The sequence below is a fragment of the Pongo abelii genome, chromosome 11 (assembly GCF_028885655.2).
Source record: "Pongo abelii isolate AG06213 chromosome 11, NHGRI_mPonAbe1-v2.0_pri, whole genome shotgun sequence".
Lineage (NCBI taxonomy): Eukaryota > Metazoa > Chordata > Mammalia > Primates > Hominidae > Pongo > Pongo abelii.
In genome coordinates, this window is record NC_071996.2 from 68,275,780 (window position 1) to 68,347,868 (window position 72,089).

The window sequence follows — 72,089 nt, forward strand, 5'->3', positions numbered from 1 at the left end:
GGAGTTACCTGCACGAATAATGAAGTCACCCATAGGGTGACACAAGTAGAGGTATAAAGAAAGAAACGCCAAAAGGAACTAAAGTATTCAATTAATGCGGGGAATGAATTAAGACAAATGACCTATAAATTCATGGTTGACAGCAGCACGAAGGGGTAGAGCGTAATATATCTACATGACATGGCTTCAAATAAGCTGGGGCATTTTTGAAGAAGGACACATCTATCCCAAATCCTAGCCTTGAAGTACAAGAGGAATGATAGAAAACAAAAACAAAAAACAATAACCCTCACTAGAATTGGAAGATTTATCAATGTCCAGTTCAGTTAAGGCAAGACAATATGTAGAATTTTCAGAGACAAAATTATTGATATAATAGAGTTTTCTAATCAAAGAAGTTTGCAGAGGAGAAGGTAATCAGAAGGTGGGGGATTTATCAACTTAGAGATATACAAAGGATGTAGGAGCTGCCAGGGAAGAATAATGATAATGGCTGATAGAGAGGCATTGACTTCTGGTCGTACTAGAAGTAATTATGGATGTCAAGCATGGTCAAAGGCATCATGGTAGTCTCAAAGAACCCTGGGCATTGGTTCACCGGGTAGCCTTTCTATTCAAAGTGCGGTACCAGGGCCAGCCGCTTTGGTATCACCTGAAAGTTTGTCAGAAATACAAAATTACAAGCTCTACCCCAGGCTTAATCAATCAGAATCTTATTCAATCTGATTGATTCTTAATCAATCAGAATCTTATTCAATCTGATTGATTCTTAATCAATCAGAATCTTATTATTGTGTGTACATTAAGGTTTAAGAAGCATTACTTTAATTATTTACCTCTAAAATATGGGGTGCCTGTTTTCTCCTCTAGCTCCTGTCAGTGGACTCACCAGAAGTTGAGTATGTTGACTTCATCATGGGACTATTTCTCTTTAAAACATCATTATGAGACCACATTGATGACCACATTACTAAACTATAACTTTCTCCACCTTCAGATAGGGACTATTTTGTATATTATTAGGGCCTGGTGCCTAATAAAATCCCTAAAACAGACACAAAAAATTTCCTAGGTGTTGTGGAAGCCTAGAGAGCAAGAGAGACTAGGCGTGCAGGAGGAATCTCTTTTGCAGTTGGGCTGGTGATGTGGCAAAGGTAGGACTGTAAGATTGGAAAAGGGAAGATTGGGTAGGTTGATAATTTGGAAAAGGTAATTAAAATATAAATTCATAAAAAGATGTCAAATATTTTAATTTAAAATATACACACTACACACACACACACAATGCTACATTTTTATGTGTATTAATTCCTTCACAGATATTCTATTGCAGGGCCAAGGCCTTTTATCTGAGTATGAACTGGTTTCTGAGAGTTCTGCAAACATCTTCCTTGCACAAAGCATACTAAAAATGCATTGTCTAAAGATATTTATTTCTGCTGTCTTTAAAGTGAATTGTGAAGGAATCTGAGTACAGAATCTTCCTAGATTTTTGTTTTCCCTATCCTTTACAATTCTCATCTACACATAACAGCATTTTAAAAATGATTTTTTTCTAGTCTTTCCAATAAAGTCAACCTTGTCCTTTTTGCACTTACATTTTGATGGTATATAAAGTACTTAACTAAATTGTCCAATACTAGTCTCTGGTAATATAGGGGCTTAAAAAATCCATCATCATTGGTTATAGTAATGGGCAATTTTAGTGTGTTGCTTGTTTTCTCCTATAGTTAACTGTGTGAGATCCCCTCTCAGATTTCAGTGAACTTGCCCATCAGGTTAACCCTAGTGGATTTGGCAGTGCAGCTTACCAACCTAGAGTTCTTAGGACTTGGTCCTCTGGAATGAAGGCAGCATGCCAGGTCTTCTGTAGCAACCAGACCATTTGCCATGGCAGCTTCAAATTGAGCAAGAATTCCACAATTTCACACTTGAGTGCAGTTAAGTCTCAGGTGGATGGCAGCCAGGCTCCATAAATAACTCCCTGTTATCATTGTTCCAAAACTCAAGACTTTTAAAAGGCACTACCTACCCTAAAGGTCCAGTCCTTAATGACATGATTTGTATGACACTTGAGCAATAGCCTGAGGCTGCCAAATCAGGTAAGAAGGACTTTCCCATAATAATATCAACCTACTCTAAGTAGATTTCAGTTGGATCATGATATGTCAACATATGAGTGATACATGCAGGGCACTCACTTTGGTTTTTTTGAAAACATGCTTAAGTTCATTTATAAAATATTTTTGAGAAATAATTTTGTATTTAGAGACATAATAAGCTCTAAGAGAAATATATGCTCATGGATATTCGTGCCTACTGGTACTTACTATCTACTTCAAAATTATTTGCCTTTCTTTCTGACCCATGAGACATAGCTCAAAAGTAATAACAAGTCGTACTCTGCCTACCATCACTTCTGATATGGTTTGGCTGTGTTCCCACCCAAATGTCATCTTGAATTGTAGCTCCCATAAATCTCACGTGTTGTGAGAGGGGCCCAGTAGTAGATAATTGAATAATGGGGGTGGTTTCCCCCACACCGTTCTTGTAGTAGTGAATAAGTCTCACGAGACCTAACGGTTTTATAAGGGGAAACCACTTTGACTTGGTTCTCATTCTGTCTTGTCTCCCTTCACGTAAGACAGGCCTTTCACCTTCCGCCATGATTGTGAAGCCTCCCCAGCCACGCGGACCTGTGAGTCCATCGAACCTATTTTTCTTTATAAATTACCCAGTCTCAGTCTCAGGTATGTCTTTAACAGCAGTGTGAAAACGGGCTAATACAACTTCTGATAGAAAATTAGGCACATAATACACATTAGGTGAAATAATCAACTGGAGAATGTAGGCTTTTTTTTTTTTTTAAGAGTCTTGCTCAGTCACACAAACTGAAGTGCAGTGGTGTAATCATAGCTCACTGTAGCCTCGATCTCCCAAGCTCAAGCAATGCTTCTGCCTCACCTTCCTGTATAGCTGGAACTACACAGATGGGTGCCACCACACCTAGGTAATTTAATTTTAATTTCATTTTTTTATTTTTATTTTTTGTAGAGATGAGATTTTGCTATGTTGCCCAGGCTGGTCTGGAACTCCTGAGCTCAAATGATCCTCCCACCTTTGCCTACCAAAGTGCTGGGATTAGAGGCTGAGCCACCATGTCCAGTTCAGAATGCAGGCTTTTTAATACAAATTTAAACTTACAAACAAACAATGAGAAGATGGGGTCAATAACCAACATATGCTCTTTTTTGTATAGCTGAGGCTCTGCCAGATTTAAAATATGAAACCAATTATATTTTACTTCTGGAACAAGAATACAGGAGATCTAAATATAAAATGATGAAAAACAAAAAAATAAGTGTTAAATCTCCTAAGCAAGCATCAAATTTTTTGAAAACATCATTCTATCAGATGCTTAAGGAACGTTATCAGAAATTAATACAAAATTTTCTAAATATTGAACACAGAAATTTTGCTATTCCTCATTTTTTGTGCCATAAGAAATATCTGATGGCTTTACAAACAATAAGCGCTTAGAAATTCAGCATACAAAATTCATTTTCTCCCACCTATTATCAATTACAGATTTCATCCAAAAGAGGAAAAAAACTTAACCAAATGATTACAATAGTGTTGAGGATGTTTTATTGTGTTTTCCACATAGATAAAAAAATAAGGCTTTTTGATGAAAAGAATCCATTACAAAGTCAACAATCCATTACAATTATAATTGAATCAGTAACAAAATTTAGCTTTAAATGAGTCAAGTATTCTGCATTTGAAATTTAATATCACAAACATTCAAGATTAGTGAATTTTGGTAAGAAAAAAAATACTAGCAGAAAGGAAAAGGACACCTTTTCAACAGATAGTAATTTATAAAAATTTTTTTAAAAGTGCTTTGGGAAAACACACAGTATCATTACTTAAGAAAAGTCATTTAAGGAAGACTTAAGTGCTTCAAGTGGAGTGCGTTACAGACTAAAAAATGTTTCAAAATTTGCCAAGAAATTTAAGTGTTAAAAATACTCCTCTCCTTATTCAGTTTCATGTTTAAGGAAACATTTGACAGACAAGTAAACCAAAGGCAAAAAAAAGTTCACCTGCATTTTAAAATAATAAATTCTGGATCTGTAAAAGCTCTTGGTTTGTACACAGAGGCCAATGCTGACCTTTATTGATCTATTTCTATGTAGTTAAAAAAATACAGTAACAAATCTTTCTTCCTATCCCCCCAAAAAACTAGGGGAAATATTTTAAATTGTGAGTGTGCGAATGTAGCTATATATATCCCTAAGTGTACAAAACACACAAACATCACTTTACTTGGAAAATTATTTTCATCATACTGTAAACATCTCTTCCCCTACATCTGGACATTTTGAAATAGTCTTTGGTATTACTAGTTATTGTGCTTTGAAACAGAAACTTGCAGAATTTCTGTAGTAGTGCTACATAGATAGTTCAAGATATAAATAAGAAAAATGCACTTGGAATAAGTTACATTTAGCTGCTTTTGCATAATTTTCAAAAACTACAGTGTATGCCTAGTCACAGTTTTATGAGAAAGAATATTTCCTTTTTCAACTTAATTTTAAGGAACACTTAATCATTTTGGCTAAATATCCATTTTTGGAGTGGATCTGATGGGTCGCATGACACTAAACTTGGATGCTCTCCATTTGCTGAAAGGCACATTTTTAAGAATGGATTGTATAGAAGTTGATCCTAGAATAAAAGGAAACAACAGACATTAAATTTCAAGACTCATAGTTAAGTGATAAACATGAAAAAGATTTTATGGTTTCATTGAAGCAAACCTAATAGTAAATCTTTCTAAGGTGAGCCATGTCTGATAAACTCTTTTTGGCTTCTAGTGTAAATGCCACCTTTTAAGCTACTACTGTTCAATTAGTAAGGTATTACACAATGAAGAGAGGCAGACAGAACAAGGTTTGAATCACATTTTCAAACAAGAAGTATTCCCTTGATATATCCATAAGTGACAAACTCTTAAAAACATCATAAATTATAAAAGCCAGTGTTAAGGTTTTCCAGTACTGCACAAAACAATGTTCAGGTAAGAATTGCTATGATACAGCTAAGCCTTAAACATGTTTAAAAACAGAAGAGACCTGTTATGTATTCTCTCAATTCTAGGTTTGTGAAAAAGTGCTAAAACAGAGTAGAAAAAAATTAATCACTTCAAGCGAGAAGATAAAATAATTTTTCTTCTCTCTGCCAGAAAAAAAAATGACTGTTGCAAAAAGCATTATAAGAAACCCTAAATAGTAAAAAACAAGCAACTAATATTAATAATTCACAGAAGTGCTCATCTGCATATATCATGGTTCCACTGAGCAACTTAATTTTTTGTTACTAAGAAAAAGTACTTAATTCATAGATACATTCTCTTATCACATGTGTAGACACACATAATAACAAAGTTAATAAAGGGAGAGAAATTCTGATAGATAATGTACCATGTTCCACTCATTTTCCCAGATAAGCAAGTAGAACTAAGAAAAATAGTGAAATAGTTGAATTAATTGCACTGAGGTACCTTCTGGATCTCCCACATCTGCTCTCCAGTGACAACTGTCTTGTGACCTTTGTAGGTACATGCCTTCAGCTGAACAAGACCTTGAGCAGCATGAAGACATAATTCCTTCTGGATGTTGTGCCGAATTTCATGTTGAGCAGAGTATTCGAAGTACTGTGGAAGGAACAGCACTGTTACTGACAAATGCAACCCATGTGCTCAGTTGCAAAATAAATAAATAAATAAGCAACTGGTTAAATAATGAAGTCATTTCTATTTCAACAAAATAATACAATAAAAATAGTTATTAGAAACACAAGCTGAGTTTTTGTGATAGACGATACAATAGCCTTCCTTCATCAACAGGTGGTTACTTCATTAACAAGGTACTGTCTTCCTCCCCATACCAGAAGTTGGAAGTTATCAAGGAGAATGGAGGCTATCCCAGGCATTCCTCAGAAAAGGGAATGAAGAGTTATAACAAGAACATTAATTGCCTCTCTCCCACAAGTGTTCCATCTCTCTTCTTCATCTCAATCAAAGGTGTTTTCACTAAACTAGGGACTTCACGGTGTTCACCATGCCTCAGTTTTCTCACTAGAAAATGGGTAATTTAATAGTTCCTACCCCACAGGGTTATGAAGATATGTGGGTTAATATGTAGAATACATTTAGAACAATGACTGGCCCATGGTGAGTTTTCATACATTTTAGCTATTGTTACTACTGATGCTTCTCTTTCTCCACATATCCAAGTAATTTGTCCCTTAGCTGCACTATTCCTCTCAGATGTTAACATCCCATCCATTCTCACTTCCGTGTACTCACTTCTGTTACTCAGACTCTCAGAATGTTTACTGAAACACCTACAGCTACCTCCAATTTCTGTTCCTATCATCCAGCAATCCAATCTGCTGCCAGATAGTCTTTTATAGCATTGGTTTGATCCCTGACTGCCCTTGCTTAAGTGAGTCACTATTGTTGCTAAGATAAAGTCCACACTCCTTAATTGGTACATGAAATCTTTCTTTTGGATCTTGCATCAACCATTGCCCCAGTTATATATTATGCTTCTTTCACACAATTCTACCAATCAGAACATGTGTATCTATAACTCTAAGACTTTGCTTTACAGTCTGTCCTCTGCCTGGAATATACTTTTGACGCTTTTCTGCCTGGCTAACTCCTTTTTAATCCTTCCAGAGCCAACTCAAATATTACCTTCCTTCTTTGGCTTTGCCTGAATTTGCCCTGCTGCACAAAATTACAATCTTTTCAAGGTTGCCATAGTACATCAGAGATAACTTTTCTAGCACTCTATTAGAATTGTGTGTGGTGTGTAGACCTGGCTTCCCTATAGACTGAAGTCAGGCAATTTATCGAGTTATAATACCCATTACAAATCCAATATTTCATAATATTGACATTATAAAGATAAAATAAGTTAACATAATTGATTTTCAATAATGAAATAATTAGTAGGAGCACTAATATGTGTTAAGTCCTTATTACATGCTAGGCAGGCACTGTGTTAAACTCTTTATGTCTATTAGAGTAGGCACTCTACAAACATTCACTGAATTCACAGAGCCACATATCTTGAGTTTCCCTACTCTTAGTCTCATGCTTAATTTATCTCCGCCCACAAGCAAAACATCAGTCATTTTTATAACTAGTAGTTCTTCAGAGAGACACTGGAAGAAAATGGGTTTAGATGATGAAAATAGCATTCTAGCTATACTTGCCTAAGAAAGATAAGCCTTAAGACCTCAAAGATGGTAACAAAGGCTGTTGAGTATTTTACCCGTTATTAAAAAGTTATTAAAATAAAAATTATAAAAAATGGAAAATATTGAAAGTACTTTGGTAACAAAAGAGAGCACACAATTGGATAGCTGTGAATGTTGGAGAGACCCATTACTTAGAACGAGTAGAGAAGAGGCAAAGCAGTAAATATAATCAAGTTATAATGACTCAAACTGCATTACACTAGTAATATTGGCCAGCTTAGTCACATAACCAAAATATTTATTTTTACTTGGTATACATGAAGTTTTATGCTATAAAAACATTATCTGATCAAAAGTAGAAGGAAACATGAAAAAATGATCAAGTTATATAATATCTAAAAATTTTAGCACTCAGGGAACTAAAATTTGCAAAACGGTTTAAGTGCGATGCTTGATTAAAAATAAAATGTCAAGTAAATAAACCAAAATAAAATCAATAGCTGCGTTAGGGTAACAAAAGCCGAAGTTTCTATTTAGTATATACACCAGATAATATTTATTCTCCTGCTCAAAACTCTTCAGTCATTTCTGTCAAACTTAGAATTAAGTCCAAGTTTCTTAATGTGGCCTGTTAAGCCCTACATGATCAGGTCCCTATCAATGCCCCTGACCTCATTTCCTAGTCCTCTTTGCTAGACCACTCTGCCTAGAGCAGAGTGGCTATCTGCTTTCTCCATGTATCTGCCTCTGGGCCTCCACTCTTGGAAATCCTTCCTCCAAGATAAGCATCTTCTCCTGGAACACTCTCTCAAAGTATTCAGGCCTCCCCCTAAGGTTGCTTTTCCAAAAAGGTCTTCCCTCACCTCTTAAAATAACCACCCCACCCCGAAACACACCATTCCCTTACCTGCTATATTTTTCTTCATGCCCAAAACTACATATTTTTTTCTTTGTTCCTGTGGAACATAAGCTACACAAGATCAGGAGCTTTGTCTTTTCACTACGGTAACAGTCAGTACAAGCTACTTTATAGGTTCTAAACAAATATTTATTGAAAGAATATGTGAATGTTTTCCCATCCCCCAATTTCTAAAAGATAGCTATATTCTATTTAAAATGTAAACATATTTTTGATACAGAGCTATCATAAAGCTGTTATCTTTATGAAAATGATAACAGAAAAATGGAAAAAGCAACGTGAACAATATATCTTCAGCTTTTAAGATAAAATAAATGTAATGCTAGAAGAAGCCTAAGAGAAATTTATAGGGATTTACATTTAGTGATAAGACTTTAACAAATGCAGAAATATTTCCCTTTGCTCAAAATCTTAATTTTTACAAGCATAGATCAGTGTTATTTCCAAAGAATCCAATTATTTACATAACTATTTTTCTTCTAGTATATGGAGGGTAAGAAAATTCTTAAAAAGATGCATATAGATTTATGCACATACACATGTATGTACAGATATATATGTATATAGATATAGGTATAGATGTATGTCTGTCTATATGTGTCCATATATATCTCCATCCTATTTCAGAATTACACCTTAACCATCCAGCAATAGATCCAGTTCACCAGCTCTGGCTTCTGGGCATCTGTATCATCTGCCCTCAGTAGATTGATTGGTTTAGGTTAATAAGGATTAGAACTAGATTAAGCTGAGCCTAATGGGTAGGAAGAAATACAGAAGAGGATGGACCAGGAGATAAACTGGCTCTTTTTTCCTAAAACTGACATCTCAAAGTTTTGTCCCATTAAAATAGGACATCATGGATATTAATTATTGCAAAAATCCTCCACACACATCTTGGACTCTACACCAAAATACTTGCAATGCCCAGAAGAAATATCCAGGCTCTTCTCTTCATTTCACTTTCCTTCACACTCTTCTTATTCTGTTGCCATTCCCCACAGCCACCTCACTAGCTCCTACCTACCTTTTTTTTTTTTTAATGTTTTCAAATGTCATCTTTCTCAGGAAAATGTGTGGACACCCAGTCTCATTCAGATGCCCTTTTCTATACCCCCAGAACACTCTGAATGTTTTATCCTAAGGAACTGCTAGTTTATAGATTTCCTAAAGGAGTTAGAGTCTAAATAGCTTGAATTCATCAGAGTATCTGGCATGCAGGGCTCACTCAATGAATTTGTTGAATGAACAAATGAGAGAAATAGTCTAATCTTTCCAGGAGTTAAGTTACAAAAGGTAAGGAAAGGAAGCTTAAAAAAACAGAAACTTTGTATATAACATGTTCTCTACCCATAGGCAAGTAAATAGTAATATTTGACATTTGAATCTTAATCAGTAAAATAGTCAAAAGGTAGTAAAGCAGGTATGTCACTAATCAAGGAGAATCTTCCTCTTTTGTTGGAGAAGGAGGAACATATTGAAATAATATTGTGGCCCACAAAATTAATTTATAATGCTCTATTTTGTTATTAACACTTGATGTAATTTGTGATTCAATCCAGTTATATGTGGCCTTTATGTGTAAACTTGCAAAATCACCATGCCAATAGTCATGCAAAAGTTAAAGCATCAAAGAGCTACATAGAATTTTGTTTTTAAAAAAAATTTCAAATGGCATTATTCTATTATTTTCTCATTTTCCTTTTTTTTTTTCTTTTTTTTTTGATTTGTTTGTTTTTGAGACAGAGTCTCACTCTGTCACCCAGGCTGGACTGCAATTGTGTGATCTCGGCTCACTGCAACCTCCACCTCCGTGGTTCAAGCAATTCTCCAGCCTCAGCCTCCCGAGTAGCTGGGAACACAGGCATGCACCACCACGCTCGACTAATTTTTGTATTTTTAGTAGAGATGAGGTTTCACCATACTCGCCAGGCTGGCCTCGAACTCCTGGCCCAAGTGGTCCACCCACCTCGGCCTCCCAAAGTGCTGGGATTACAGGTGTGAGCCACTCTGCTCGGCCTCCTTTTTTTTTTTTTTTTTTTTTTTTTTTTTTTTTTTTTTAATGGTTAAGCTACTCAAATTGTTTTCAGAGCCAGAGTAAAAACCAAAAAAATACTCATCAATATCAATTGCCAAACTCAGTCCGAAAACATTTCACACACAGCTTACCCAAGTATAAAGCTGCTGTGGGACTTCTGAAAAATAGGCAACATCTCACTTGTGCTTGTAAATGCTTTACAAGTGAAGGATTTTTAATGCAGTGCTCACCTGGTTTCCCCCAAGTCCATGACATGTATACATAATTAATGGTTTGCCTCCTTGATTGTTTTCTCCAACATCCAGACATAGAGGCTGACCAACGCTTTTAATCTAAAGGAAAATTTTCAGGTTATGAAAAGTTTTTTAATCCATGTGGTTTATATATTTTTAAAATAATTTAGAAAGTAATGCTAACGATTATAATGTAAAATCTCAAAAGCAATAAAGAAAGTATTTCAGCAATTTTCTTAGAACCACACAAAGGTTGGTGGCAAGGAGTATATTAATTAAAAAAGGAACAGGAAAATACTCACATATCCAGATATAACAGGATTAAGGTCTGGCACATACACCTCTGGATAAATATTGTTCAGATACCATGTAAAATTTTTACACTGAAGGCGGTGTTTTATTTCAAATCTTTTTGAAAGATCACCAAATGCTTTCTGTAGAAACATGAGAAATGAAGGGAATGCTTAATTAAAACAACATTGTTAAAGTACTTAAAATACTGCTATTTGTATTTCTATTTAGGTATTTTTAAAAATCCATGCTAAAAATTCAAGAGGCAATTCAACAGCCTTCATCATTCATTCAAGTAGAAAGTATGCCTGCCTGTTCATTTCTGGCTTTAAAAGAGAGTCGAGACCACTTCAGTGCTGATTAAAATACTAAAATGATGCTATTTTATTCTTCATTTGTGCCACAAACATTCCCTACAAGACAAAGATTTCTAGTAAAATGCTGTGGGCAAAGGAATGGTGGTACGAGCATCCAAAATTGGTCCCAACTTTATACCTAAAAGTGACCTGCAAAGTGAGGTGTGAGAAATCAGGTATAGACAAACAGTGCCAATACACAATGCAACTTCAATCTCTTCTCCATCAAGATCACAGAAAACCATAAGCAAGAAATAACCCATTGGGAGTAATTTTTCTAGTTTCAGGATGTTGCTTGTTCTTAACAATATCCCCAACTGAACCTTTAGTATATAAAAAGGCAATTTTCAAGTTTAAATGAATTTTGTTTTCCTTTATTTTAAGGTACTAAGAAAATAACTTTTTAAAAAAACCATTATTAAACTTCAAGGTATTTGACCTACAGGCAAAATATTAGAGAAAAAGTACATGTAATATCTAAATGTATGCAAAAGTAAATACTCAATCTTATCAGTTCAACTAAAGAAATTTTCTTATGCCAACTTCGATGTCTTGAACCCAGGTGTTTTAGCAAAAAGTATGAGTCTTTAGGACTTCTGGCTAGCTTATTACATTTACCATGTAGATCTATGTGTCCTGTGGTAACAAACAGGTATTTGCTGACTCATGTGCCCCTTTGTGGGGGACAAGCAGAGCATAAGCTTCATTTAGTGCCCACTTGCCTGCCTAGCCAAGTACTATTGTGCAGTACACAATCTGCCCAATTTGTCTTCATGGCCTTGGGTAAAAAGATAGTAATCTAACTCAGTAGTGCTCTGAATTTGCATCATAACAGGGAGATACTGGGGAACAAAGAAAAGGGGAAGAGGTAACCAATTCGTTCTTTACCGCAACAGCCAAAATATTGATACCCTTGACTCCCAATAAATACTCCACCTTCCCTCACCCTGCAAATTAGCACTATTTCCTACAAAAGACGACTACTATTCACTGAAGCGTGGTCTTAAACTATCTAGTTAATTTACCTTATCTAATATTATTAAGACTATTGGAACTCACTTCTAATATATTAGGTTTCATGATTCTGCAGAGCAGAATCTATTTATGGCAGGTTAATAACAAGAGTACCATATATTTGTTAGCACTTATCACTTTCTTATTTCACAGCTACTCTGGGAGAGAGGCAACATGTGTATTTCATCTCTTAAAACAGGGAAGGAGAGAAAAGAAACATGTTAAGCATGCACTCCATGTCCAGCCACCTTGCAGCCACTCTGTGAAGTGTCTTCCCTATTTTACATTCTCAAAGGCTTTGCCAAAGTAACACCTCCAGTAAGTAGTGAAACTAGAGCTTGAAAAAAAAAGGCTTGGCACTCCTGGTTTATTCTCATGCCACATTAAGACACTGTCTCTATCTCCAGTGCAAAAAGTCATTTAGAACCTTTATTTAGGTGTTATATCTCCTAAAATCAGTAAAAACAGTTCTACTTAATTTTCTTTGAGTAAAATATTGAACCAGGGCAGCAACAAAAATGTACTATCTTTCATATTAAAAACATCAAGTAGAATTCCTGGTTTTTTAAAAAGCAGTTTACTTAGCTTTTTTCTTAAAAAAGGAAACTTGGATTCATAAGTCATGTACTTTAAGAGTTAAAATTAAAAACCTACTTTCAAATTGTTGGATGTTTTGTACTTGAGATGAATCGACGCAAAAGGACATGTGAACTTGTTATAGATTTTATTGCAATTTAACTACTTAGCTTTAACTTACTTGTTTAACAATTTTTGCTGCATCTGTATTTCTCCTATAAAATATTTCCTTGTATTCATCCATCCAGACTTCTGCAAGGCGAACTTGGTTTCTAGCAATCACCTGAGTGCCTTTTGGAAAGCTATGAGGGCTTTTGCTGCGAAAAACATGTCCAACAACAGAGCAAGGCATAATCTCCAACTGCCCACCACATTGCCATACCTGATAATTAATGATATTTGTTTAAATTTACAGTATTTTAGAAAAATCAAAGTGTTGCTTTTAAGTTCACCTTTAAGGTATTATGAAAAACAAAATTAGAGAAGAGATTACAATATTACAAATAGTCTCTGTCCCCTGCCATTTCAACTTAAGTTTTTAAATGTAAGGAATTATTTTATTAAATGGCATAGACACTAAAGACAACAGAGGTGCATTTTCAGTAAGTTAACAAAATGGCGATTTCAGATTTTTCATAAAAATGAATTCCAGGCTTTTGTTTTTGCAAATAATTATGTAAGTTCTCTAATATGCACAGAAAACTAAAGGCTCTTATGCATTTGACTTCTGTCTGAACTACTGACATAGTCACTTCACTTAAACTAGAGTTTCTCTTCTAAGGTTGGATATAAGTGGACTCAGACCCTATTTATCTCTTGTATATTCAATTTTGTAACCAGGGAAACAATTCCAGATGGCTATTATTACCAATGACCATTCTACTGAACTTGCAAAGTAGTGGATGATTATTTTAAAATTCATGCCAATTTAGAGATAAAATGTCAAAAAAAAACCCTTATTTGCATTAATGCTAAATAAAATGACAAATCATGAAATCAATGCCTTTTCACTTAAATGTCTTAATAATTGACTCTGCCATAGTTACCAAAGAATCAGAAAATAAGTCATACTTAATACTATGTGCTTGTAGTAGAGCAAGTAATTACAATCTCTTTCTCTCCTTCCTTTCTTGAACAAATGAGAAGACTCAGTGATATGTTCAATTCAACAAACTGTGCTTGTGACCCAACACGTGCTAGGGGTTGGAAATACTGAAATGAATAAACAAGACCCCGCCATAAGCAGTTCAAACTTGGCTAAGATCATCACTGCCAGTATGTGATGGAGCCATAGCCAAAACTTAAATCTTCTAACTCCTAGTTCAGTTCTTTTTCCACTACATTCCAGCCTAAGAGATGAAAAATGAATGATAAAGTTACTGCAGAAAATGAAACTCATGAAATCAAATACATAAGGTATATATGGAGTCTACCCAAAGCCTTTTTTTATATTAACTTATAATGTGTATAGAAAAAATCCAGCTCATTCAATCCAAACAGTTAAGTCCAATGTCCTTTAAAATTATTCATAAATGTTTTTCCATTCTAACTCCCTTGATGATCAACTCATTTCCTGAAGCACTAGATTTAATTATATTTATCTTGGCTGGAATTCAGTAGCTACAAGTGCATTAATTGGTGTTACTGCCTGGACACAGGAGTTTAACTGATTCCTCTTGTTACATTGGCAACAATGAATAAATATATTAAGTTACATATTAAAAGAAAATATTCTTATTCCAAAATTTCCAGCAATTAAGTTTCAGAAAGCACAAAAAGTAGAGTGCACAATCTGTAATCATATGTACCAGCCGATTAGAACACAATATATTTCATTGTTTAATATTTCTGCTATATTTAATTTCCATAAACTTACTCTGAAAGACATTTCTATATTTTCACCTCCCCAGATTTCCATTTCTTCATCGTAACTTCCAATATACTCAAAATATTCTTTTGATATGGAAAAAAGTCCTCCTGCAAAAGTGGGTGTTCTGAAAAATAATCCATTGTCAAATTTTGTTATAAAAACTAAACAAGATAAAACAGCATATTTTAAGAACTGAAATTAAAAAATTAAAGCCATATCACATTTTCTAAACTTTTATTCAGATTAATAAAAACTAGAAATGCTATCTTCAAAGTCAAGATTTTTGGGGTGGGGGGGAGTACTTCGTGTCCTCTTCCATTGGAGTAAACTTAAATGTCTTCTCCTAACCATGCTTTACGATTTTTAAGTAATGATTGATGAGGAAGACATAAGAGCTCACTCACGGCTACCTCCTACTCAGCAACATCATGTATAAGTAAGTACACAAGTTAATGACTTTTAGATTCTCTTTATACAGAATATGTGTGTTCTTTATCAATTACCTCAGAGGCAATTGCTATAAAGCAAACTGTGTACGTATTCAATGTATGGTATAGGGTGTAAATATAAGACTCTGAGAGCAATCATCTTACTTAATTGGGTAGGTTTCATCTTTCCTTCTTTGCTTCTCATGATCAGGAAGCGACTCCCAGCCAAATGAAAGACTCCAGTCAAAATTTCCACGGTTATGGTTACTTCCATAAGGAGAAGGTTTGTTGAATTCAAACGTGTTCAGATCTATGGATGCAATATCTGGACTTACGACAGCTGTGTAGTTCTCAGCTATTCTGGCCAACAGAGGTTCTAACCAACCATAGAAACACTCACCTGGAGGGAACAGAATTTTAATTTATTCAATAAAAACATTGAAGTTTTTTTCTTTAGTTATTTAGGTGAAGATTTACAGAGAAATGAGAATAACAGAGTCAATTTGTGTTTTGAACATGCATATAATGATTTCTTTCTTCCTCAGATTTATTGAGATATAACAGACAAATAAAAATTCTATATATTTACATTGTATATCAGTGTTTATATATGTATACATTGTAAAATGATTATTGCAGTCAAGCTAATTAACATATCCATCACCTTATCAGCTTATGGAGAGGGTGGTAAGAACATCTAAGATCTACTATTAGCAATTTTTGAGTAGACAATATATTATTATTAATTATAGTCACCACGTTGTACAATAGATCTCCAGAAGGGGAGACTTCTTAAAGGTTTATTGTGAGGAGATGAGGGTAGGATGAAAAAGGTGAAAAAAGATTCAGTACAGTTAGAAAAAATCCCCTACAGATGATGACCTTCTTTCTTCTACAAAAGATGCAAAATAACACTAGTGTATTTGAAGTTTAGATGATGTGTTAAAATGGCCTATGAATCAAAGGTAGCTTTTTGCTGCTCCACATTACCTGGCCCTAAATGCGTTCTGATTTATTTAAACTTGTATCTCCCTGAGTAAGGTACAGTAATTGAAATTTTCATTTATCTGACTGGGTCTTAGGAGAAAATAAGGAGTCAGTATAATTTCCGATTTTAGCAACTGGAGAAGAAGAACCATTCAAAGCTGCCCTAGACCTAATATAAAGGGGGAGCCGAGGAGTTTCATGTCATGATAGGTCTAGGCCCTGGTCACAGGCCAGGCTGTTTTATATAACACACAGCAAGTTCAGCCGATGCATGTGCTGTCCTATGCTGGGCTCCCCACAAAGCAGTATTTGGCAGTCATGGTCCAGGAGGACCGTCAGACATATCCACCCAGTGGGTAGTGGGTAAGAATGTCCAGTATGATCTTACTGTAATTTTGAACAAGGAGAAGAAATACCAGATGATGGTATTTTCCTTTTTAAAGCACCTCTCTAGGATTACCTTTAGTGTTCTCTTCATTTTCTAAATGTCTGGTATTAAAAGAGAACTGAATGTGATGGCTCTAAGCAACACAAGCACATCCAAATGCCCTTCTGTAATAATCGGTGTGTGCTCAAAACTAGTAATTGGGTGAAACATAACCTAAGCACTGGCCAATTCAAAGCTAGACACTCCTACAGAGTATAGCCCACTAAACTCAAAGCTCAAGGGACAAAATGACATTTTAGTAATAACTAGCATGCATATGACACATTGACTCTAAAAATGTTGTCTAAATACTTCAAAAACTTTGATTCTGAAAATAATTAAAGTACAAAGAAAAACCAACAGCAGCAAAGTCAAACAAAAATTGACAATGTTTACGTAAGGGATACCAAAGAAGATGGGATGGGGCACCCCTAACCTGGCATAAAAACTATATATAAAAACATATTTTGGTTTTGTGGTTTTTATTGAAAATTCGCAGACTCCTTTTTATGCCAAAAACTAAAATATAAAAAAAGCAGCAGTACTAGGATAAAGTTTAATGATAGGGTGGATCACATTCACTCATTCATTCATTCATTCATTCATTTTGAAACAGAGTATCACTCTGCCGCCCAGGCTAGAGTGCAGTGGCACAATCTCAGCTCACTGCAACCTCTGCCTCCCGGGTTCAAGTGATTCCATTCCTCAGTCTCCCTAGTAGCTGGAATTATAGGCACACGTCACCATGCCTGGCTAATTTTTGTATTTTCAGTAGAGACGGGGTTTCACTTTGTTGGCCAGGCTGGTCTTGAACTCCTGACCTCAAATGATTCATCAACGCCGGCCTCCCAAAGTGCTGGGATTACAGGCATGAGCCACCATGCCCAGCCACATTTAAATAGTAAATAAGCTTTCATTCACTTTGAAGTGTGGGAATCAAGAAAACAAACAAACAAACAAAAAAACACTTTTTTTTGTTTGTTTGTTTAACAGAAAAGAAACATGGAAAAAAAAAAATGAGGCAAGGATAACTGGCTGGAACAGCTAGTAACTGGAGAACATTAAAGTTGAGGAAACTTAAAACACAAAGGAGATAAGAATTCTGCATAAGTGAAAGGAATTTTCTCCACAGAACTGTTATCTGCTTTGGCTGTCATTGCTATAATCACCAGTTGAAAACGCTGTTAAAGAAAATGCAATTAGGCATTTAGAAAAGAAAAGACTTCCTTACCTTTTAAATTAGAGGGAGAAGGAGAGAAAATGTTACAACCATATCCATACATATATACTTACAGTGAGCATCTAAAAATGTGAGCGTTTCAGCTGTTGCGACTGTTGCTCCTAGCAACCGAGCAGTGATCAGACCTTTTCTTTCTCTTTGTCTGACTATTTTTACTATAGAAAATTGTTTTACATATTCATCTAGTTTATCATGTAAGTACTCTGTAAGGAAAAAAAAATCAGGATTCTTTCTAAATGTATTTTCATATATAGCTTATGAAAGCTAAAGAAACCACAGAGCAATGATCCTTCCAAATTCATAATCTTAACAGTTGCATGTGTCCTTCCAGTAAAATGAAAATTTTATCTTTAACTCCTTACTGGGGAAAACGGCTAGCTATGCAAATTATCACTACTGTAACACAAAACACTGTAACACACACTTATTCTGCACACTTCCTATCAATAAATATAATGTGTTTGGAGGGAAGTGAGAAACTTCAAATGGAGTCAACCCTAGCTGTTCAGAAGACTCATTTAGAAGTCTGAGAAGATTGACTACAAGAGTGAAAGATATGGAATTTGGCCAAAAAGATACTCAATGCTTTGAAATTGGTTGTTTAAATTTGGAAATCTTAAAGAAAAATGTCAAATATCAAAAGACCTCTGATATTTAAGCAAGGATCAAAATAATTTAACACCAAAATGTTGAGCCACGTCAGAAAGTCCACGGCTATAGCAGTTTGGGACGATTCCTACACAGAGTCAGCAGAAAAATTTGCGAAAGCTTTGGAGTCTCCTGACAGAGTTTTATTTAGTAAAATATGAAACAGGCAAATTTGAGTATTGGGTATATACTTTAAGATATTCAATATACCAAATTGGATAAGGTTTGTAATAAGCAAAATTTGAAATCATAGGTTTTAAAAAAGTTATTAACAAATGTCAATCCAGTGTTGTTTTTTTTGTCTGTTTGGTTTTGTTTTGAGACAAGGTCTTGCTCTGTCGCCCAGGATGGAGTGCAGTGGCACAACTCACTGCAACCTCCGCCTCTGGGCTGCAAACAGTTTTCCTCAGCTTCCCAAGTAGCTAGGACCACAGGCATGCTCCAACAAGCCTAGCTAATTTTTCTTTTCTTTTCTTTTTTTTAGAGACTGGGTTTCATCATGTCGCCCAGGCTGGTCTGGAACTCCTGAACTCAAGCTATTTGCAGGCCTCAGCCTCCCAAAATGCTGGGATTACAGGTTGAGCCACTGCACCCAGCTGTTCATATTCTGAAACAACTTCTTAAGCCTGTTTTTCACAATTAAATTTTTGATTTCTTATTGAGTACAAAATGCACTTCTTCAAGCAGCCTTCTTGGGCCCAAAACATAGCCTCAAAAAGATTTGGGAATGTTAAGAAAATCAATAAATGTCCTGGGGCAAAAGTTTGCTTCTGCCAGATTTTAGAAGCAAATGCAGATGACTTTGAATTTATCTGTGATAATATAACCTTTTCTTCAATTCTCCAGTGGTTCAGTTAAGAGAGCTGCTTATTTAAAGCTTAAACATTCATAAGAGAGGAAAGTGCAGGAACAACCCTTGTGGAAAAATAAATCTATCTAAACACTGTTGTCTCAGAGTAATAAACTTTTTAACAACTTCTAACTACCTCAAAATAATTCTCTGATTAAGCTTTTAACACCTTCTAACTACCTCAGAAATAATTCTCAGAAAGACAAGCAGAATTGTAACTCATCTTAAATACACAATCATAAACATTTTCTGTTTTAAGAGGCTTGTAAAAATTTCAACATTCTTGATTAGAATTATTTTAAATGGAGTTACTACACATTCCTTCAATATACCCTCTCACTGTTGGAATTTGTAAAAAAAAAAAAAAAAAAAATTACTTACTCACAACATATGAACTTCCCGTAAATTTATATCTGCACCCTAAATTTAGCTCCCATGCACACTCTTTATTTGGGAGGTTAAGAACAGAAAGCTACATGAAATCAGATGCCCTGATTTCACTTTATGGCACAATTACTTTTAGCTGTGTGACCTTGGGCAAGGAATTTTACCTTTTCTGCGCCTCAGTTTTTTAAGATGAGGATAATAGGACTCACCATCACAAGACATTGCTGGGAGGATAAAATGAGACATCTGACCTTCAGGAATCTAACTCCAAACTTGGATTTATTAAGGAATAAATTTTGTAATCATTGAAATAATATGTATCTGTTTGATACAATATTTAAAATACTTATGATGTTTGAAAATTTACAAGTTAGAGTATTTGTTAAATTAGCCTTGTGATTCCAATTTAAAATGTGTAATTTAGTATTTGACTTCCAATTTTAAGTGGAAATGTACTAAAGAATTTGGCTAACATTGTAAGTAATATTGGAATATTTAAGAACACCGAAATAAAATAGAACATGGTGACTCTTTAGTGATTTTTAACTATTCATTTATATTATTTATTGATATATTATTTATATTAACTCATTTAGTCTTTAAAACAACTCTAGAAGTTATGTACTAGTTCTGTATTTCCTCAATTTTAAGCTACACAATTGGATTCTTCTTATAATCAATTTCTTATAATCAATGACATGTTAAGTTTAATTAGCTGTGGGTTTTCTCTAGTGATTTATAAATTAACGACACATAATATGCTTGATGAAATATGGCATTATTCCCATTTTGCTGATAAATCACAGCAGAGAGGTTGAGTAACTTGCCCAAGTCATATAGTTGGTTAGGAAAAGAGCTGGGATTCAAATCAAGGCAGCCTGACTCAAAGGCTCAAGTCTGTGCTCTTAACCTCTATGCCTTACAATAACAGTCTCACATTGAGGACTACATAGTTACGAATAATGGTGTTTCATACATTTCTGCATTTGAAAATATTTGAATATGTCCATCCTTGGATTCTAATTTCATTCAGCATACCCACTATCCAAACTATTATATTCAAGCTCTGAGATGGCGTACAGAGAGCACCATATAACCAAGTAGACTGTAGATACCACCATACGGATTTGGGAAACAATCTAATTTGCATGTGCTTTCTTACCATCTACACTAGCATCATCCACCAAAATGATTTCCTTCAGCAGTATTGCAGGTGAAGAATAGAGCACACTGTGGACAGTTCTAAGCAACGTGGACCACGCTTCATTATGAAAAACTATTATGACACTGGTGGTGGGCAGGGGAGGGCAGCGCTTAAATTTTTGTTCAATACATCTAGAAGAAGTCAAAGAAGTAGAAAAACAATTACAAATTTTATTATTTTATTTCACAGCTATACCATTGCTAACATTATCATTATTGAATCTTTATCACTGAAAAATGATAGTTTTCTTCTATGTAATATAATCTCAATGCTATATAAAACGTAAATAAATCAAAACAATTTTTTTACAAGCAAATCACTCACCCAGAGATGATGTCTACAACAGAGATGACAACATATCAAGGATTACAACATGTTATTATAGCTTTCTCAACAATATAATTTTAAATGCAAATAACATTTTAAATAGTGAAAATAACCTACAATGAGACAGCACGTAAAAATGACAAATCCTTATAATTGCTCAAATAAAAACCAAATTTTTCTTATTTCATGCAGAAATCATCCATTTTTCATATTTGCAACTTTAAAAATTGTACCACTTTATTAATTTTTTTTTTTTTTGATGGACTCTCACTCTGTCGCCCAGGCTGGAGTGCAGTGGCGTGATCTCGGCTCACTGCAAGCTTCACCTCCCAGGTTCACACATTTCTCCTGCCTCAGCCTCCCGAGTAGCTGGGACTACAGGCGCCCGCCACCACGCCCGGCTAATTTTTGGTATTTTTAGTAGAGACGGGGTTTTACCATGTTAGCCAGGATGGTCTCGATCACCTGACCTCGTTATCCACCCGCCTCGGCCTCCCAAAGTGCTGGGATTACAGACATGTGCCACTGCGCCCACCCTATTAAATCATTTTTATAAAGATTATCTTTAATTAGATATTTACCTAACTATGTAATATAGGTTTCTTAAGTATTTCCTAGATTTATTGAATCAATTTACTTAATCTGTACACAGAATCAAAAGGGAAAAAATAGTTTTATTGTAAAACCTATGTTCTTCTTCTTATTTTTATTTAAAATAGAGACAGTCTGTGATGTTGCCCAGGCTGGTCTTGAACTCCTGACCTCAAGCAATCTTCCTGCCTCAGCCTCCCATAGTGTTGGGATTATAGGCGTGAGCCATCATGTCCAGCCTAAATCTATGTTTTTATGATGTTCATCATTCAGCAAATACTTATTAAGTACTGCCATTTGCCATGTGTTAAAGATTTTGCTCCAATAATTTGATCTACTATTAAATAAGACTAGCATTTAAAAAACCCTTTAAAAAATACATAGAAATAAAGATCTAAATAAAGACCTAAATCCATGTTAAAAGTCCTGTGCTCATGTCACCATCTAAAACATTGATTGGGCACAGGGAGAGAGACCCTAAGTGCCCTTGACTGATTAGTGGTACTATCCATTAGCTAAAAACATTAGTTATAAATTGATCTCAAATTCATTTGTATAGGAATGTCTTTCCTCAATGAAAAATATCTTCATATTAAGCCACTGGGGTGCAGGTGAGTCTGCATAGTCTCCAGCCTTTGAGGCTAGAGATGTAGAGATAACCACAGTTCCAAGCCTGCTGAATGGAGGTGAGGATTAAATGAAAGAACATATAGGAGAGGGCTTCAAGTCACTGGGACATAAAATAAAACTGTGTGAGGTTTATGGGAAAGATAAGCAAATAAAGCAACTATATCTTTAAGGTCACTTAAAAACCATAAATGGCTGTACAATTTTGGACAACAGACTATGAAATCCTCCCTTACAGTCAAAAGGCACAGTAAATACAGTGTGTGAACAATTAAACAGTGTTGCTCAAACACAAAGATAAGGAAGTAAATCATTTACTCATGGAGATAAGAGCCCAACACCCTTCAGTTCCTCTGCCAGGGCCAATGGGGAAACTGTAGCCTCCAGTGTGATATTAGGGGCCTGAGAAAACCGCCCTAAAAAAAGATACACAAATTATCCCATTAATTACTTTCATAGTCATACCTCAACAGGAATGTCTCTGATACCCTTTTCTAACAGCAAGTCTTTAGAATGGAATATTTGTAGTGATAAAAAAAGGAGTTGGATTGGGGTAAAATATCAAGAGAAGATGTCAACAACAGATTAGAAAAAGGAGAGGATGGGTTCTGAGTGAAAGTGGCATTGCTCTTCAGTTTCTTCATGATTTCAAAGCATGATACAGGTGCATGGGCAGAAAAAATAAGCACCTTCTTCATCATTCATAAATAAAAACAAATTATTTATTCTAAATTGAATTTTGGATAAACTACCAATTAATAAAAAAGCTCAAACACAAACTATCCATATACACACTTGAACCACAATTACACAGAAATAAATGACTAAATATAAGCTTATATTTTGAACCCATACAAGTTTATAACCAACATAAACTAGAAGTAAAAATTATGAAAAATTCCGTATTGTATTTTATTTTTAAAGGAAAAAAAAAGAGGAAACCTATGATTTGTTATAAGCATTTTGAGGAGAAAGTGAAATGTTGAGTATAAGATTTTTTTCCTACCTTTATTTGCTATGTGGTTAATTAATATAGTATTAATCGATAATTATAAAATGGTTTTGAAGATTTAAAGTATAAAATTACACAAAAATTCATACTAGTAAAATGTTATCACTTTAATCTTGCAAGATTTTCCGTCAGTTTAAACTAGGATTTATTTGCTTAACTGATAATTACCATTATCAAGTAAAAATGTCATGTTATATCATTAATACAAGTAATAAAATTTCACAATATAATTTCATAAACCCCATTCATTTTGAAACAACATGTTAAATGTATGCTTTGAAAATTGTTTTATATATTTAAAATAGTGCAATTAAAATAACTTGCCAAAGTAACTGTATCATTCCAGTCAAACCATTTGAAAAACCTGGCACATAGAAACATGCTTAAATTATCAGTCACATGACCATCTGGCTTTGGAAGAAACTAGGTCTATATTTCTAATGAGCATGGAAAACATTAGCAACTCTGCAGAAAATGTGTTATTTGCTGATACTGGTTACATTCAAAGTAAAAAACAAATCTTTTTTTTTTTTTTTTTTTTTTTTTTTGAGACGGAGTCTTGCTCTGTCACCAGGCTGGAGTGCAATGGTGCAATCTCGGCTTACTGCAACCTCCGCTTCCCGGGTTCAAGTGATTCTCCTGCCTCAGCCTCCCAAGTAGCTGGGGCTACTGGCGCATGTCACCATGCCCACCTAATATATGTATTTTTAGTAGAGATGAGGTTTCACCATGTTGGCCAGGTCAGGCACGGTAGCTCATGCCTTTAATCCCAGCACTTTGGGAGGCCAAGGCGGGCAGATCACTAAGTCAAAAAACAAATCTTTACCGTCTGTACAAAACCCTGTCCAAAGTAAGAAATAATTAAATCTTCACTCCCACCAAAAAATGTTGTTAATGTGCTTACTTGTTTTTCACTTACTTAGCGATTAACATTATTGAAAATTATTGCAGCTTCTTAATGCTATATTGGGAGAAAAAAGCTCATTTTGAGCTGTCACTGATTGTCATGTCAAAAGAATAAAAATCATGATTATTGATTTTTAATGTAGATTACTTTTCAGTCAAAACCTCTCCTCAAATCGGTAAAGTGCAATATTGCATTCTAATCTATTACTGTATAAAAGGAACTATAATGTGCCTTGTTATAACAGCTAGAATATTTTATAGATATTAGTTTCTTTACACATTCATTTAAAAATTATGAGCAACTTAAACTTGAATCAATTAGATTAGAATAGCTCAACAGAAATCTAAGCTACACAGTTTCAACGTTAAGGGACTCATATACTTGGATCCGGTATTGATAATCCTAAATCTAGAAAAACCTGAGCGAAACAATAGACCAAAAGTTATCTTCAAGTTCACTGCCAAATGTAATTCTCTAATATCCAGAAAGCAAAGCAAAATACATACGCATTGTTTGCTTCCGGTTTGCTTATCTTGTACTCTTTTTTTTTTTGGAGATGGAGTTTCATTCTTGTCGCCCAGGCTGGAGTGCAATGGCATGGATCTCTGCTCACTTCAACCTCTGCCCCCCAGGTTCAAGCAATTCTCCAGCGTCAGGCTCCCCAGTAGCTGGGACTACAGGCACACAGCACCCTGTCTGGCTAATTTTTGTATTTTTAATAGAGACGGGGTTTCACCATGTTGGCCAGGCTGCTCTCAAACTCCTGACCTCAGGTGATCTGCCCTCCTCGGCCTCCCAAAGTGCTGGGATTACAGGTGTGAGCCACCGAACCTGGCCTATCTTGTACACTTAAAAATCTACTGAGGGGCTGGGTGCAGTGGTTCACGCCTGTAATCCCAGCACTTTGGGAGGCTGAGGTGGGCGGATCACCTGAGGTCAGGAGTTCGAGACCAGCCTGGCCAACATGGTGAAACCCCGTCTCTATTAAAAATACAAAAATTAGCTGGACGTGGTGCCACACGCCTGTAGTCCCAGCTACTCGGGAGCCCAACACTGGAGAATCACTTGAACCCGGGAGGCAGAGGTTGCAGTGAGCCGAGATCATACCACTGCACTCCAGCCTCAGTGAAAGAGAAAGACTCCATCTCAAAATAATAATAATAATAATAATAATAATAATAATAATAATAATTAACAATCTGCTGAGGGTGGGCCAGGCGCAATGGCTCATGCCTGTACTCCCAGCACTTTGGGAGGCCAAGGCAGGCGGATCACCTGAGGTCAGGAGTTCAAGACCAGCCTGGGCAACATGGTGAAACCCCGTTTCTACTAAAAATGCAAAAAATTAGCCAGCTGTGGTGGCGGGCGCCTGTAATCCCAGCTACTCGGGATTGTTTACAACAAATAGGGCATTCTGAAATATAATTAGGTACTCAAAAACTTTGAGTCAAAGTAATCACAAAGTCTGTGAATTGGTTTATACATATGTAAAATATTATCCAACAGTTCCAAAATCTTGGCATATTTTTAAACATTTTTATTCTAAAGAAATACACAGAGAAATGGAAACAATTCCTCTACCTTCTACTTCCGGAAAAAATTGTCCACTAATTCCCCCTAAATAGATGAGAAAACCACAGTATTTAGGAATAAAGGATTTCCTTGTGGATAGCAGTCAGATCTGGAATTCAGTTTTCTAATTTCCAAGCTAATAACTTTTCATATCTGCACTGCCTCACCAAGCGTAAATAGGGATATGTAGCCTCAATCATTATAAGCAAAAAATAAATACAACAGGTTAAATAAACAGTATTTGCTGATTTTCTGCCTTAGAGTAGCTAAAAAAACAGATAACTTCCTTAGCTCACCCCTCTCTCCCTTGCAAAGCCTGGTGATAAAGAATAAACAATAAATATTCTTCAACATACTCAGGAGGTCGAGTGTCTGGTCCAAGATCTCGGTGCAAAGAAATCCTGTCACTTGCAAAAGCATTAAAGCAGTGTTTAGCTTCCCCACGTTCCTTTTCCTTTTGCTCTTCAACACTTAAATTGGTTGTCTTGAATGCTTTACCAGAAGCACCAGGTGCATTTGAATCCTGAGGTGGACGGTCAAGGACAGGCTTCAATTCTGCTGCTGTATAATATCCTTGCAAACAAGGTCTCTCACCAGCATCAATGTTTTGCCTGACAGGTGCTCCTATTTGCATTTTTGGCATTGCATCCTTAATATTGTTTACAGCTTCTAGCATTAAATCCAACATCTTGTTTTTGTTTTTCATGTTTCTTTCCATCCTTGATTCCTCTTTGGAATATTGAACACTTACTTCTCTTTGCATTAAAACCAAAACTATTATAAACAAAAAAATTACTGCACCAAGCTTCCAGAACCTTTTATGGTAATGTCTTTTAATGTGTAATTTTACTAGTCGCTTTAGGTGAGCCATTCTGACATTAAAAGCTTGTCACTTGACAAATAACAGTTATTTCTTCTTCTGTTACTTATATTTTTTATCATAGATTTGCTGAGAAGCAGGTATCTTTAAATGGTAGTACCTATAAACAGAAATGATAGATGGTATTAGTAGCTATTCAGTCCTACAGGCATGGCTCAATTCATTCATTTAACCAACAACTGAACATAAGCTACCAATGTACTCTTACAGTTAATGAGAATACAAAGATATCTTGTCCTCAAGAAAATTACACTTTTGAAAGAAAATAATTGTTACAATTTACTACAATTTATTGGGGTTGCAAAAATATTGATATTCGTCTCCATTAAAAAATACATTCTTTTTAAACTCTAATATCCACTATATACTATGTATAAAATTAATTTTATAAATATATTTTGAGTTAAAAAAGAATATCTTCACTTGATAACCAAGGAATCAAAGGACCTCATTAAATAAATTACAAAAAAGAGAGCTCCATAAGGAAGCAAGGGTATACTGATAAGTACTATCAGGCATCCATCTAAAATAGTGGCCTTCATTTTATGTAGTTTACCCTCAAACTGTGATCTACTCCAGCTTAATGAACGATAATAGAGCAGTTTCATCAATAAGTAAACTATCATTCTCCCAGATTTTCCAACCCAATAGTACTTGTGAATCCTGAAGGAACCCCTAAAAACAAGAAAATCAACAGCATTTAATTTGTTGTTATATAACAGCTAGTTTTAATAGCTCACAGAAATACAAGATCTAATAGTAAAAAGAGAATTCATTAGCTTTACTTGAAGTGTCTGTAGGGAGCCTATAGAAGTCATAAAGTTAAAAAAGCAGAATTTGGTTTGATAAAATATTGCTTGCAATTGACCCTCAGAACAGGACAGCAAGTTTATTAACCCCTAATATGGGACAACAGGAGCAAAGAAAAAGAAAAATAGGACTTTTCAGGAAACGATTACATACTATGAGCCGTGATAGCCAGTCAAGAAATTTGCAGGGACAAAGGGGAGGGAAAATGCCTGTTCTTCCTAAGGTCTAAACATATTTTACAGAAAATATCATTTACAGCAATGAAAATTAACTTTTTACACCTTCTTTAACTTCTCTTCCAAAGTTCTCCCTAAATTTAAAATAAGAAAACCAGGTTCTAAGATGGATTCTCTGGCTTTTGGCAGGAAATTTTAAGCTGAATAAACAAAATAGGCAGAACTTAGTTCTATATACTATTTCTAATTGGAGTGCTCTATATTCTTTTCAGTATGGAGTGGATACTTCTGCTCCAAAAGATAACCCCAATTCTGACATATATTGCTCATAAAAGTGAGATTCCAATCTTTCTCAGGTTTGGTTGCTTTATGAACTTCAGGTAAAAAATGAAATGACCTCTTAAGCTTTTGAAAAGAATATAAGAAGTTATAGAACCACACTATGACAGCTGTGTAATTAATTATGTGTCAAATGTTGTGCTAGGCTGTGGTTAAGAAATTAAAGATAGCCCTTACCTTCAAGAAGCAGAATTGAAATATAGGAAGCCAGAGGACAGTCACAAAGCAGTGTGATATGTGCTATGACAGGAGACTAAGAAAGCTACACAGGCTTGGAACAGTGGCTCATGCCCATAATCCCAACACTTTAGGAAGCTGAGGCCAGAGGATCACTTGAGACCAGGAGTTCGAGACCAGCCTGGGCAACATAGCAAGACCCCATCCTACAAAAAAATACAAAAATTAGTCAAATGTGGTGGTGCACGCCTGTAGTCCCAGCTACTCAGGTAGCTGAGGTGGGAGGATGCCTTGAGCTCAAGAGGTTAAGGCTGCATTGAGCTATGATTGTGCCACTGCACTCCAGCCTGGATAGCACGACAAGACTCTGTCTCAAAAAAAAAAAAAAAAAAAAAAAGAAAGGAAAACAATGTAGAAGGTCAGGAGAAATGTTAAGGAAAGTTTCCTAGAGATGACACTGTTGAGCAAAATCCTGAAATACAAGTACATTTTAGGCAGGTAGACAGGAGGGAAAATAGAGAGGGAATGTCAGATGCAAAACCATAAAAGCAAGAAAAGGCATGGTCAGTCCTCGAGTACAGCATAAGTGGAAGGCACAGGGAGAGAATGACAACTGATGTGGCTCAAAGGTCAGTTAAAGATCAGTTCATAAAAACCCTTGTGCATCTTTCAGTGAATTTGGAAATTACCAATTTTTTCCAAAATAGATGGAATGGAGAGGACTGTTTTTAAGAAAAGACCACAATCAAATTTATGTTTTAGAAAAATCACAGGTTTTTCAGCCCCAGTAAAGGTGAAGGATATTAATGAGATGAGAGGGGTCAAAGGATGGAGTGGAATGATTTCAAGAGAGTCCAGGAAGTGGAATCAAACAATAGGATTTGGTGAGAGAAAGGGAAGAATGGGAGATGAATGGTGATATGGTTTTGCTGTGTCCCCACCCAATTCTCACCTTAAATTGTAATAATCCCCATCTGTCAAGGGCAGGGGCAGATGGAGATAATGAATCATGGGGGTGGTCTCCCCCATGCTGTTTTTCATGGTCATGGATAAGTCTCACGAGACCTGATGGTTTTATAAATGGGAGTTCCCCTGCACATGTTCTCTTGCCTGCCATCATGTAAGACATGCCTTTGCTCTTCTTTCACCTTCTGCCATTATTGTGAGGTCTCCCCAGCCATGTTAAGTTGTGAGTCCATTAAACCTCTTTTTCTTTATTAATTATCCAGTCTCTGGTAAGTCTTTATTAGCAGCATGAGAACAAACTAATACAAATAAGTAAAGTGATAACATTAACAAAGGCAAGAAACACAGGAAGAAGTATAGATTCAGGGTAGGAATTAAGGAGATAATTTGTTCAGTTTTGGACATAGCAAATGTAATATGCTAATGGAACTTCCAAAGTGAGTTTCCAAGAGCAAAAAGATATATGCGACTGGAAATTAGGAAAAAGCTCTGCAGTAGAGATGAAAATTTGAGTCAGTCTTGGGGTAAATGTAATGTAAAACAAAGACGATAGAGAAATACCTACTTTTAAGAATAGAAAAAAAGAGACTGACTGGAAAGTCCAATTTTTCCAATCCTACGAAGGAGGGGTGGTAAAAAAAAAAAAAAAAAAAAAAGACAAATGAAAACACAGATAAATTATCCATGTCAAGTGGAGGTAATTTTACAATCTTATCTCACACTTGAGAGATGTTAAATGTGCAACAGTTGGTTGACCTTTAAAACTGAACTTCATTAGCACTGGCCTAATGGGCTGTAGTGAAAAATGAAAAGAGAATCTTGGCAGAGAGAATAGTTGTAGTGATGCCTTCAAGATCCTAAGGCTTAGGATTCAGGGCACTTCCAGAATAATAGGGCAGCAACCTCATCTATGGGGTTCCAGGAAGATAAGAATGGTCAAAATGTTGGGGTCTCACAGGGAAATGGTTCCCAGTTGATGAACTACAACCTCATCGCCTCTAACCGTATCTTGACAAAAGGTAGATATTCATCAACCTGTGTTCACCTCCTTTCTGTTCCTGAGAGGACTACCAAAAATCCCCTTCCCCAGGGCTATCCAGTGACACTCAATTTTTCTGTAGCTAGAAGTAGGCTAAATTAGGAATTTGAGAAGAATTGAGCTGGACTCCCTGAGATATTTTGACAGAACATGGAAAAATAGTTCAGAGAAAGCACAGAATAGGAGGATATGGCAGAACTAGATTCTTCTACAGTAGTGATAGTTTTCCCAAAACATTTTATGTCAGAAATCATACTTGTGGATAGGGTGGGAATTGAAAAGAAGGACAGAATTAATGATGCAGATAGAAGACAGTTCTTTTTAGAATAAATCATAAACTAGAGGAATTGTTCATCAGAAGGACAGTAATCCTATCATTGTGAGTGCATGTGTATCTATGTAAAGACCCACTCAATTAGTAGGTTTTAGTTTGGGATGCTTCTGATAAAGGAGTCAAGGAAAGCTCATGAGAGACATGGATAGCATCTTATTCATGGCTGTTTTTCTGGCACTTACCACAATGTTGGTAACATAGTAGGCACCCAGAAAAATTTGTTGACTGGAAAAAGGAAGAAAGAGGACCAAGATTTCATCAGAAACAACAACAAAAATAATACTTAACTTGTGTTAAATGTTGACTAGGTCCCTGGTATTAAATAACATTTAATACACAAGTTCTCATTCTCTCAGCAATATTGTGAAGTATTCTTCTTCTTCTTTTTCTTTTTTTTTTTTTTCTTTTTTTTTGTAGAGATGAGGTCTCACTATGCTGCCCAGCCAGGCTGATCTTGAACTCCCAAACTCAAGGGATCCTCCTGTCTCAGCCTCCCAACGTGCTGGGATTACAGCCATGAGCTACTGCACCTAGCCTTTGTTATTCCAATTTTACTGACAGATATGGAGAGTCAAAGAGATTAAGTGGCTTGGCCATGCCAGTTCAGTTTAAGACCAGCATTTTTCTAACTGTGTTCAAACTCAAGTTCAGTGTAAACTCCTGAGCTTTTAACTGAAATTATCTAAAATAAATTTAACTGAAATTATCTAAAATAATCTAAAATAAAATTATCTAAAATAAAATGATATCCTAAATAAAAGGTGATAAGAAAAAAAACTGAGGAAAAACCATAAAAACTACAAATAGCTTCCTATCATTGGGTAATATTTTACAAATGAATGATTTTTAAAAACTTTTCAAAGCACTTTTTCAGTAATAAAGATTGAAAATAAGGTTGTAGATCTTAAAACGGAAGATTAAGAGGTTGAGAACCTTACAGAGGCAGAGCCTAGAAGTAGGAAGATGATGTTTTGATCTTTTCAGACTATTTCTGAAGGGATTAATCTTCTCTTATCAATCCTGATCACTTAAAGATTCCAACATCGATGGGATTTTCATTATGACTTTTCTGTACTTTGCTGTTAATGTGCAACATTAGGCTTCCATTAATGCTGAATGACACTCAACACTAAGCATCTCCATCAGCTGTCTTCAATTCTGGATATACATTAGTGAAAAGCTCTTAAAAAATAAAGTGCCTTAGGCTTCACCTCTGATTTAATTGGTGTGGGGGCAGGGCATATACTCTGCTTTTGTTGTTACTTTAAGCTCTCCAGATAATTCTAACAAGCAGCAAGGGTTAAGATTACTTGTCTAGATCACAAGATTTTGGGCAAATCAAAACTAGCATCTGATAAGGGTTGTATCTGTCCAAAGGCAACCACATTACTAATTTCTAATACGCCAAAGATGGGTGTTTCAAAATAGATTCTTGATGTAAATGAATAGAAGATATTTAGACATGGAGATATATGATAAAATCCAAAGCAAGAATGATCCACAGTTTTCCAAAAAGACTCAGGGACTTATACTGATATAAATGAGGCACTGAGGTTTTACTGCAAATTATGATTCTGTAAAATCATTTTAAAAATATTTTATTCCAATCATAAAAATGGGAAAATTGATACCTGTACAATAAAAGACATAAGCCAAAAGATACACAATAAATAAATGAGTAAAATTAAACCAGGATTCTTAATTCCTTTTTCTGGGAATAATGTCATGTTTCTTTTCAGTACTACCTGCCAAATTGGAAGCCCTATGTAAAAGCAGCTCATGAAACAAAACAAATCTCTCGTACAGTCAACTTCCAGTTGGACTTGGAAGTTTGAGAATTGATAAGAAAAAAATCAGCACAACAGCAAACTCAGGATATAACATGTCATATTTGCACATTAGAAATGATTAGCAGACAAAGGGTTTGTTCTTCTTGTACTCTTTCTAAAACCTTTAAACACACCTATCCAAGATGGCTATTTGCTAATTACCAAAGATCAGATTCACAGAGGAAGAGAAGTCAAAAATCATAAAATAGTTTTTAAAAACTAAAAAAAAAAAGAAAAATTCAGAGATCTTCTAAATTCTAAATTCTTATGAATTCCTAAGAGTGAAATTCAGAGACCTGGTTTTAAAAAGTTATTAATCTGTAACCTGGTACATATGTAGCCATTGTAAAAAGTTATTAATAAAAAATTCATAAAGTGAAAAGCTAAAGCAATATACACAATTTTAACTGGTTGTGACACTCGCTGTGTTAAAATCAATGGATTATTCTCAGGGGTAAAAATATGCTTCCATCTGAAATCTTACAAATTTAAGATAATCTAACTAAAAAGTGGTAGCTTCCAGTTATCTAGACTACAGCGTCTCAAACTTTAAAGTGACTATGAATCACCTGGGGATCTTGTTTAAACACAAATCGAGAAGGGAAAATATCAAGGTAAGATCCATCATGATTGTCCCTCTAGGTGGAGAAGCATAGGTTGCAGAAATATTAGTTGTTCATTTAACCTAAAAATTCCAACTGAAGCAATTTTCTGAAGTAGTGGAAAGCAGAACATTATAATTTTACATGAAAGTAACATTTAATGAAATAAGAAGATAGTGGTTCCTCTCACTTCTTGTGTCCATGTTTGTGACAATAAACCATTACAACTCCAGAGGTTTAAAGTCTGGTTCCTGATGAATTTAATTGCCATGATGTCTAATTTGGTATACAAAACTTCCTTACTACTGAGTTAAAGCATGCTGTAAAGAGTTAGGGGTAACCACACTAAGCAGAAAAAAAACAAAATTACATCCCAATATCCTAATATAGATTATAGATTAAGAAAAGTACACTATTGTGAATTATTATAAAACTCATTGGATCTTTGCCACACATTATCTACCATCTGTATTTCCTAATTGAATTCAAAACAAAACAAAGAAAAACAAAATTTAAAGACCTTGCCCTGATAATAAACCTTTAAGTGCTTGGGTAGAAGTTTTATTACGTGCCCCTCATCTACTGGTTAAAGTGTTAGGGAACAGAGGAGTGGCAGAAAGTCATTTCTGCTTGCATTTATTGGTGGGTCAAATTTCATGGTGTTTTGCTGCTGTAGTTTGTTAGTTTTGATTATGTTTAAGTTCATGTTTACATCCTTGGCAGCATTTCTTCTGAGCAGGAAGTGGCATGTGGATGTATGACAAGAGACAAACACTGATGCAAAGCAAACTGCATGGACACAGCCACATTCTCTCAGCTAAAGGCAAAGTAGAGTTACTCTGGGTGGCTGGGCAATGCCACCAGTGGATAACTAAACTACTTGCAATTGTTATAAACTAAGAACAGCTTTCTGAACAAAGATATCTGCATGTTGTGAGACAAAAAGCTCAGTGACAGAGTTAACCATCAGCAACCGTGAGGCACAGGTTTCAATACTGAGAAGGACAGGGTCAGACATCCAACTTCTCAGCTACCCCTGGTCAGATAGACATCTCCCTCATCGTCATCTCTGAATGTGAAAGGTTGCTGATAGAATCTTGATTTGTGAGCTAGCCAACTCTATCTTGACAGTTTGACACAAACAAGTAATTATGGTACTACATTATCTGTCAAGGGAGTCACAAACTCAGGGGCTCACATGCTCTTTCCTGCCACATCTACACCTGTGAATGACTTTTACATTACGTATGAAAGATACACATTGATTACTTATGTCATACTACAGAGTAGAGGAATTCTGAGGAGTGATTTAGGTGGATCCAGAGATTATTCATGTAACTGGTATTCCCTGCCCCTCCCCACACCCCCGGCAGAGGCACTGCATTTTAAAACATTTGTCCATCTATTTACCTTGTAAACATAGTTGGTGGCTTTTGGATTAGTAAGGAGATAGAAACCACATGCTAATTTGAACAGAGAGAGTTTAATACAATCTGGTATTAAAAGAGGATTGGAGTAACAGGAAATTGCCTAGTGAGAGTTAAGGAGAATTCTAAAGAATGCAGGAGTTGTAAATACAGTATAAGGGGCAACCACTCCCCCTAGGGCTGAAATAAATGTTCAAGGAAGGGCTCTCCTCTCACCAGGGCTGAGATCCAGAGATGTCTATGGAGATGCCCTAGCTTTGACTACCTGGTAAAAAGTCATAGAAGTACTTCATTCATGGGACTTACCAGAAATCTGCCCCTGAAGTTCCAGAAGAGGCCATTCACAGCCGGGGGACAGAACCCTAGAACTAGCTAGGTGCTGAGGAAAACTGCTGGCTGCTGAGGGAATCTGGAATCACAGAGGTTGTCCCCTGCAGGAGTTTAGTGCACTTTCATGTGCCACACAGGCAACAACGGCTCTGGGCTGGCTGCCTGGGACAAAGGTTGGGCAGCTGGCTCCCTAGACACCCAGTCTTGTGGGGCCCTGAGTTGGCATGTGTGGACCTGAGGAGAGAGTTTGGGGAGCAGTGACTTGGGTGACAGAGCAGGTCCATGGTGTCTGTGCCTCAAGGGTACACCACTGCTGCCTAAATCAAGCACTAAAGAAAGTGCAGTGTGTGGGGAACACCAACTCTAGAAAAAGCTGTGTTCTGTGGATACCTAGTACTGGAGAAAATCATATTGGGGAGTGAGCAGTGGAGGAAAACTATGCTCAAAAGGAGCTTAGCCAGTGAGCATCACAGAAACCAGAAAGAGAAGCCTCAGCCACTTCAGTGTCCCTCCAGTGCCCTCTACTGACAAGGCTTAACAGTGTACGAGCCAGCAAAAAAGAAATTTACAAGGCCCAGCTCCATTATTACACAGCAGGCTAATACAGTAAATTTGGAACTAAGACATGGTAAACTGATAAGCAGCAAAGTCTACACTTTTGACTACTCAGCTTCCACATGCATCCTCTCCCACACACTGAAACTCCTGTACAATAACAACACAATTCTATATTTCACCTAACAAAGTCTAACTCCTTCTTTATAAGTGAAGAAGTTCTATCTCCTCAAAAACGAGAGACATAGAGTCCTATTGTAGTCATTGCTGTGACTCTGAGTTACTCCTTAAATTCTGTCACAGACCCACTAAATATTCTGTTACCTAAATTGGAAAGTTGATCTCCAACGGCTTCTATTTAACATTTTTTAAAATGAAAATGAGAGAGAAGAAAATTGTTAATATATACAAAAAAAACCTAGATATAAGAGGTAAAGAAAAAATGTGCATTGAACCTGAGAAAGCCGATTGAAAAAAAAATTTTAAAAGAAAAAATATGCAAACCTACAATAACCCTCACTTATCTAATTGGCTGCAAGGCCATAATGAATATCTATGGCTTCTTTCTTACACTAACTACTACTTTGTATTCACCATGCCCTTAAGCATTCTAGGAGTCCACAGATGTTGGTGATGTCAAGGAAGGGCAAATCCATATCTAGAATACTTGTCTATTCTAGTGAGGAGAAGTCTCTGCCCCCTCAATGAAGGAAGAAATCCAGTGTAATGAACCTGCCACCCAGGGGCTGGCTGATACCCTCAGGGGTTCAATGTTGGACTCTGCAGATTAGGAACTCAGCAGCAGCGCTATCCCAGTCAACTTTACAAAGGGGAAGCCATGTTGCTGAGCCCATGTATACACAGCTCCAGTCTTCCGACCAAGACCCCTGTTTATGGGCCCACTGAGACAGCTGGAGAGGCTGACTGACATGCAGAATGTGTCATTTTGTCCACTTGATTATTAAGAGCCTCCTCTGCAATGGATGTGCTTTTGTGGGCACTCAGAGGGGATACAAATTTTTTCAAGGTCTTTTCATTTTGAAAGGTTCATTCACATACCTCTTCCTCAAACTAACTACCTTGTCACCGATCTTCCAATCCTGTTCCTTCCAACTCTGACCATAAAAACCATTAACAACTACCCATCGACGACCAATATAGATCTGTATTTCTAGGCATGTCTCATTCCCAACATAGTGGACAACCATATTTACTGTTCAAATCTCTACCTACAAAAAAAAATTTTCCTTATCCAGTATTATTCACAGTTACTCATGAGTAGGGCTATAGTGCTAAACAGTCATTAATCTTGGGTAGTATTCGTGTATTGTTCAGATTCATCTGCAAATCAGGTTTGAGGGGTTTTTTTGTTTGTTTTTTGTTGTTGTTGTTGTTGTTGTTGTTGTTTTTTCTTCTAACAACTGGACTAAGGGAATCGCCAAGAAGCCACAGGCATGAGTTGAAAGAGACGAGGCAATGCCATTAGAGTTGCTACCAAAGAAGTCTGAGTCCCTGGTTCATGCAACTTGTTTGTATTATCCAGATCTGCTCTAGTTCTGTCTCATGTACTATTTCCACTCAATGATACATTGCTGTTGTACATCGCCAACCTTATGGCAAGACAGGTCAGATTTTACCCAGATAATGATGGGAAACTTGGTCCACATGATAACCTGACACTCCATAATTATGCATTCAATATCTACCTAGTAGCAAGTCAGAAGCTGTTTATCAAAAAGTAAACAGTTATCTGAAGAAAATATTTATTTCAAAACCCTAGATGTCTGCATTGTGATTCTGCTATTGGCACTTTCCAGAGGCTCCATAGAGCATTTCTCTTTGGCACAGATACTAAGAGAGTCATTGAGTTTGCTAGATCATAAAGCTGAAGTGGTAGCATAGCCTGTACTGCTGGGCTTGCTGCAGAGCCTTCTTCTACTTTGATCATCATTAAAAACTGGCAGCCTTATGAGTTACTCTGTAAACAGGTTGAGGTAGCATATTCAAATGTTGTAAATGTTGCCCCCAAATTCAAAAATGACTATTGAGGCTGGGTGCAGTGGCTCATGCCTGTAATTACAGCACTACTGAGGTAGGTGAATTGCTTGAGCCCAGGAGTGCAAGACCAGCCTGGGTAATATGGCAAAACCCCATCTCTACAAAAAAAATACGTGAATTAGCCGGGTGTTGTGGAGCTCACCTACGGTCTCAGCTACTCAAGAGGCTGAGGTAAGAACATTGCCTGAGCCCAGGAGGCGGAGGTTGCAGTGACCCCAGATCCCACCACTGTGTTCCATCCTTGGCAACAGAATGAGACTCCCTCTCAAAAAAGAAAAAAAAAAAAAAAAAGCCTATCGAGCGTAGTGGCTACTGAATGCCCAGAAATTTTGCTGAATTTTTATGGGGCTGATTTATCACCTTCTAATTCTTACATGCTCTACAAGGATATCTAAAGTATTTGCTACTTTCTTCTCATCAGAGACAATCAGCATAATATCATCAATGTAGTGGATCAGTGTGATGGCTTGTGAAATGTTACGATGACTAAGATTAAGAATTGATCTAGCCCTGAGGCAAGACTGCGAAGCCATATTTTTGGCCCTGCTAGATAAAAACAAATTGTTTTTGGTGGTCCTTGTAAATTGGCAGAAAAAGATATTAACTAAGTCAATAGCTACATACCAAATGCCAGGGGCTATGTGGTTTGATAAAGATACTACGTCTGGGTCAGCAACTACATTTGGAGTCACCCAATAAATAAGTTTAGGGTAGTCTACAGCCATTCTCTAAGATCCATTTAACTTCTGCCAAGGCAAAATAAGTGAGCTAAATGGGGATGTGATAGATATCACAAGTCTTATTTCAAATCTTTGATAGTGACATCAATCTTGACAGCTTCCTCAGGGATATGTTATTACTTCTGATTTACCATCTTTGAAGAAAGGGGAAATTCTAAAGTCTTCTACTTAGCTCTCCTATCACGTGGTCCTCCCTCTATGGGTTAGCAGGGGTGTCTAATCTTTTGGTTTCCCTGGGCCACATTAGAAGAGGAAGGATTGTCTTGGGCCACACATAAAACACACTAACACTTATGATAGCTGATGAGCTGGGGAAAAAAAGAATTACAAAAAAAAATCTCATAATGTTTTAAGACAGTTTACAAATTTGCGTTGGGCCACATTCAAAGCTATCCAGGGTTGCATGTGGCCCATAGGCCACAGGTTAAACAAGCTTGGTTTAGAGAGTCAATATGGAGATTCTGCCAGTTACCCAGTATGTCTACTCCAATTATTCATTAAAGAACTGGGGAAATAAGCACAGGCTAGATCTGCTGACCCCCTAGACCCACTATGAGTACAACTGGAGCTAAGACTCCATTTGTTACCTGAGCACTGTAAGTCTCCACTTTGAACAGTCGGCCACAATATTTTTGGGTCCCCCTAGGAATTAGTATGAAAGGTCTGATTATTTCCTTTTCCCCAAAGCATAGTCTCTGGTAAATGGCTACAGGTCCCTTTGGGGAAAAGCTTTGGGAGTGTGAATTGACTTAGGTCTGAAAACTGAGTGAGATGCTGTAACTCTTGATTGTAGCAACTAAAGTTAACTTTTTTGCTACCAGAGCTAGAGTTTTTCCTATTATATAGGTGAAGGGGTGCTACAGTACTGCTTACATATTTCATTCATTAGCTACCACTAGGCATATACCAAAGACATTATCTCAGCTGTCAAAAACATCTGCAAGCCGATGTTTTCTGATACCTCTATGTCTCAGTTTTTCATTGTGGGAGATGTATATACTTTGTGTTTGGTGTATAAGGGCTTATCGCCACTTGGCTTTTGCTACCATGGAATTTCATCATCTCCAGTAAAATCAGAGATCCAATTTCAATGGTCTGCAAAGGAGAGCAGCCACAGATTTTTTCATGGATGCAGGGAATCCCTTCACTAATGTACTTCTTAATACTTTCGTGAAAGGAGTGTCTATTGGGCCTTTTCATGGCATGTATTTGGAGGATGGACAGGTTGCATTCAATTAATGCAACCAAACATTCTTTTTTGAAGGAGTCCAAACACACACAAGCAGTAGGCAATTTCTCTCCATTCATTCTTCCTTTGAGGCCTCAAGAATATTAAGGAATAGGGAGTGAAGGAATAAAGAAGATTGCTTGCTCAACTGTTATCATTTTGCATTCACCTTTCTACAGGTTTACCAATGCTGATGTGATAGATACTCCTCCTCCATCTCTCAGCTTCCATTACCCTCTAGAAAAAGTGTCGACAAACTTTTTGTAAAGGACTAGATAACAATTTTTTTTTTTTTTTTGCTTTGCTGGTCATATGGTCTCTACTGCAACTATTCAATTCTGTTGTAGTACAAAAAAGACAATTTGTAAATGAATGATCATAGCTGCATTCCAATTAAACTTTGTTTTCAAAAACAGGTAGTGGATCAAATTGGTCTAAGAACTATAGTTTGCTAACCTCTGCTCTAGAAATTCTAAAAGACTTCAATCTCAATATTTATAAGTCTCCCCATATTTACCCCTTCCCCATTAGCTGCCACCTCCCCAGATGTAAAACAGAATTCTTTTCAAGTCTTCCATAACATCATTTTTTATTATACATAAAATCTGTGTCTACCTTTAAGATTAGGCTATATATGTGCCTAATTTGAAGCAAACAATATCCCTCCACTTCTCCAACTACCATCTAAAATTCCTGCATTATCTACTCTTCATGGTTAAGGCACAAGAAAACCTCCTTTAATATAAAATTTGGGTTGGAAATAAACCAGTCTCAGCCTAAACTTTAATTCTTCTATCAACAGCTGGCCTCAAGTAGGGTAATTTTACCCAGAACCATGCATAGTCAATTACCATATACAGTGAGGCATACTAAACACACACTGGATGCCAAGCTCCAAATAGGGGAGGGTGGGGTGCTCAATTCAGTGGGATTTATACTTAATTCTTTAGGCAAAGGGAGAGGCCCTGATGAGTTTTAAGCAAGGTGACGACCTAATGAGAACGGAAGTTTAGAATGATTATCGTTGAAGTTGTGCTGGATATGGAATTTTGGGGGAGGTAGAAAAACCTGATAGGAGGCTAAAGGCAATTAGGATACCCTTAAAAGTAGTCCAGGCAAGAGATAAATATACACAAGTGGCATGGAAGCTTAGAAACAGATTTTGGAAGTAGAGTTAGCTGAACTCAGCAAATGAGTCAATGTGGAGGCTATGGAGGTTGTTAAGTTGTGATGGGTGTTAAGGATGTGTTCTGGACTTGTTAAAAGGTGCTAGCTAGCTAGGTGCTTGTAATCCCAGCTACTCAGGAGGCTGAGGCAAGAGGATTGCTTGAGCCCAGGAGTTCAAAACCAGCCTAGGAAACACATCAAGACCCCATCCCGAAAAAGAAAGGTGCTAGCAAATGGAGTGCTCTCTCTTCTGCATTATCTTAGTGGTAGACCTAGAACTCAAAAATATGAGACAAGAGGCCAGTGAAACTAACAGAGGCAATGATAGAGGGTAGAGTACAAGAAGGAGACTGAGGTCACAACAGAAACAAGTTTTATCCAGTTCAAGATGATGGGTCACATCTGAAAAAACAAAGGTCATGTTGAAAAAGCTCAAAGAAAACAATAATTTCTATTAGAAACCCTGTCTGCTTTATTAATTGTCCTCTAGAAATGAGCCCACTCTGCCATTAAGTATTTACTATCAGGTGTTTTTCCCCCTTTCTCCTTATCTCATTTGACTTAGAATTATCAAACTTGCAGGGCTGCTTACTACTGTGGTCTCTATCAAAGCATCAATCAGATGTGGGGATGACTTCTAGAAATCCCATAGATATGCTAATGCACTAGTGAAATGGCACACCTGTAACTTGCACATTAAAGCATTGTTCTAATATCAAAGGGTTGAAACAACCAAGAACTCTACCAATAGGGAAAGACATAAATTATGATGGAGTAATATGATTAAATATTATACAAAGTAAAAAACATAGCCAATTTATATGCTGATATGAAATGATCGCCACAATATAGTTAAATGGGAACTAAAAAAGCAAGAATTATTTGTATTTTAAAAAGAGGTAAAATACATACATATTGTTTTTATATTTTTAAAAAATAGCATTGGTTACCTCTGGAGAAGAAAACTGGTGTCAGAGGGCAACAGTGAAAGGAAGATTTATCATATACCCTTCCTAACTATTGAAAATTGTGAACTTCAAACAACTGGAGTTCACAAACAACTGCAACTACTAACACATTTTTAAGAATTAAATAAAACAGACAGGAAAATGTGTGAAGGTAGAATAAAGAGTTTTAGACATGCAGTATCTCACATTTCTTAATTCCATGCACCATTTTCCAGGAAGCTAGTGGTGGATATGTGTTTCATCCAAATGAGGGTGTGAATAAAAAACAAAAGTCACAGTATCTAAGGAACAGAGGCTCTACCAGAGATGTCACCAAAAAGAAATCCCAAACAACCACCATGGAACAGGCCTAGAGAACAACAGTGCAAATGGGGACAAGAGGACAGATTGCTCCAGTAAGGGACCAATAAATCTGTTATGTTAGACTACATGGGAAACCAAGCTGAAAAGATGTTAGAGTACATAGAAATTGTACTCCAACAGATGTATGGAAACACTAAGCCAAGTGTTTTCTTAAATGAGATCATTATTATTTCTAAGATTAAAAAAAATATTTTACAAGTAAGGAATCCTACTCGTAATATGCTTGCTTGACTCAGTAGTAAACAATATCTATGTAGTCACAGTAAGTAAATAACAAAATGCAAACAAACAATGTGAGAATTATATTGGGAGGTCAAGTAGGGAGAGTAGAGGTGGCTGTGTATGAAAGAGCTAAATATTTATCTACCACAATGGGAAGTCAGTAGATATTGCCAAATATTGATACATTAAGAAACAGCAGTATAAGCATATTATTTGAAAAGGTAAGGGCCAGAAGAAACATTTAAATAAATGAAAGTAGTTGCTTTTAGGCAACAGGACTGGGGAGATGAGAAAGGAGGGGCAGAGTTGACTGGATTTTTATTGTTGTTGGAAGTCTTTTAATAACCCTATTTTATTTACATGTAAGCAGGATAAATGTACAGTCATGTCCTGGTATCTGCAGGAGACTGGTTCCATAACCCCTGTGGATACCAGCATCTGCAGATGTTCAAGTCGCTTTTATAAAATGATGTAGTATTTGGATTTAACCTATGCACATCATCCCAATTATATTAAATCATCTCTAGATTACTTGTAATGCCCAATTCAATGTAAATATTGTGTAAATAGTTGTTATACTGTGCTTTTTTATATTATTTTTTATTGCTGCATTACTTTTTTCCTGAATATTTTCAATCTAAGGTTGTTTGAGGCTATGGACACAGAACTCCTGGAAACAGAAGGCGAACTGTGCAGGATTTGGAATTGTACTGCTTGGACTTGAGTCTTGGCTCTAATCTTTCACTAACCTTGTAAATAGAGGCAAACTACTTAATCTCTCAATTTTCCTATCTTTAAAATAGGGAGGAAAATAGCATGCACCTCATAGGGTTGCTTTGTAAGTGTTTTACACTTACATGTAAATTGCTTAAAATATGCCTGCCATGTAAGTGTTCAATAGTTAATAAGGACCAGTACTTATTATGAGAGTAAATATAAACTATTATTACTTGATAAAAATATAAAGGCATTAATAACTAAAATCTATTTTTAAAAATATGGGTCATATATTAATGTCTGCCTCCTTTGTGGGGAAACTTTTGTTTTTATAAGTTAATGCTCCCAGGTACTAAATAGGACTTTATTTCTTTAGGCTACAGTCTTCACTCTAACCCATAGTTAGGGGGAAGGATGTGGTGAGACTGTTGAAAAATTCCAAGTTACAGTTAGTGATGAAAAAGTGGGAGCTCAAAGTGGAATTTGAAGACTGCATGTTAAGTAGTTAGGCCAAAAGGGGAGGGAAGAGCCTTCCAGGCCAGGAAGACCACTTGCAAAGACCTAGAGGCAGAAGGAACAGAGCAATATAAAAAGATTGGTAGAGCTGGAGCAATGATGAGTGTGCTATATGTTTGATGGGAGCCAAATCATGCCAGGCCTTTGGGCATGTTAAGGAGTCTGCCTTATCTTAAGGGCCATGAAGGGCTTTATGCAGGGTATAACATAACCACATATTTTGAAAAGATCACTCTGGGTGCAGGGTGAGGAACCAACAAGCAAGAAGCCAGAATGAGCTCAGCTAGACAAACAGGGAGGCCATGGCAAAAGTCCAGGCAAGAGATGATGATAGAGATAGGAATGAATAAAAGTAGATGGATTTGAGGAACATTTAGAAGGTAAAACTTACAGAACTTGGCATAGGACTAGCCAGAAAGAGATGAAAGGAGGACTGGTAATTCCAAGAAATCTTTTGCCTAATTTTATTTTTGTTTTTCTTTGTTTGGGAAAGGGTTTTGGTCTAGTCTAACTCAATTATATTTTTTAAGTAAAGGCTGCTCCCTTTAAGCTCCTCAACAATAATAATATACTCAATTGTGGAATATGTATAAGCAAAAGCTGCAAGACATTTCAATTACAAAGTTAACTTTTCACTTTTAAATGATAAAACCCCAAGATCTTGGAACAGAACCAAAAGACCCCAAAATAAAATAGAATTCAAAGCAATAAGATGGAAGTAACAGCAATCCAAATTAAATAGACTAATTAAGTCAGTGAAACAAGTTCGATACTCCCCAGTTTCTTTGTTTATTTCCCATTAAAAAGGCAGATTGGGCCAGGCACAGTGGCTCACACCTATAATCCCAGCACTTTGGGAGGCTGAGGCGGCAGATTCACGAGGTCAGGAGATCAAGACCAACCTGGCTAACACGGTGAAACCCCATCTCTATTAAAGATACAAAAAAAATTAGCCAGGCACTTGTAGTCCCGGCTACTTGGGAGGCTGAGGCAGGAGAATGGCATGAACCTAGGAGGCGGAGCTTGCAGTGATTCGAGATTGCGCCACTGCACTCCAGCCTGGGCGATAGAGCAAGACACCATCTCAAAAAAAAAAAAAAAAAAAAGGCAGATTGACTTATATTGCCTGCCGATGCCTCTCCCCTTTCTGCGACACTTCTACTCCAAAATTTTTATTCCACAAAAGGCTTAATGGAAAGAGAAATTTTGCATATTTTGCAAATAATCCAAAAGGGGTGTGTGTGTGTTTATGTGTGTGTATATATATATATACATATACAGACAAGAGCAAAAGCAGACTATATTTATATCGTGTCAAGCAAATAATAGAAGTATACACAGGACACCTCACCCTGCTCAGGTATATGTGGAGGTGTGGGTGAGGGGACACAGTTTCCCAAATGAGGCAAGACCTTCTTTGAGTTTTAGGAGCCATTAAGAGCTATAGATAGAGGTAAAGGTAGAAAGAAAGGCACTCTCTGCAGTGGGAAGTGCAAAAGAAAAGCACACAAGAAAAAAAAAACAAGAAGTCTGTTGCTGGGAAATAAAATTTCGGCTTATGGAGTATCAATCCAGAGTTAAGCAAGTGTCAGATCCCATGGGACCATTTTAAGGGCTGTGGGTTCTATCCTGTAAGCAACAGAAAATTGTTGAAGGATTTTAAGTGAGAGAGGGAATTTACATTTCTAAAAAGATCATCCTCAACCTCCAGATGATGGACTTGAGGATGACAATACTATCTGCTGAGATACCAGGTAGGAGGCAGCTATGATACCTTAGTTAAGAGATGTTAAGTTAAGACCCTAAACTAGAGCAGTAGGAGTGAAAGAAGAATTTATGGCTTGGAGAAAGGTATAAAATGTTAAGTGGATTCAGTGTTCTAATGGTTGTTGTCTTAGTTCATGCTATAACAAAATACCTTAGACTGGGTAATTTAAACAACACAAATATACCACTCACAACCGGAAAGCTGGGAAGTCCAAGATCAAGCTGCTGGCAGATTCAATCTCTAGCGAGGGCACATCCCTCATAGATGGCCTCCTATGTATCCTCACACGGAAGGCTAACAAGCCTTCTCAGTCCTCTTTCATAAGGACATTATCTTTTACAAAAACACACGAGGCCAAGGCCCTCATGACCTAATCACCTCCCAAAGACCCTACTCCTAACAACAATACATTGGATTTGATTTCAACATATGAATTTTGGAAAAACACAAACATTCAGACCACAGCAGTTGTAGAGGCTAAGAAAAAGAGTTTAAAATTACCTCTGGATTTCTGGTATGGCACCTGGATGGTGGTACACATCTATGATTCACTCCCTCAAATCTCTGCAGCAAAACGTGTTTCAAAATTCAGGATTTGACAGCCTGTAGTCTCAGCTACTTGGAAAGCTGACATGGAAGGATCACTTGAGTCCAGGAGTTCAAGATCAGCCTGGGCAACATAGTAAGACCTTGTCTCATAAAAAAAAAAAAAAAAAACAGATTTTTTTTGGATGTTAGAAAGGTGATATGGTTAACATACTCAATGTAAGTGTGTACCCCAGCAGGGCCTGGGCAGTATTATGTAATCAAACAGCACTATTTCTGCAGCTGGACATAATCCACTAAGTTGGATACAAAATCACAATAGCCTCCTGACAGTTCACTCAGGCTTTGCTCCAATTGAGTTCAAGTTTTGCTAACAAATGAGTTAAATTTTGTTTTGCTTTGTTTTCAGAGGCTGATTTTTGAATTATAGATAAGAAATGGTACAATGTACTACTATCTATAGGTAGAATACAGAAAGTGAGCAGGTTGTTTGTTCATTTGTTTGTTTTTTGATGAGATGAAGGTTCTGGTTTGAACATATATAATCTCCAGTAATGAAGAAATGTTAAAGATGTCCAATAGGCAATCATATAGAAAAGAAAATTAGTTTGGACAGTCTGGAACTGAAACAATTATAGGGAAAAGGTGTACTTGGGGGAATATTCTCTCTTTAGTGCCAAAAATAAGAGCCCAACTCTGAGAGTGACCCAAGGAAGTGTCATATAATTGCCAGTAGTCTCTAATGACCTAGAATTCAGAGTCCTACTTGTCTTTGCTTTGCAATAAGTGAATGTACTTTTGTCTCTTGCCACTGCTGGAATTGATTTGAATTCAGTTTTCCCCCTGAGTGTACATGAGTTGTCTTAAATTTCACCCAAATTACATAGTATGAATTATTTTGATACTAACTAAATGCATAATTGAACAGGTAATTGAAAATACCTTCCTTTTCAATAGGATTTTATATCTATAAAGTATCTATCATTCCAAATGTATTTTTACACTTGATGGACTAGAGAACTGAATACATGTGAAGATGATTCAGGCACTGATCATTTCTAAAATCCTAAATATGATAATATTTTCCTTAGGAGAAATATTTCACCCACCAAGAATGTAAAGGCAGGTTAAAATTGAAAGTGTCTACAGAAGGCTTAATTATCCAATCAGAGCTTCCAAGACTACATTCCTACAAATCATTTAGGGATCTATTTTAATCTCTCAATGTAGTCTTTTGGTGGAGAGGGGGAGTGTAATTCCTATAATTTGTCTCTTATACTTGTTTTACAGTAAAAAGAAAAGCATTAAATATTAACAGAATATAAACCAAATAATAAACTGGCTGTTTTCTCTAATAAATTTTCAGACTCCACCCAGAACTCTAACTCAGTCACAAAACTTTAAGAGTTTAGAATAGAGCTGGACAGAATGTTTCTCCCTCAAAATTTCATGAATTCTTATCATCAAAATCCCCTCAGAAAAAAATATTTCTGGTTTTTCCTGTTCCCAAATACACTACAGCATGATGAGAAGCCATTTAACACAAAATATGTATAATGAACAAGGTTTCATACAGTTCTTAAGATTTGAAAGATTTAATTTAGCACCAAGGTCCTGGAGCCTCAAGCCCTACAATACATGTTTAATTAGGATTACAGTAAAGTTTTTAAGAAATAATTTATTTTCTTTCATGTGAGTGGGTGTGTGCCTGTGTGTGTGTGTGTGTGTGTGTGTGTGTGTGTATGCATGTATGAGACAGAGAAAAAGAAAGCTGGTAGAAAAATCAGCCTTTAAAAAAACAAAAATTCAACAGAATAGTGCTATTTTCACATTGTGGGCTCCAGCACTTTCGTGGTCATAAAGCAGTCTAATTGTTTAGACCAATATTTTTAAAAATAAATAAAGAACATCCATGTTGTAAGGTTAAGCACTGTTTTATATTAATAAAACTTGTTTCATTTATATACACTTACATTGGAGTTTACAGAGTTGAGGCAGAGAATAAATTAATTATTGAGGATTGCAGTAAAAGGAAAAAAAAGTTTAAAGAAACTTAGTGTTAAGGAAGTGTGCTTGAAACCAAAAATCTGGAGTGTAGCAAATGGATGAAAGGCACTGGGTAGTTGCCTCATAAAATATATTTTAAGCCAATATAATAAAAAGATCAGAAGACTAAATAATGTTATCCACACTGACTTAAAAAATTAACTGTGGCTTGGAAATACCAAGAAGGAACTAAAAATCTCAACCGACATGGCATCACCAATATGCATGCTATTCCACAATGAGAGGAGCATGATGCCTTCACTGGGTAGTCTCCATGAAGTCAGGCATCATTTTGACAAGTAGAAATGAGGGTAAATCAGAGCTGAAGAAAGAGCAATGGACTATTCTGTAATTACAAAGGCCTTACAAATTATATGAAAGAAAAAAGATAAACATCTTACGATAAGTGAGGATGTGGGTGGTGCAAAGTAAGATACAGGAGTCATGAGTCAAGCCACTGGAATGATCATGCCGTCTCTGGGTGAAATGAAGTTAGAATACCTCTCTTGGCTTCAATTTTTCACAAATGGATGGTTTGACTATTGAATCTCCAAAGTGAGAAAGGGATCCCGAGAATGCTAGGGCTGGAAGATACTCCTGATTGTTTTTAAGGCTTTGTTATCTTAATCTAGGAAAGTATTATTTTTCCTATTTAACAGATAGATTAAGTCACACTGTTACTCTAGCTAATGAAAACATGTTACATTTCTCACTAGAGGTGAAGAGGAAAGACAGTCTGATAACATCTGCCTAGTAAGTAATGAAGACTAATATTCAAAATTCAGGGAACAACTCCTATACCTCATATTGAAACAGTATTAAGCACATTTATTTCTCTGTATGGAGACAAGATTAAGAGGTCAGGTGAGAGTCTTTTAAGAAATGTAGAAAAGTCGTGGTTGAATTAATAATTACATCATGTTATGCTGTGGTTGGCTTTTAGATTTCCATCTAATCTTAAAAAGAAGAAGAAAAAAAACCCCCACTACATGTTGCATAAGGCATTTTAAGTAAAACGTGCAATTTAAAATATATTTTTAAAATGTGTGGAGATAGAACAAAACAAATCTAGTGGAATTGTTATTATTATCAGAAACTTCTACGTAAAAATGCTGGCTAAAGCAATATATAAAGAAAGATTCTCGGTACAAATTGCCTGGAAAGTTTAACATGTGCGCTAGACTTCAGATATTAAAAGTTAAATTTAAAAAAAAAAAGAATCTAATGGCAGGGTGTGACTTTAACCTCATGGATTTTAGCCACAAACGCAAAGAAAAATATATACAATAAAAGAAGCAACAGATTTTCCCACAAGCAGAGATTTTCTAATTAAAATGCTGTCACTTTAATATTTTTTAGCTATAGAATTTGACTGTAAATGTCTTCATTATGTAGTGTAACTTCTATAGCAAGTTATGTTAACTTAACGTTTTCAAGAATCGGAAATATTGGTAACTCGATGGGGTTCTTAAAACAGAAATAGTTTCTTTGATGAGTTGGAAAGAGAAGGAAATAAAAGTCTAAGGTAAGCGCCAGTTTCACCCTCAATTCTTAGGCTTCAGAAAAGCCTAATTAGGCAGGGAAAGGAATTTGGGCCTGGCACACCCAAGCTTAGACGTGGCAGGATCCTGAAACAATGTTTTTTTGAACGTTTGAGTCATATGCCACGGGCAAACCATAGCCGCGATATACAGGTCCTTAAGTCAACAGGTCCTCTAACGAGATGGTGAGTGGTTGGTGCGTGGCAGTTGGATTTCTTCCCGCCACGGAAGAAAAGAACTCTTCTCCATTGATCAGGAAAGTGGGCCCAACTCTGGCTTGGAGAGCGCATCCGGAAAAGTGCAGAGGCGAAACAGAGAGAGAGGGGTGTCTGCGTCCCGGCCACAGAGCCCTTTCCAAACCACTCGGAAACCATTTAAATGGCTCGGCGGCCGCGGTTTGCAGCCTAGAACTGTTTGGGGTCCCCGGCTGGGAAAGTTGCCTGGCAAAGCCATGCCCTTCGCTGTCGCGGGATGTCCTCTCGGGCAGAGAGGCTGGAGAAGACAGGCAACCTGCTAGCCGGAGTGGAAGCGCGCCCGCCTCCCGCCGGGCCCTCCCTCTCAGGGTCCCCACGCTGCGACCCTCCCAAGTGCAAGTCCGGGGCCACCAGGTCTTTGGTCTCCGTCCAGCTCCTCAGGGGCCGCCCCACAGGGACTGGCGGGGGCACCGTGGGCGAGAGGGTGTGACCGGGCTCCCCCCCGGGGCGCCACCTGCCCCTTGGCCCAGGGCGCCCCTTTCGGGGTCTCTCCAGGGGCAACCGAAACACTGCTCTCGAGACCGTCTCCAACCGGCCACCTGGACCGTAGCCCTGTCCCCAACACGTGAACCCCTGCGGCGGTCCTCCCGCCTGCTCTAACGCACCCAGGGGTACCGCGTCTCCCTCCGCCTGCCGCTGGCTTACCTGGCTGGTGGGCAGGGCAGGGTGGCGGGAAGCGGCGGCCGGGCAGGCGCTGGACGTGGGCTGGGCGCCAGGTGCAGGTGGCGGCGGCTGCGACTCCGGTTGCTGTCGCCACAGTTGCGGCTCAGTAGAGCTCCTCCTCCGCAGCCGCCTCCTGCCTTCCCGCTGGGCCTCCCGCGTTGCCTGGAGAGGCACAACCGAGGCTCGGCTTCCACTTGGAGTCTCCCAGGTGAGCTCCAGCCTGCGACGTCGGCAGGGGCGAGGCCCTGCTCCCGCGCCTGCGCGCCAGCCTCCCGCCCCGCCCCAGCCCTACCTGAGCGCTCCAGGTGAGAACCTTGGACCGCGCGCGCAGGGTGGGGGCGCCGTCCCGGCCAAGCCTGGCTGTCGCGCGGCTTCTCTCTGAGCGGTCAGCGAGGCTGCTGCTCCGCGCAAGTTGTGGCTCCCGGCCCATCTACATTGGAGGAATCCTGCACTGACCTGGTGGCAGTGATCACCCTGTAGCCAGAACACAGTCTGCTGGGTCCTTGGGGAACCAGAAGTTCTAGATTTCCCCCACACGGTTCCTCCCTTCCTCCTCGGTTTGCCAAAATGAAGGGGTGCGCTGCCTCCGAGGACCACTTCGGGAGGGCAGCAACTGCTGGCTCATGCGGTTTCCTCGGGCAGGGTTCAGCAGCTTCTGTCACCAGTTAGGTTTCGTGAGCTTCCTTCCCGTGCAGTCTTGATTTCATCATTTGACTCACTTCAGCGCAGCTAGTGGTTTCCGTTTCTGTACGCGGGCGCTCTGGTAGGGGCGCCTCACGTCCAAAGGAGGAGTCTTCTTCCAAAGAAGAGCCTTTGGTATTTGGCAGAGCCTCGCCAATTTGGGGCGCACCTCCCCTTCCTGGGATGCTCTCAGAAGGCAAACCAATTCCCAGAGGAGAGGGAAAAACAGCCACAACAGAGAGAACATTTGCTGTCCCTGTTTGGAAAGAGATTGGGATTTCCTGGAGAGGGCTTGCTTCTACTGTAGGTTTGTTTAAAAGCTCAACATCTATTCTGGAAGGGAACAACGCAGACTCCAGGAAGATGGTGGGTTTTACTGTTTTTAAGACAAAAAAAATTGTTAAACAGTATTTGTTCCATTTATGACACAACTTTCTGTTTCAGCCTTCCTTCTGCTGCTGCAACAAACATTGACACACCCGAAACCAGGACTTAAAATGGCCTTTATACCTTTCTATGAACTCATTTCTTTGGCCCTATCCCAAAGATATCTAGGGATATAAATAGAAAACTAGCTAAAAACTTTTTGGTGTCGTGTTTAATCACATGGTGGCAGGTTTTACTATGAAGTTTAGTTGTGGCCTTCCTCCTACATTTTGACATGCTCTAATGGTGCTTATTTACTGTTTTATTAGTGCTATGCGTGACCTAAAAATAAGGTTTAAAATACAGGTTAGTATAGTATCAACAACTGTATCTTTAGTATTTGACTACTCTAAGACATTGGTTTTAGCATCCATAGTACTATTTTATACTACGACATCTATGAGTTAGGGTTTAAGACTTTAGTAAACTAGGTAGTTCTTTGCTTGTTTTACATGTCATGGTTATTTTGCAAGCACCAAGGAACCTTCATGTATTTGCAACATTTTAATATCAGTACCTACAAGCAATTGCCAAGCTCCCTTTCCCTCCAAAAACAAACAAACAAAAAAATAGTTCAGGAGATACTTGTGTGTATTGATATACTAACTTGGTAATGTTTTTCCTTAGGTCCAGGTCCAGAACTGAAAATACTAAGTACTCAAATTCTCTTCTCCTTCTCCTTCTCCTTCTTCTTCTTCGTTGTGCCACTTTGTCGTTTACCCCTAACTGGAGGTTAATGTTAGTCTTTGGAAAATTTGTAAGGTATCCCAAATGTATAACCAAGAAACCTGTACCCTTTTTCACGCACCACCCATCTCTGAATGAAGAGCCAAAGATTGTCAGAGTTTTGATGTCCCACCAGGCGAAGAGCAACACTTTCACTGACAATCAGGACAGAGCAGATGGATATAGAATAACAATCTGGAATCCAAGGACTGAGATGCATTGACAGCAAGACTAGGAACGTCAAATAACAACTGAAAAGAGAAGCTAGGGTAGACCTATTAAAAGAGAGAGCCAGCAAACAGGACCAAAATGCTGGATGAGGAGTCTAAAAAGAACAGAAGAAACAAAAAAGATCAGGAGTTACTAAAATTTGACTGTCAGTTTTACAATGGAGACAGACAATTTAAAGAAGGAAGCAGTTTTTCTGAGTGTGGCATTACTTGTGCACGTTGAGTGTCATATATAGAGAGAAAGAGAAAGAGAGAGAGTGAGAGAGAGAGATATATATCTTGGGGATGAGACCCGTCTAAACACAAAATTCAGTTATGTTTCATATACACCTTATACACATAGCCTTAAGGTAATTTTATAAAACATTGTAAATAATTTCATGCATGAAAGAAAGTTTGTGTAAAGTACTTATGTGTGGAATTTTCAACTTGTGGTGTCATGTTGGTGCTCAAAAAGTTTTGAATTTTGGAACATTTCAGATTTTGGATCTGTGGATTAGGGATGCTCCACCTGTACTATTTTACACAACACTGCTTGTACTATTTCATAGCATTCTGAAAGCAAAGTCTTAATATTAATAAAAAATTTTCTATGTCACAATAAAATTAAAATGCCGCAGGAACCAGAAAAAAAATTGTCATATTGAAATATTTAATGCCCCAAATCTAATCAGATGCAGGATTTTGAAAGTACAATCCTATTCAAAATTATGAAATAAAGAATTTGTTTCATAATGAGAAATTAGCATTTCATCATAAAATAAAACCCAGGAACCTTAGTGTAGACATGCTTCAGAAATAAGCTAATTTTAATAGTATATGTTTGACATATAATGACAGTTAAGATAGAAAACTGGGCAGATTTTACACAGGAAGGAAACAAACATTCTCTCTCGCACACACACACACACACACACACACACTTATTCCATACACACACACACACAGACACACGACTAGCCACAAAATGCTCATTTGTATGGATTTGAAACAATACTCACTCCTTAATAGTTTCTGTTAACATTTAAATTAATGCCAAGACCAGCACCTGGCACTTAGTAGGTACTTAATAAATACGTGTTAAATGAATAAATTGACCCATCAAGTACCATAAAAAAAATATGCCTAGTGTCTTGAGCAATTTACAGGTCTAAAGAATGGTTTTACCCAACAGTGAGGAGAACTCATCCAAGGCAGATAAGAACACTAGACTGGTAATCTGAATTGCAAAGTTCTAAGAACAATAGCTACCAGCTTTCACATACCTACATTTCAAAAGACACTACGCGAAACAACTTACACTCCTACAAATTACTTTACATCTGGCTTAAATATTCTCTTCCACAAAACAAAATAGTGGTAAAAGATGATCTCCAGGCTTCTTTACATTCTGATTCATATAAACTCCATGCCAAGAGAATTGGGCAAATAAATAAATAAATAAATAAATAAATCACCTTCTGGATATAGCAATAATAATTAATGGGACAAGAAAGATGAAGAAACTGAAATTATTTAACTGAGATCAAAATTTTAATTCATAAAAAATAATTGTAATATATAATGTAATAAGTAAATGTGTAAAGTTACTAAGCCTAACTTTAAACTATTTTAGTTTGTTAATTGTTTAATTGTTGGTTACACAACTTTGCTTTGAAACATACTCTAGAAACAGTTTTGCCTCATGAGGGAACTAGAGCTTTTAGTGAGGATCTCAAAGTCAGACTGAGAGATTTGGCTCAAAGACTGAACAGACTGGAATAATTTCTTCTCAAAGCAGTAAAAGTGTTGAAATGTTATTGATTCAAGCAGAGAATAGAGGTGGTATCACAGTGAAGAGCCACAAACATGCGGGTATCTTTTAAATAATGATTCAACATAATTCTACATTGTGTTTAAAATATTGCAAGAGTTAAAACAGTGAAAATATAAATAGGTTATTTTAGTATGAACTTTTTTGGACATTGTTTTATATGATTCTTCCCCCTGTAGAATCTCAGAACAATCGTCTCACATTTTCAAAGTGGTACACATACTATGAGAGGTTGACTTAGATTACAACAAAACTATGTCTTGCTAATCTTGTATTCCTAGTACTTGGCACATAGTAGGCACTCAATAAATATTTGATGAAATGTATTGAATAGAGTGCATTGTTTCAAGCTTTTAAGCATTAGCATAAGAGCAAAAAGAAATGTAATGCTGAGTCAGAATAATATTCAATCTAACTGGCTCTAAATTCTGACAGTGGCACCAAAGAATATTTTGTGGGAAACTATGGCGATAGTCTTGCATGATGTTGACCTCAGTGATGTACTCAGGTATCCCTCATCACTCTTTTCCTAAATTGATTTCTCTTTTTCTGTAACATGTTTCTTTAAATTGAAAAGAAATTAATATTCATTACAGAGAAATCAGAAAATACACATAAATGCAAAGAAATTAGCTTTGAAATACTCAGAATTCCTTATACCAAGATGAATCAGTGCTATCAGACCTTTTCTATCATGTATCTTTCCAGATTTTTTTTATTGAAAAAGTTGGCAGGAGGCATGGCATGGAATGGGGAACATAGAGGGATACAGAGACAGGTTTGTAAAATAAAAACTAGATCATTCTGGGGACTTGTTTTGTAGCCAGAGTTTTCTACTTAACATATAATTTAATGTCAATAAATGTATTTTACAGTATTATTTTAATGGCTGCCTGATATCCCTTTGTAAGGATTTATTTAATCTGTCACTTACTGTTGGGCAATGAAGATTGCTCCCAAATTTTGCTATTGCAAGCAGTGCTATAATGATCATACTCTTCATCTGTTGAAACACTTATTACAATTTTCTTCTAATTGACTTTTACTTTGTTTTTGTTTTATATAGAGATGGGGGTTTCACTATGTTGCCCAGGCTGCAACTGAACTCCTGAACTCAAGCAATCCTTCTGTCTCGGCCTCCCAAAGTGCTGGGATTACACGCATGAGCCACCAGGCCAGGGATATTTTTGTCTTTTGAGACAGGGTCTTGTTCTGTTGCCCAGGCTGGATCACAGTGGTGCAATCATCGCTCACTGCATCCTCAACCTCTCAGGCTCAAGTGATCCTTCCACCTCAGCCTCCTGAATAGCTGGGACTACAGGCATGTTTCATCATGTCTGGCTTTTATTTTATTTTATTTTATTTTATTTTATTTTTGGAGAGATGAGGTCTTACTATGTTGCCCAGGCTGTTCTCGAACTCCTAGACTCAAGCAATCCTCCTTCTTCAGCCTACCGTAGTGCTGGGCTTATAGGCAGGAGCTACCATGCCCAGCCCCAACTTTTATTAAGCCACGTTGTGTCGATTACCCAGATCCTAAACTATGACAATATCATCAGAGGCATCATATCACAAAAACAAGAGGTAGAATACATATTAACAATTTACAATTTTCTATTGGTAAGAAAAATAATAAGAATATTAATTCTAGCTACCAGACCTTCATACAAAGAATGTTCTTTTCAATGAACACCTTATAATTTTAGAAATATGGAAATAGAATACCCCACTTATTTTTAAAAACTCAGATCTCTTATTTTCCTCTGATCATACCACAGTCAGTTTCCCACCTGTGAAAATCTTTGTATCTTCTAATATGATTTTCTTCCTCCTCTCTAAATCCCCTCCAGCCCAACTGAAGACCCTAGTCTCCCATAGAGCCTTGATATGGTTTTGCTGTGTCCCCACCCAAATCTCACCTTGAATTATAATAATCCCCACATGTCAAGGATTGGACCAGGTGGAGATAATTGAATCATGGTGGTGGTTTGGTTTCCCTCATACTGCTCTTGTGGTAGTGAATAAGTCTCATGAGATCTGATGGTTTTATAAATTGGAGTTCCCCTACACAAGTTCTTCTTGCCTGCCACCATGTAAGACGTGACTTTGCTCCTCATTCGCCTTCTGCCATGATTGTGAGGCCTCCCCAGCCATGTGGAACTGTGAGTCAATTAAACCTTTTTCCTTTATAAGTTACCCAGTCTTGGGTATGTCTTTATTAGCAGCATAAGAACAAGACTAATACAAGCCTCCTGGATCAGTTCAAATCACCTTGATATTTCTTAATTCCAATGCATTGGCATAAAGTAAATTTCCTTTATCCTTTGGCCCTCACCTCTCTCTTGTCTCCAATAACACAAAGGGAGAGTTGTGGAGAGATGCTACCTGGGTTTGATATAATTTGTTGCCAGATAAGTTATAATAATTTGTTAAGGAATTCAAGCCATAGAGGATGAGAATGCTCTTTTAGCATATTAGGTTTGAGGTAACAGGCCAAAAGAAATAGCATTTGGTTATTAAGGTAAAAAGAGAAATAATTTTTATGCATGTTAGAAGGGGAATTTTGAAGGAAATTATACTTTTTCTGTATATTTATATATTTTACTTTTTATTTACCAGGAGAAAAGGCATTTACTGCCCAAGGTAGAATCCCATCACCATACTCCTTTCCTACATCCAAGCACAAAATCAGAATGTGCCAATTCTCCATTCCCAAGTAAGTCAACAGACCCTAAGATCACATTCCCTTTCTCCCCTCTGCAAAGCTTCAGGGACAGGAGTCCCTGACAGGCAGCTGACATTTAGGGTTGCATACAAAAAGTCAAGTCACTGCAAGAGAAGGAAGTTTGTTTCTATTGGAAGAGTTAGTGTAAAACATATAAAAAGGTAGTGAGGATGGGGATATTGTAGTAGAGAAGGGGTTAAAGGGCTTAGAAAATGATTTTTTTAAAGATGGACGGGGAAGAGTAGAAGGCAAAAAAAAGTCATCCATGTGGGACATCTTCTGAACATCCAAGGAGAATCTTTGGGGATACATTCTCCCCAAGATTTAAAGAAGTGGCTTCACTCCTGAGAATGTACAGGTAGCAGAGAAGCTAAACCAGGAGCAACATCCAATTTCTTTGTCTCTCCTTCTCCTCCCACTGCAAACTCTGTACAGGTTTGGCATAACTATCTAAACTTTCTAGTAAAAATCATAGCCTTCATGAAGATCCATCGTGTATTTGATTCACAGAAAGTTGGTATTGAATTGTAAAACACGGCTACAAATTTCTCCCTCTCCAATAGGCATGTCATTTTGGAATGTGACTTGCTGCTCTTCTCATCAAAGGTAAAGTCTGCTTCTTCACCTTTTAATCTAGAGTAGCTGTGCGACTTTCTTTGAGCAATCAAATATGGTGGAAGTGATGTTGCGTGACTTCCAGATCTAAGTCTTAAAGAGATTTTTCACTTTCTGCTTTCACTCCCTTGGAATGTTGCCCTGAGATCACCACACCATGAAGAAGTCTGGGGTGAAAGGCCATGTGGAGTGAGAGGCTTAGCTTCCCAGATGCTCTCACTGAGCACAGCCCCCAGCCACCTGCCAGCTCAATGCAACCTGGTGATGGACCCAAGCAAATACCAGCAGAAGAATCACCTGGTCAACCCACAGAATCATGAGAAATACTAATTTGTTGTTGTCTTAAGCCAGTAAGTTTTGACAGAGTGTTTTAACTGTTTCACCTAAGTTTGGTCTCTTAACATGAACAAAAGCACTTTTTTGCATTTGTACATCCTTTGTACTCTTCCTGTTCATACCGAGAAAGCTTTTGAGATGCAAAAGCTCGAATGTATTGGAATTTTAGAAGTCTAAGCTTTGAAGGACTCTGAACAAAACCATGCCAAAAACCATATATTTTGAAGAATATGTTCTCAGTCTGAGCCAGTTTTCTATTTCCACCTCAAATCTTGATTATATTGGTGCAGCTTAGAGAAAGGAGAAGAGAGTCAGGGGTAAGATCGTGAGTCGGAGGTGGATATTGACAATGTACCTGAGAAAAAGCCCTGTAGACTCTCACCATGCTGGAATACCATATCGCACAACTACATGGACCGCCATTTACATAGAGTAAGATGTTTAGTACTGCATCTTGACCTTTGAAACCAGACTGGTGAGAGGACTCACCAACAAAAGTGAAGCTAGGGTCATAGGCCCTACCTTGGAGATTGGTAAGACCCCAGAGTCATTCTTTGCCCAATGTTAAGTAAGAACAGAAAACATTTCTAAAGAGGGTCCTGAGGCAGACAGGCCTTAAGCAGTCCCACAGCCCTCATGTGCCGCAGGAAGATGCAGAGAGCCCAAAAGCAGTTTTTCAGTGCAGGTGAGAATGGTTTAGATCCACATGTTTTTGTAAATTAGTTTTTATCGGAAAAGAGGCAAACTCATACATTTACCTATTGTCTATGGCTGCTTTGACACTACAATAGCAGAGCTGGGTAGTTGTGACAGAGATCATATGGTACACAAAGCCTAAAACATTTACTATCTGGTCCTTTATTTTTAAAAAGTCCTTATATTAGATGAAACACAAAGAACTGGTAAAACTTAAGCTTTGTGTAATAATACAAAACAAAAATAAACCATGTAGACCATAATCAAAGGGCCCATTGTCTTCAGCTGCTGACATTGGGACCAGGGTGTAGTGTCAGAACATGAAAGCCTGGATACTTGCGATGGCCTAATTTTCTCATACAAATGCATCTTACCACTCCCATCCCATACCTTATGCTAGATAGGATCCATGGAATTAGCTGCATCTCCAGTGAAACAGGAAAAGTCCCTGATTTTACTGAGATTTAGCTATTGTCACATGGTATAACAGGGATTTAAGAGAAAAAATAACCTTAGGTATAGACATAAGAAAATAATGTTAGATTAAGTTTCTTATATACCTGGTTCTGTCTTTAGAAACTGGCACCCACTATAAAGCCTTCCATAGTGATAATTATCGCACAAAATCAATACAAAGGAAATACCTGCTGAATGTTCTGCATCAGTAGGTTTTCCTTTGGTCTTTTACCTTAGAAAACTGCATGATAGCATTTTTCTATCATTTTTCTATTATTTTGACATTTCATGTAGGAAGCATGTTATTCACAACTTATGTTTTCTAAAATCTTTTTCTGATGATGATGATGCTTGTTAATTTCCATCTCCTTCATTCACTGTAAGTTTTTCTATTCCCTGAGACAACTATTTCTCTCCCTTGTCCTAAACCCCAAGGATACAAGAGGTGCATAGGAAAACATCTATGAAGTGTGTGGGAGGCGACAACAGGGCACGGTTCCAGAGGTCTGTGATTTATTGCACATAAAACACTGGAAAGTGCTTTGGATGATAAGGAAGTAGCTTGTTGTCCTTTGCAATGGCCTGACATTCTTACACTGAGAAAATCTTACTCCTCACTTTGAGCTGGGATGTGGGAGCTGGGAGGACATTTACTGAGTATTAACTCTGTGCCAGGAATTATTCCTACATTATCTCATTTAGTCTCCGGAAAACCCTGTGTAACAGGTGAGAAGACCTCAGTGACAAGCTCAAAGATGCATAGCTAAAGAGCTGAATTGTAAAAGCAGGTCTGCCAGACTCAAAAACCCATGTTCTATAAACTACGTCATAGAAGTTGTAAAATAATTTTACCTTGAATCCAAGGGTGAATAATTTGTCATCGTTAGCTTGCCCTTTGGCATTCATAAACAATTTCTACTGTCCCAGTTTTTGTTCCATTCATATAGGAGTAACATGTGGAAGTATTAAGCAATAGAAGGCTTTGTTTTCATGTATACATTTTATAATATTTTCAAATATAATAAAGCCAAAATTGTTAATTTCACTTCATGTAGAGATTCCTTCAAATGTAAGATGCTATGAAACAGTGTCATACCAAAAAGCAAACACACTGATTTCTATAACCAAAACATTGATGAACACAGGAAACTCTAGATAACTCAGAGGAAAAAGGGAGTACAAAATTGGGTTGACACAATGCTTCATTTAAGAATAGGAACATTATTTGTTCATTTGGGTACTTTATAACTTTAAGTATAATGAGGTTTCTTTAAAAAATTGTAACAATTTTGGTATAATTGTATAATAACTTGGTATGTGGTATTTTTATTTCTGTTTATTCATTTATTTATTTATTTATTTTGAGATAGAGTCTCACTCTATTGCCCAGGCTGGAGTGCAGTGGTATGATCTTGGCTCGCAGCAACCTCTGCCTTCTGGGTTCAAGCAATTCTCCTGCCTCCCAAGTAGCCACCATGCCCAGCTAATTTTTGTATTTTTAGTACAGACAGTGTTTCTACTAAATGTTGCCCAGGCTAGTCTCGAACTCCTGGCCTCAAGCAATCTGCTGGCCTCGGCCTCCCAAAGTGCTGGAATTACATGCATAAGCCTATCACACTCAGCCATATGTGTTATTTTAAAAACATATCCAAAATGATTTGGATCATTTTTAAAATGATCCAAAGTAATTCTTTATAATATTAATAGTATAATTTGGTCTATTAAATTATAACTAGAAAAATAAATAAAATTCTTCCAAATTGATATATTGATGTAAACATAAGGGTCTCTCCTTTAAGTCTCTCCATAAACTTTAGTTGAGAGTGAAAGACTTTTGGACCAATGATTCTTAACTAAAGCAATTTCTTGACAGAAGCAAAAGTGTGAAATGAGAAGATACAATAAATTTAACATCAAAACTAGAACTGTAAGTTTTATCATTTAATTGTATTGAAATACATACAAACCACTAGATATGTGGAATTTCAGAGGCATTTAAAGAGTCATTCTAAAAGTATAAGAAATTATTTCATGAAAAGGTCGATCAAAATAAGAAAAGAATCCTCATAAATAGAAATATTTTATAATATCTCAATTATAAAAGTAATTTCACAGTAACTTTTCCTTTCTGCATATTGTGAAACACAACAGACCTGAGACAGCCTGTCAGTTTGCTTTATGGAGTTTGACTTTTTGCAGCCTCACAGACCACAATGAACTGGTCTTACCAGTTTTGCCATCTTATCTTTTTTTTAAACAGCAATTAAACACTGCCATAATATCATAGAAATCATGAAATAATGTTCCAGACCACACACAAGTGGATGAGTTATGAAAGACTGAAGGATTATATTACTTTTAAAATATTTTGCTTAGATAGAATAATGGCAATAAATATTAGCACCCTTTGTTTTATACTTTTACCAAATATTGAGTAGTTTCAAAGGAACACTTACTAAATACATGCAATACATAAGGAATCATAATATAATAAACAACTATGTACCTACTACTTACTTAAAGAAAAATAATATTTTTGTATCTATCATGGGACCCTCTCAGATCCTGTCCCCTCCTAATTTTGAATTTTGTGTTCAATCATTTCCTTGTTTGTCTTTAGAGGTTTACTGCATGTGCCTAAACAAAATACTGGTTAATTTCATGTTTTTTACAGCTTTGTATATTAATGAAGTGTATGGATATTATTTTGCTACTTGATTTTTTTTGCCCAAAATTGGGTACATGAGATTCGTACATGTTGTTGCATGTAGCTGTAATTAATTAACTTTCACACCATATTATGTTAATCCATTCTGCTCTTGATGAACATTTGAAAAATCTCCAGGTGCATGTGTATGTGTGACAGAGATTACAAATAGTGCTGCTAAGAACATTTTTATACTCTCCTTCTGGTTAAACAGCATGTGAAAGAGCTTCTCTTGGAAAAATAACTAACAGTGAAATTGCTGGGTAGTAGCAAATTTACCAGATAATGCCAATTATTTTCCAAAGTGCTTATATAACACACCCTTATGGTTTTAATGGCATACTTCTTTACTAATTTATCTCTCTCTCACACACACACACAGGCACACACACATACACGATATATAGATATATCCTTTTAATATACATAATTCCTTTTCTGAAAATGATTTTATATACTAAAAATCTAAATAATAGTATTAGTACTGGCTTTTCAGAAAACCTAGAATTGTGAAAGATGTGGTTGATTGGGAATTTTTGTCATTTGTTGCCAGGAAACAAAATATTAAGGAAAAAAATGGGAAGAATGTTTTAGTTGTATCTTTTTTTTTTTTTTTTGAGACAGAGTCTCGCTCTGTAGCCCAGGCTGGAGTGCAGTGGTGCAATCTCAGCTCACTGCAAGCTCCGCCTCCCGGGTTCACGCCATTCTCCTGCCTCAGCCTCCCGAGTAGCAGGGACTACAGGTGCCCGCCACCACACCCGGCTAATTTTTTTGTATTTTTAGTACAGACGGGGTTTCACCGTGTTAGCCAGGATGGTCTCAATCTCCTGACCTCGTGATCCGCCCGTCTTGGCCTCCCAAAGTGCTGGGATTACAGGCGTGAGCCACTGCGCCCAGACAGTTTTATCTTAACAGATGGAAAAACAAATGTATTTATCTTTCATATGCCTTCTATTACACTTCTGATGTCTTCATTTATAGGGCTAAAATATGCATTCACTCTATTTTCAATCTTGGTCTTTGGTCTTTTAAAGAAGCCCAAGGGCTGACTGGTGACATTCAAAATAATGTGTTATGCAAGAAACCAATTTTAGGGATGAACGATACTTCTTCGGCTGTAACTCCTAAAAATCATCAGAATTGGAACATTGGAAAAGAATTTAAGATATTTTTGTCTACTCTGTAACTTTTTGTACATTTTTTCTCTTATAACAATCATCTACTTTAAGTTGAAGAGGATCCATTAACTATCCAACTAAGTATATTTCAAATGCTGTAAAAGTTCAGACTTGACTTAACTAAAATCCTCTAGGTACAATACTACCAGAAGCACATGCTTCTCATTTATATCTAATAAAATTTCTTTAATCAGTGAAGGCCTATAAGAATATGATGTCCCTTAAAAGAAATGCATTGCAAAATTCCAAAAAATTATTTCTTTTATACTCTCTTTGTGTAAATATCCTACTTTTCACAATTTACCAATGTTATAAGAACTCCAAATTATTTAAATTAGAATCAAGCAAATGGTAATATTATTTTAAAATGTTCCTAGAGTGGTACCCTCCCAGCTCTTGCACTCTGCTGTTTTTAATGTGTGGGCCCCGATGGTCTTCCATGAGAACCAGAAATCTGTAAGACTCTATCTTGCATTTAAGATAAAGTGGTTTAGGTACTTCATTATGTGTTCATTTTAGTGGTGCAGTGCACTCACTAATATGCTTTATCAATACTAAATAAGTAACCTAGTGTATGTATGAGCAATCATTGATATTAACCTAATGAGAAATTATTGGGCAGTAAGTACTATGATAAGAAACATATCATAGGTTTATATTGCAATTTAAATAGAGAATTGCAAAAATTTTCTGAGTTTTCTGAGCAAAATATATTGGGCCCTAAATTATTTGGCTATTGTTATTGCTTTGTTGATGGAGAAATACTCAGCACAGAGATGCTTTTCTAATCTACAATCCAATATCACAAAGCAAGCATCCACCATTAAAAAAATCAAGAATCATGCCTCAAATAATAATAAAAATACCAATGGAATATTAATGATTGCTTATTATATGTACCAATAATTTTACATACTCTAATTTGTACAAAAGCTTTTTCAGGTAGATAATATTACTATCATGTTGCAGATGAGGAGACTGAGTTTTAGAAGATTTGTGTGAATTACCCAAGGCAACAAAGCTAGTGAGCAGCAGAGTGAGGATTCAGCTCATGCCAGCTGATGTAGAAGCTATGTGCTTACTATACTATGCAACTCTAGTAAGATATGTCTTTCATTAGTATCCTTCTTCTCATATGTATGAACTCTGATGGTCCAAACATATATAAGCACCAAGTACATACACTCATGCCTGAATGAAATGCCTGCTGTATACACTATGCCATGGGAAGTAAAGTAAGGACTCATTCACCCTTTCCTCAAGGAGCTTACAATGTAGATGGAGGGGATAAGACATTAACAAAGATACGTATAATCACAAGCAAAATATGTCAATAGCCATAAGAAACATACTCTGGCAATGCACAGAAGAAAGAAATCCTATTGGCTAAGTGGGACAAAAAGAGTCTTTATAAAGAAGGTAAGGTGAATCTTCTGGGGAAGAGTGAAGTGGAAAATCAGGATTTTGCACAAAGCATGCTTTACAGCCAAAAAGCTTAAGGTATGTTGTAGGCATGACTTGTTTTATTCTGGCTGAGCTGGTACAGGGCATGTATAAAAAGTGCCTAGAGACTGGGCACTCTTTATACTCTTTGATGAATTTGCACCAAATTATTAAACAATGGGGAACCATTGAAGTTTTGAAGTAAGGAATGATATCATTCATTTACAAACTATTTGTGGGGTGTCAGTATGTGCCTGGCACTGTGATAGATGATGGGAATATTGAGGTGAACCAGACCTGTCCATTTCCTGCCCTCATAGATCCTACAAGTTGATGGGGAGAAAGAGGCTAATTTTCACTATGACTAAGAATGTGATGGCCCTGCATGAAACAGAAGCAAAGCCTCCGAGTAGAAAAGACTTTGATGGTTTGGTTTACATTTCCTGTATTACCTTTTTTTAAAGTAAATATTTTATTTTAGAATAATTTTAGATTCTATTACTATTAGAGTCTAATATCATTTAAAGGTAATTTAGAAAATTCATTTCAATTACTATTAAGGTTGCTATTTGATCATTTAATGCATATCCTTCTATGTCATAACTCTGTGGGACAAATTTCAGAAAGACTAACACATTTAAACATCAGTTAGTTGCACAATCTAAACTTCTACTGTAACTAGATAGATAAACATGTTAAAGAAATGTCTTTGGTACATCTGTACTTGGCTCTGATCCCTCTGAGCGTAGCAAGTCACAAAGTGTTGAGTTGGAAAACTTTGTAATGACCAAAGAAGTGTTACAAATACAGGAAGGCCAATTTTAAAAGAAGTCAACAAGAAAGGTATACAAACTGCCCAACTATAATCAAACACTTGCATGAAAAAAAATTGTAGGTAAGACCTGCTTGTATTAAAGGTTTTTCACAGAAACATAAAACTCAGAGATTCATGAAACTAAAAAAGTATGGAAGATTACTGAATTAATCCTGAGGTAAATAATGTCCCAGTAGAAATTAGCAGTAAGGTAAGCACTCCAAAACAATCAAATTAGCAGGGGGACATAAACTGATATGGGGGTAAGGGGATAACTAGTTAGAAATAAGAAATCAGACTACAGCCAAATTAAAAAAAAATTTAAATATAATGTATTGATGCTTAGTTTCCTTTAAGCATTGCAACACATGATATTGACAAATGTGGTGACAGCTGGTAAAAACTGTATGTGTTAATTGCCAACATCACATAACTAATATTTACTATAAAAATTGTCCCTAAAATAACTTTCTTTCATCATCAGATAGCCATATCCATCTAGCATTCCCTGTTTATGTTTTGAAATGTATGTATTACATTTTTTCTTCTCCTTTTAGGATTAAAATATAAAGTTTTATGTTCCCTAATATATCTACTTTAAGAATATTCTAAATATTGAAAATCAAAATTTGTTTTATAAAATACCACTGACAGCTGTTCTCTACTTATCATTTCTTAGCAGGGTGAAGACTATATTTGCTCACATAAATTGTGTCCTTATAATAGAAAAAGCTTCTCAGGGCTGGTGCGGTGGCTTATTCCTGTAATCCCAGCACTTTGGGAGGCGGAGGCAAGCAGATCACTTGAGGTCAGGAATTCTAGACCAGCCTGGCCTACATGGTGAAACCCCGTCTCCACTAAAAATACAAAAATTAGACAGGTATGGTGGTTCATGCCTGTAATCCCAGCTACCTGGGAGGCTGAGGCAGGAGAATTGCTTGAACCTGGGAGGCAGAGGCTACAGTGAACCAAGATGGGATCACTGCACTCCAAACTGGGTGACACAGTGAGACTCCATCTCAAAAACAAACAACAACAAAAGAAAAAGCATCTCAGAAAAACGTTCCCCTTTTTCATTGTTTCCATGCAAAAGATATTTCACCCTATTGTTTACTTGTCCTGAAATTTCACAGCAGCAGAAATTCTGCTATACATTATCCTTTTATCTGGTATTTATTGAAAATGTATTTGGCTATGATTTGAAATATATAACATAGTGTCAGGTTTATTTTCTCATGTAACAAGTCAAGAAGTAGGTGGTTGCTGCCTTTCTTTCAGTTATTCAACACTATAATCAATCCCTGTCTTGTCTTTTTATATTTCTGTTCACTATCTTCAACGTGTTGGGTTTCCTTCCCAGTGAGTGTCATATCGGGGTCACAAAATGGCTGCTATTGTCCAGTAATACTTGAATGCTCAAGCGAGGGCAGGATGGAGGGAGGGGCTGCTAGCTGTATCTGTCTCCTTTTGTCAAAGAAGCAAAAGCTTTCCGGGAAGCTCTCTTAGCAACTCCTCCTTACATCTCAAGGCCACAAATTTCAAAGAGTGGAAAAGCAGAAAACAAGATTCTCATTTTTGGCACCATTGTGAGACATTGCCTAGGAAAAGGCATATTGACAATTCAAACAAAATCTTAAATTCTAGTAGCAAAGGACACAGAGGAATGAAATTTGGTAGGGGAGAGAAAGGATCTGCCTAAATGCCCTAGTTCATTTGAATGTAAAATTCTTAAAGGCTGGGATTGTGCCTGTTCTCTTCTTTGTGTATAGGACTCAGATCATAAGAAAAATCTTTGACACTACAAATTCTAAACACTAAGGCAGTACCCCAAATTTCACTCAATTTTTCTAATATGGGGGTGCTACTGAGAACAAAACTAGAAAGAGATTATAAATATACATGTTCTTGGTCAGTGTAGGCTACTATAGCAAAATATGATGCACTAGGTGGTTTAAATGATCTCCTCTTAGTGCCCTTGCTGTGTCCTTGCATGGTGGAGAGACAGTTCTCTGGCCTCTCTTCTTTTCTTATAAGGCCACTAATTCCATCATGGGGACTTCGCCCTCATGTCCTGATCTAAACCTGAGCACCCTCCAAAGGTTCCACATTCAAATACCATCACACTAGTGGTTAGGGCTTCAACATATAAATTTGGGGGAAGATAAGCATTTAGACCATTATGTATTTATATGTTAAGAATAATATAGAATATTTCCAGAAGTCAATTTTTGCTCCATGTATTAGAATACTTAGTAAACCTTCCTATGCCCAGCAAAATTGTAGACACTGAAAAAATACCAACAGAAAATGGTCCCAGCTTTTAATGCATTTAAGCTGAAATAAGAAGTGGTGAACACAGATCCAAATTGAACTAAAATGTTATGTAATCTATAATAGCAACCTTTTATTTGGTGCCTATTATGTGATAATGGTATAATGTACTTTACCTAATCTTCACAACAACACTGCTAGGTAGTTATTAGCCTCATCTTAAGTGTTAGAAAACTGAGAACACTGAGAGGCTAAGAAATTCATTCAAGGCCACCCAGGGCATAAGCAGTGGAGCTGAAGTTTGGACAAGATCTCTTTTTCTCCCCAAGCCATGCTTGCACATAATGCACATACCACTACATGCTGATTAATTCATTTTATGAATAAAATCTTCCCTCTTATAATTCTGCTTTGTTTTTATGCTCTTTCATTCCTAGCTTTCTCACTGGTGACTTATGTGGATGAATGGATGGGAACAAGGTCAGATCATTGACAGATGAGAAAATAATGAGACATTAGATTATTAAGAGAGATGAAGTTAAGAGTGAGAGGTGAATGAAAGGGAAGAAGGGGTGAAAGCTCAGGATTATGAAGGGAATAAACAGGAAAGAGGAGAGAGAAGAAGAGAATGAATACTACCCAGATATTTCTCTGGGCACTGTGGATCTGATGGAATGGTGGTATCCCACCCTGTGACCCTGTCTTCTCAGATCTCTGGCCAAGTGTGTGGCTTGGCACTGCACAACTAACAGTTAGCAGCGTTCTGGGGAGAGGCTCATGGTAGTGACCAAATTGCACTTTCCCTAGCTATTCTTGTGTTCTAATCCTCCCCTGAAGGTCTTTTATGGTTAATCTCAAACCATATAAATATTTAACTCTCCTTTTAGTTACATTGCAGAAGCCTGTTCTCAAACAAGTATATGTTTCAGTAACCACAAATTGATACTAATCTACCCTAATGTCACTGTGTTCCTCTTCTTCAAGTGAGTTGAAAGCATGGATCCACACAATTTGTCTTGTTCAGTTTGTACCTACTTGTATCTTCCATTAACATAGCATAGACTCTCAGGTATGGAGAAGAGATTAAGATCCAACTACTCAGCCAAAATTTCAATCCACCTCTCTCCAGGACATTTTTTTGTTTTTGTTTTTGTTTTTCTTTAACATCCTCCAAACTGGTATTAGAGCTGTATCGAGTACTTCCAGTCCATGGGAACTAACACTTCCTCAAGTAGTCCTTTCCATGCTCAGGCAACTTCGACTTTAGAGCGTGCTTTCTTATTTCACCAGTCAGGATAGCTAAGCTGTTCTGCAGTAACAAACAGCCCTAAAGTGTCAGCTCTAATACAACAGAGGCTTTCTTTTTTTTGTCTTGTTTTTTTTTGCTAACATTATGTGCATATCAAATCAGCTTGGCTCTGGTATATATTGATATCCATCTGGGATCCTAGTTGAGGGAGAAGCCCCTCTCTGGGACATTTCTGATCTCACGGCAGAAGAAAAGAGGTCCTGGAGGATTGTATAGTGGCCATTACAGTTTCCACATGTCATTAGCCAACATGCATCACATGGAATCATCCCACAGAGAAGGACAGGGCCAGGAGCAAGACAACCCAGAGAACAGCAGTAAATATCTGGAATAATAGTGCAATGTACCACATAGTTATTGAGTCAAATCCTTTTCCAAGTCATATCCCTCCTTCCCCATTGCCTAGTCTAATTGGCTCCAATTCCTCCACTGACCTGTTCCCTGTATCTAGTGGTCTTATCTGACATTCTCTTCTGAGCCTTTTCAGCTGTCTCGAGTCAACTGGTGAGAGAATTGTTGGTCTATTCTCCAAAGGAAGTGGTCCCTTGACATATTTTCTTTTAGGATGATGGGTTTGGCAATGTGGCTGAGGCTTCTAGACTAAAAAAAGCTTTCCTTAAACAATATCTCAACTAATCAGTCTCCAAATATTTTAGTAGCTTAAATCTTTAGGCTTTTCACAAATGCCCAGGCACTTTGCCTGTTATATATTAGAATGTAGAGATGTTTGAGCACTTCCAGAGGGCAAATGTCACATCCCTGACTATATTTTAGGTAACTTAGCAATATATATACATAGTTGTATTGACAAAACTCTGCAAGCCTACAATTTTTTCATAGGACTGGCACAGAATGTGGACTTTGGAAATAACCAGTCTTGGATCAAACCCTGATTCCACTCAGTACCACCTATACGACCTTTGACAAGTTAATTAATCCTGAGCTCTTATTTCCTTATCTAATGAGATACAAATAATAAGAGTTATCTTTCTCATGTGGTTGTTGAGAGGATTAAATGATAACAGTGGGGCTCAATCAATGTCTTCTTTTGTTACCATACTGGGGTCCTAGCACTCAGAGCTATTTCTGGTCTTACTCAAGGACCAGGTCTTCTAGCATCCCTGGGTTTACCATGGTTATGCATAGCTCCCTCCTCTCTCCCAGGTGTCCTTCTCTCCTCCTGAAATGTTTCATTCTCAAGTCAGCATCATCCGAGCTTGACCAGTATCTCTCAAGGTGTTGTCCAAGAACAAGCTGCACTGGAATCACCTGGAGGCCCACATGGCTCCATTTCAGACTAACTGACAGAGTTAGAAGTTGAAACTAGTAAATCTGTATTTTAACAAGCTTCCCCCAGCTAGGGGTGCCAGATAAATTATAGGACATCCAGTTAAATTTGAATTTAAGATAAACAATGAATAATTTTTAGTATAAGTATGTCTGTCCCATGCAATATTTGGAACATACTTATACTAAAAAGTTATTTATTATTTATCTGAAATTCAAATTAAGTGGAGTGTCCTATACTTTTAATTGCTAAATCTGGCAAACAAATCCCAGGGATTCCAATGCTTACTAAATTTGAAGACCACTGGTTTAAGATATTTGGCAAAAATCTCAAATTCAACTTCATGAGCTTCCAAGGAGGGAGGGAGGGAGGGAAAGAACGAAGGAAGGAAGGAAGGAAAGAAGGAAGGAAGGAAGGAAGGAAGGAAGGAAACAAAAGGAAAGGGAAGGGAAGGGAAGGGAAGGGAAGGGAGGGAAGGGAGGGAAGGGAGGGAAGGGAAGGAAGGGAAGGAAGGGAAGGAGAGAAGGAGAGAAGGAGGGAGGAAGGAGAGGTGAGGAAAGAAAGAAAGGAAGAAAGAGAGAAAGAGAGGAAAGAAAAGCAAAGCAAGCGAAGCCCATAGACGGAACCTAGATGGCCCACGCATCCACAAAACAAATATGCAGAAGACCAAGTAGGTTAGCATTTGTTTCAGCAGCCACAGTGGCAAACATAGACAATCCAGCAGCCAGAGAAAAATCCACTTCCTTGTTTCTCTAGTTTGGAATTGGGCTTTAGGTGTCTCTGTCTCCTTCTGCTGCTTTTTCCTTTTTTTTTTTTTTTTTTTTGTCTAAACATCTCCATGCTATGCTAGCCAACACCTACTCATCCTCATCTGGTATTTCCTCTTTTGCTTTTTTGCTTTCCTACAAAGCATCTTGGGCCCATCCTCCTCTGTCTGCCCCAACTTCCCAAACATCAGAATACCTAATCACATAGTCATATAGCCATTTTTCTCCCTCTAATATTAAGTGTGGACTCCCTCAATTTTAGTTCTCTGATGGGATTTTCCTAATTCTCAAACCATTATGTCTTATGTGTACTAGAGTAATGCATTGTGTTTGTTTGGTTCGTGTACATTTACAGAGGCCTTAAAAGAGACATTAGCTGATTTTTCACAATAACCCCATAATCAAGGCAGATGAAAAACTGAGCCTTTTTATTCCTAGACCAAGACCCTTTTTACTCAGCCATTGTCTCATCTCAGGTTATTATACTCACATCATTCATTTGTCATTTTAGAATAGTGATTAAAGCACAGCTGTGTGCCTTGGTTAGTTTTATTTTTTTCTTAACCAATCTAAGCTTCCATTTCCTCATTTGTAAACTTAGGTTAACAATAGTGCCTACATCATGAGCACTGGGTTTAGTCAGATGATCAAAGTCTTAGCACTGTGACTGCGAATTGTAAGCACTCAAAATATTAGCCATTATTAAAACTATCTTGTGGGCCAATCCTTTTCCAGGCCCAGCTTTCCTCTTGTTGTCTTTCAGCAAAGAGAGACATAAAATGGAAAACTTAGACTAAAATCAGCAAAACGAGAAGTATCAATGGCTGCACAAGGAAGTAATGCAGACCTACGCTAAATTTTCTCTTGGTAAACACTTCCTTTTTCATACCTCTCTCCCTTGAACTTTTTCACCTCCACTCCTACAATTTTCTGTTATGCAGAGTCAAAAACATAATCATCATAAACTAGGCTCAGCAGTGTGGACAGTAACTGATTGAAATATGAGGTTCTTTAATTAGAAGCAGGAACTAGAGTGTGGTACTAAGAATAATGGTAATATAATTATTTGCATCTTGTCTAACTTCCTCATTTACACTGGCCTTCTTCATTTCTATCTCATTCCCTGATAAATATGGTATCTCAAAGCCAAATGTTTGGGACTCCAATATTATCATTGTGTTCACCTTCTTTACCCATTAGGGCCTTTATATGATAATAAGTGTAATATGATATCCCCAATGAATGAGATAGAGTGGCCCATATATGAGCGACCTCAAAGCACTTTTTCTGTACTGCAGATGCAGTGCAAAGTTAGGAATATTAGGAAGATTACGACTGCTTTCTTCAGAAAATACTCAGGGCAATATTGTTGTGGATAATGGGAAATAACTGGTGGTTTTTGAACAAGGAAAGTGAATGTCTGTTATAGTATTGAATAGAATAGAATAGTATTCTAGAAACAGAGAATCTATGTAGACCAGTAAGTCTGAAGTCAGGGTCACTGTGCAGCGACAGAGGACATAATCTGAGAGGCTACCTTTCCATGACTGTATCAGCACTTACACCAC

General features: G+C 37.1%; 1 protein-coding gene across 6 annotated transcripts; it reads right to left on the bottom strand.

Annotated features, from left to right (window-relative positions):
* Positions 1-3,625: 3,625 nt before the first annotated feature.
* Positions 3,626-50,841, bottom strand: GALNT3 (polypeptide N-acetylgalactosaminyltransferase 3). Of its 6 annotated transcripts, XM_063712840.1 has the most exons (13): positions 50,333-50,817; positions 50,023-50,202; positions 45,492-45,679; positions 26,136-26,759; positions 20,702-20,874; positions 17,708-17,857; positions 15,166-15,400; positions 14,579-14,696; positions 12,884-13,084; positions 10,768-10,899; positions 10,463-10,564; positions 5,567-5,719; positions 3,626-4,731 (listed from the first exon to the last, which is right to left on the bottom strand). In XM_063712840.1, exons 4-13 carry the CDS (start codon positions 26,648-26,650, stop codon positions 4,609-4,611), a joined length of 1,902 nt encoding a protein of 633 aa, XP_063568910.1. In that variant the 5' UTR covers positions 26,651-26,759; positions 45,492-45,679; positions 50,023-50,202; positions 50,333-50,817; the 3' UTR covers positions 3,626-4,608. The 6 variants fall into 6 exon arrangements, with proteins under 6 accessions (XP_063568910.1, XP_063568911.1, XP_063568909.1 ...); XM_063712841.1 differs by having other exon boundaries at positions 50,023-50,829; XM_063712839.1 differs by lacking the exon at positions 50,023-50,202 and having other exon boundaries at positions 50,497-50,817.
* Positions 50,842-72,089: the final 21,248 nt, after the last annotated feature.

Coding starts and splice junctions, on each gene's coding strand:
- GALNT3 (XM_054549426.2), bottom strand. CDS start 26,650: ATGGCTCACCTAAAGCGACTAGTAAAATTACACATTAAAAGACATTAC. Junction 13,085..14,578: donor ATATAGAAATGTCTTTCAGA/GTAAGTTTATGG, acceptor ATTAATTATCAG/GTATGGCAATGTGGTGGGCA. Junction 5,720..10,462: donor ATGGACTTGGGGGAAACCAG/GTGAGCACTGCA, acceptor TTCCTTCCACAG/TACTTCGAATACTCTGCTCA.